The following is a 68,920-nucleotide window of genomic DNA, read 5'->3' as shown; positions in this document are numbered from 1 at the left end:
GTTGCTTTTTTCTTTGCGGTAATAGGTTTGAAGTAATGTTCAAGATGGTGGTGAGTGTGGAGCAGGACTGTCTTCGTGGCGCAATTGGCTAGCGTGATCGGCTGTTAACCGAAAGGTTGGAGGTTCTAGCCCAGCCGGTGGTGGTGCGGCGCTTTTTTTTTCTTTGGGGTGATAGCTCTGAAGAAATGTTCTGACGGTGGTGAGAGTGGAGCACGACTGTCTCCGTGGGGCAATTGGCTAGCGCGATCGGCTGTTAACCGAAAGGTTGGAGGTTCGAGCCCACCCGGTGGTGGTGCGGCGCTTTTTTTTCTTTGGGGTGATAGCTCTGAAGAAATGGTCTGACGGTGGTTAGAGTGGAGCAGGACTTTGTCCGTGGCGCAATTGGCCAGCGCGATCGGCTGTTAACCGAAAAGTTGGAGGTTCGAGCCCTTCCGGGAGTGGTGTTTTGCTTTTTTCTTTGCGCTGATAGCTTTGAAGATATGTTCTGATGGTGGTGAGAGTGGAGCACGACTGTCTCCGTGGCGCAATTGGCTAGCGCGATCGGCTGTTAACCGAAAGGTTGGAGGTTCGAGCCCACCCGGTGGTGGTGCGGTGCTTTTTTTTCTTTGGGCTGATAGCTTTGAAGTTATGTTCTGATGGTGGTGAGAAGGGAGCAAGACTGTCTCCGTGGCGCAATGGGCTAGCACGATCGGCTGTTGACCGAAAGGTTGGAGTTTCGAGCCCTCCCGGGAGTGGTGTGTTGCTTTTTTCTTTGCGCTGATAGCTTTGAAGATTTGTTCTGATGGTGGTGAGAGTGGAGCAAGACTGTCCCCGTTGCGCAATGGGCTAGCGCGACCGGCTGTTAACCGAAAGGTTGGAGTCTCGAGCCCTCCCAGGAGTGGTGTGTTGCTTTTTTCTTTGCGGTAATAGCTTTGAAGATATGTTCTGATGGTGGTGAGAGTGGAGCAGGACAGTCTTCGTGGTACAATTGGCTAGCGCGATCGGCTGTTAACCGAAAGGTTGGAGGTTCGAGCCCAATCGGTGGTTGTGCGGCGCTTTTTTTTCTTTGGGGTGATAGCTATGAATAAATGTTCTGACGATGGTGAGAGTGGAGCACGACTGTCTTCGTGGGGCAATTGGCTAGCGCGATCGGCTGTTAACCGTAATGTTGGAGGTTCGAGCCCACCCGGTGGTGGTGCAGCGCTTTTTTTTCTTTGGGCTGCTAGCTCTGAAGAAATGTTCTGACGGTGGTGAGAGTGGAGCAGGACTGTCTCCGTGGCGCAATTGGCTAGCGCGATCGGCTGTTAACCTAAAAGTCGGAGGTTCGAGCCCACCAAGTGGTGGTGCGGCACTTTTTTTTCTTTGGGCTGATACCTTTGAAGATATGTTCTGATGGTGGTGAGAGTGGAGCAGGACTGTCTCCGTGGCGAAATTGGCTTGCGCGATCGGCTGTTAACCGAAAGGTTGGAGGTTCGAGCCCACCCGGTGGTGGTGCGGCGCTTTTTTTTCTTTGCGCTGATAGCTTTGAAGTTATGTTCTGATGGTGGTGAGAGTGGAGCACGATTTTCTCCGTGGCGCAATTGGCTAGCGCGATCTGCTGTTAACCGAAAGGTTGGAGGTTCGAGCCCACAAGTGGTGGTACGGCGCTTTTTTTTCTTTGGGCTGATAGCTTTGAAGATATGTTCTAATTGCTGTGAGAGTGGAGCAGGACTGTCTCCGTGGCGCAATTGGCCAGCGCGATCGGCTGTTAACCGAAAAGTTGGAGGTTCGAGCCCACCCGTTGGTGGTGCGGCGCTTTTTTTCTTTGCGCTGATAGCTTTGAAGATATGTTCTGATGGTGGTGAGAGTGGAGCACGATTGTCTCCGTGGCGCAATTGGCTAGCGTGATCTGCTGTTAACCGAAAGGTTGGAGGTTCGAGCCCACAAGTGGTGGTGCGGCGCTTTTTTTTCTTTGGGCTGATAGCTTTGAAGATATGTTCTAATTGTGGTGAGAGTGGAGCAGGACTGTCTCCGTGGCGCAATTGGCCAGCGCGATCGGCTGTTAACCGAAAAGTTGGAGGTTCGAGCCCACTCGTTGGTGGTGCGGTGCTTTTTTTTCTTTGAGCTGATAGCTTTGATGATATGTTCTGATGGTGGTGAGAGATGAACAAGACTGTCTCCGTGGCGCAATGGGCTAGCGCGATCGGCTGTTGACCGAAAGATTGGAGTTTCGAGCCCTCCCGGGAGTGCTGTGTTGCTTTTTTCTTTGCGATGATAGCTTTAAAGATATGTTCTGATGGGGGTGAGAGTGGAGCAAGACTGTCTCCGTGGCGCATTGGGCTAGCTCGATTTGCTGTTAACCGAAAGGTTGGAGTTTTGAGCCCTCCCGGGAGTGGTGTGTTGCTTATTTCTTTGCGGTAATAGCTTTGAAGATATGTTCTGATGGTGGTGAGAGTGGAGCAGGACTGTCTTCGTGGCGCAATTGGCTAGCGCGATCGGCTGTTAACCGAAAGGTTGGAGGTTCTAGCCCAACCGGTGGTGGTGCGGCGCTTTTTTTTCTTTGGGGTGATAGCTCTGAATAAATGGTCTGACGGTGGTTAGAGTGGAGCAGGACTTTGTCCGTGGCGCAATTGGCCAGCGCGATCGGCTGTTGACCGAAAAGTTGGAGGTTCGAGCCCACCCGGTGGTGGTGCGGCGCTTTTTTTTCTTTGGGGTGATAGCTCTGAAGAAATGATCTGACGGTGGTAAGAGTGGAGCAGGACGGTCCCCGTGGCGCAATTGGCTAGCGCGATCGGCTGTTAACCGAAAAGTTGGAGGTTCGAGCCCACCCGGTGGTGGTGCGGCACCTTTTTTTTTGGGGCTGATAGCTTTCAAGATATGTTCTAATTGTGGTGAGAGTTGAGCGGGACTTTCTCCGTGGCGCAATTGGCCAGCGCGATCGGCTGTTAACCGAAAAGTTGGAGGTTCGAGCCCTCCCGGGAGTGGTATTTTTGCTTTTTTCTTTGCGCTGATAGCTTTGAAGATACGTTCTGATGGTGGTGAGAGTGGAGCACGACTGTCTCCGTGGCGCAATTGGCTAGCGCGATCGGCTGTTAACCGAAAGCTTGGAGGTTCGAGCCCACCCGGTGGTGGTGCAGCGCTTTTTTTCTTTGCGCTCATAGCTTTGAAGATATGTTTTGATGATTGTGAGAGTGGAGCAAGACTGCCTCCTTGGCGCAATAGGCTAGCGCGATCGGCTGTTAACCGAAAGGTTGGAGTCTCGAGCCCTCCCAGGAGTGGTGTGTTGCTTTTTTCTTTGCGGTAATATCTTTGAAGATATGTTCTGATGGTGGTGAGAGTGTAGCAGGACAGTCCTCGTGGCGCAATTGGCTAGCGCGATCGGCTGTTAACCGAAAGGATGGAGGTTCGAGCCCAACCGGTGGTGGTGTGGCGCTTTTTTTCTTTGGGGTGATAGCTCTGAAGAAATGTTCTGACGATGGTGAGAGTGAAGCACGACTGTCTCCGTGGGGCAATTGGCTAGCGCGATCGGCTGTTAACCGTAAGGTTGGAGGTTCGAGCCCACCCGGTGGTGGTGCAGCGCTTGTTTTTTCTTTGGGCTGATAGCTCTGAAGAAATGTTCTGACGGTGGTGAGAGTGGAGCAGGACTGTCTCCATGGCGCAAGTGGCTAGCGCGATCGGCTGTTAACCGAAAAGTTGGAGGTTCGAGCTCTCCTGGTGGTGGTGCGGCGCTTTTTTTTCTGTGGGCTGATAGCTTTGAAGTTATGTTCTGATGGTGGTGAGAGTGGAGCAGGACTGTCTCCGTGGCGCAATTGGCTAGCGTGATCGGCTGTTAACCGGAAGGTTGGAAGTTCGAGCCCTCCCGGGAGTGGTGTTTTGCTTTTTTCTTTGCGGTAATAGCTTTGAAGATATGTTCTGATGGTGGTGAGAGTGGAGCAGGATTGTCTTCGTGGCGCAATTGGCTAGCGCGATCGGCTGTTAACCGAAAGGTTGGAGGTTCGAGCCCAACCGGTGGTGGTGTGGCGCTTTTTTTTCTTTGGGGTGATAGCTCTGAAGAAATGTTCTGACGATGGTGAGAGTGGAGCACGACTGTCTCCGTGGGGCAATTGGCTAGCGCGATCGGCTGTTAACCGAAAGGTTGGAGGTTCGAGCCCAACCGGTGGTGGTGCGGCGCTTTTTATTCTTTGGGGTGATAGCTCTGAAGAAATGTTCTGACGATGGTGAGAGTGGAGCACGACTGTCTCCGTGGCGCAATTGGCTAGCGCGATCGGCTGTTAACCGAAAGGTTGGAGTTTCGATCCCTCCCGGGAGTGGTGTGTTGCTTTTTTCTTTGCGCTGATAGCTTTGAAGATATGTGCGTATGATGGTGAGAGTGGAGCACAGCTGTCTCCGTGGCGCAGTTGGCTAGCGCGATCGGCTGTTAACCGAAAGGTTGGAGGTTCGAGCCCAACCGGTGGTGGTGTGGCGCTTTTTTTTCTTTGGGGTGATAGCTCTGAAGAAATGTTCTGACGGTGGTGAGAGTGGAGCAGGACTGTCTCCATGGCGCAATTTGCTAGCGCGATCGGCTGTTAACTGAAAAGTTGGAGGTTCGAGCTCTCCTGGTGGTGGTGCGGCGCTTTTTTTTCTGTGGGCTGATAGCTTTGATGATATGATCTGATGGTGGTGAGAGATGAGCAAGACTGTCTCCATGGCGCAATGGGCCTGCGCGATCGACTGTTGACCGAAAGGTTGGAGTTTCGAGCCCTCCCGGGAGTGGTGTGTTGCTTTTTTCTTTGCGATGATAGCTTTGAAGATATGTTCTGATGGTGGTGAGAGTGGAGCAAGACTGTCTCCGTGGCGCAATGGGCTAGCGCGATCGGCTGTTAACCGAAAGGTTAGAGTTTTGAGCCCTCCCGGGAGTGGTGTGTTGCTTTTTTCTTTGCGGTAATAGCTTTGAAGTAATGTTCAAGATGGTGGTGAGTGTGGAGCAGGACTGTCTTCGTGGCGCAATTGGCTAGCGTGATCGGCTGTTAACCGAAAGGTTGGAGGTTCTAGCCCAGCCGGTGGTGGTGCGGCGCTTTTTTTTTCTTTGGGGTGATAGTTCTGAAGAAATGTTCTGACGGTGGTGAGAGTGGAGCACGACTGTCTCCGTGGGGCAATTGGCTAGCGCGATCGGCTGTTAACCGAAAGGTTGGAGGTTCGAGCCCACCCGGTGGTGGTGCGGCGCTTTTTTTTTTCTTTGGGGTGATAGCTCTGAAGAAATGGTCTGACGGTGGTTAGAGTGGAGCAGGACTTTGTCCGTGGCGCAATTGGCCAGCGCGATCGGCTGTTAACCGAAAAGTTGGAGGTTCGAGCCCTTCCGGGAGTGGTGTTTTCCTTTTTTCTTTGCGCTGATAGCTTTGAAGATATGTTCTGATGGTGGTGAGAGTGGAGCAGGACAGTCTTCGTGGTACAATTGGCTAGCGCGATCGGCTGTTAACCGAAAGGTTGGAGGTTCGAGCCCAATCGGTGGTTGTGCGGCGCTTTTTTTTCTTTGGGCTGATACCTTTGAAGATATGTTCTGATGGTGGTGAGAGTGGAGCAGGACTGTCTCCGTGGCGAAATTGGCTTGCGCGATCGGCTGTTAACCGAAAGGTTGGAGGTTCGAGCCCACCCGGTGGTGGTGCGGCGCTTTTTTTTCTTTGCGCTGATAGCTTTGAAGATATGTTCTGATGGTGGTGAGAGTGGAGCACGATTGTCTCCGTGGCGCAATCGGCTAGCGCGATCTCCTGTTAACCGAAAGGTTGGAGGTTCGAGCCCACAAGTGGTGGTGCGGCGCTTTTTTTTCTTTGGGCTGATAGCTTTGAAGATATGTTCTAATTGTGGTGAGAGTGGAGCAGGACTGTCTCCGTGGCGCAATTGGCCAGCGCGATCGGCTGTTAACCGAAAAGTTGGAGGTTCGAGCCCACCGGTTGGTGGTGCGGCGCTTTTTTTTCTTTGCGCTGATAGCTTTGAAGATATGTTCTGATGGTGGTGAGAGTGGAGCACGATTGTCTCCGTGGCGCAATTGGCTAGCGCGATCTGCTGTTAACCGAAAGGTTGGAGGTTCGAGCCCACAAGTGGTGGTACGGCGCTTTTTTTTTCTTTGGGCTGATAGCTTTGAAGATATGTTCTAATTGTGGTGAGTGTGGAGCAGGACTGTCTCCGTGGCGCAATTGGCCAGCGCGATCGGCTGTTAACCGAAAAGTTGGAGGTTCTTGCCCACCCGTTGGTGGTGCGGCGCTTTTTTTTTCTTTGCGCTAATAGCTTTGAAGATATGTTCTGATGGTGGGGAGAGTGGAGCACGATTGTCTCCGTGGCGCAATTCGCTAGCGCGATCTGCTGTTAACCGAAAGGTTGGAGGTTCGAGCCCACAAGTGGTGGTGCGGCGCTTTTTTTTCTTTGGGCTGATAGCTTTGAAGATATGTTCTAATTGTGGTGAGAGTGGAGCAGGACTGTCTCCGTGGCGCAATTGGCCAGCGCGATCGGCTGTTAACCGAAAAGTTGGAGGTTCGAGCCCACCCGTTGGTGGTGCGGTGCTTTTTTTTCTTTGGGCTGATAGCTTTGATGATATGTTCTGATGGTGGTGAGAGATGAACAAGACTGTCTCCGTGGCGCAATGGGCTAGCGCGATCGGCTGTTGACCGAAAGATTGGAGTTTCGAGCCCTCCCGGGAGTGCTGTGTTGCTTTTTTCTTTGCGATGATAGCTTTGAAGATATGTTCTGATGGTGGTGAGAGTGGAGCAAGACTGTCTCAGTGGCGCATTGGGCTAGCTCGATTTGCTGTTAACCGAAAGGTTGGAGTTTTGAGCCCTCCCGGGAGTGGTGTGTTGCTTTTTTCTTTGCGGTAATAGCTTTGAAGATATGTTCTGATGGTGGTGAGAGTGGAGCAGGACTAACTTCGTGGCGCAATTGGCTAGCGCGATCGGCTGTTAACCGAAAGGTTGGAGGTTCTAGCCCAACCGGTGGTGGTGCGGCGCTTTTTTTTCTTTGGGGTGATAGCTCTGAAGAAATGTTCTGACGGTGGTGAGAGTCGAGCACGACTGTCTCCGTGGGGCAATTGGCTAGCGCGATCGGCTGTTAACCGAAAAGTTGGAGGTTCGAGCCCACCCGGTGGTGGTGCGGCGCTTTTTTTTTCTTTGGGGTGATAGCTCTGAAGAAATGGTCTGACGGTGGTAAGAGTTGAGCGGGACTTTCTCCGTGGCGCAATTGGCCAGCGCGATCGGCTGTTAACCGAAAAGTTGGAGGTTCGAGCCCTCCCGGGAGTGGTATTTTGCTTTTTTCTTTGCGCTGATAGCTTTGAAGATATGTTCTGATGGTGGTGAGAGTGGAGCACGACTGTCTCCGTGGCGCAATTGGCTAGCGCGATCGGCTGTTAACCGAAATGTTGGAGGTTCGAGCCCACCCTGTGGTGGTGCGGTGGTTTTTTTTCTTTGGGCTGATAGGTTTGAAGTTATGTTCTGATGGTGGTGAGAAGGGAGCAAGACTGTCTCCGTGGCGCAATGGGCTAGCGCGATCGGCTGTTGACCGAAAGGTTGGAGTTTCGAGCCCTCCCGGGAGTGGTGTGTTGCTTTTTTCTTTGCGCTGATAGCTTTGAAGATATGTTCTGATGGTGGTGAGAGTGGAGCAAGACTGTCTCCGTGGCGCGATGGGCTAGCGCGATCGGCTGTTAACCGAAAGGTTGGAGGTTCGAGCCAACCCGGTGGTGGTGCAGCGCTTTTTTTCTTTGCGCTCATAGCTTTGAAGATATGTTTTGATGATGGTGAGAGTGGAGCAAGACTGCCTCCGTGGCGCAATGGGCTAGCGCGATCGGCTGTTAACCTGTTGGAGTCTCGAGCCCTCCCAGGAGTGGTGTGTTGCTTTTTTCTTTGTGGTAATAACTTTGAAGATATGTTCTGATGGTGGTGAGAGTGTAGCAGGACAGTCTTCGTGGCGCAATTGGCTAGCGCGATCGGCTGTTAACCGAAAGGATGGAGGTTCGAGCCCAACCGGTGGTGGTGTGGCGCTTTTTTTCTTTGGGGTGATAGCTCTGAAGAAATGTTCTGACGATGGTGAGAGTGAAGCACGAGTGTCTGCGTGGGGCAATTGGCTAGCGCGATCGGCTTTTAACCGTAAGGTTGGAGGTTCGAGCCCACCCGGTGGTGGTGCAGCGCTTGTTTTTTCTGTGGGCTGATAGCTTTGAAGTTATGTTCTGATGGTGATGAGAGTGGAGCAGGACTGTCTCCGTGGCGCAATTGGCTAGCGTGATCAGCTGTTAACCGGAAAGTTTGAGGTTCGAGCTCTCCCGGGAGTGGTGTTTTGCTTTTTTCTTTGCGGTAATAGCTTTGAAGATATGTTCTGATGGTGGTGAGAGTGAAGCAGGACTGTCTTCGTGGCGCAATTGGCTAGCGCGATCGGCTGTTAACCGAAAGGTTGGAGGTTCTAGCCCAACCGGTGGTGGTGCGGAACTTTTTTTTTCTTTGGGGTGATAGCTCTGAAGAAATGTTCTAATTGTGGTTAGAGTTGAGTAGGAATTTTTGCTGTGGCGCAATTGGCCAGCGCGATCGGCTGTTAACCGAAAAGTTGGAGGTTCGAGCCCTCCCGGGAGTGGTGTTTTGCTTTTTTCTTTGGAGTGATAGCTCTAAGGAAATGGTCTGACGGTGGTGAGAGTGGAGCAGGACGGTCCCCGTGGCGCAATTGGCTAGCGCGATCGGCTGTTAACCGAAAAGTTAGAGGTTCGAGCCCACCCGGTGGTGGTGCGGCGCTTTTTTTTCTTTGGGCTGATAGCTTTGAAGATATGTTCTAATTGTGGTGAGAGTTGAGTAGGACTTTTCCTGTGGCGCAATTGGCCAGCGCGATCGGCTGTTAACCGAAAAGTTGGAGGTTCGAGCCCTCCCGGGAGTGGTGTTTTGCTTTTTTCTTTGCGCTGATAGCTTTGAAGATATGTTCTGATGGTGGTGAGAGTGTAGCACGACTGTCTCTGTGGGGCAATTGGCTAGCGCGATCGGCTGTTAACCGAAAGGTTGGAGGTTCGAGCCCACCCGGTGGTGGTGCGTTGCTTTTTTTTCTTTGGGCTGATAGCTTTGAAGTTATGTTCTGATGGTGGTGAGAAGGGAGCAAGACTGTCTCCGTGGCGCAATGGGCTAGCGCGATCGGCTGTTGACCGAAAGGTTGGAGTTTCGAGCCCTACCGGGAGTGGTGTGTTGCTTTTTTCTTTGCGCTGATAGCTTTGAAGATATGTTCTGATGGTGGTGAGAGTGAAGCAAGCTTGTCTCCGTGGCGCGATGGGCTAGCGCGATCGGCTGTTAACCGAAAGGTTGGAGGTTCGAGCTCACGCGGTGGTGGTGCAGCGCTTTTTTTTCTTTGGGCTGATAGCTTTGAAGTTATGTTCTGATGGTGGTGAGAAGGGAGCAAGACTGTATCCGTGGCGCAATGGGCTAGCGTGATCGGCTGTTAACCGAAAGGTTGGAGGTTCGAGCCCAACCGGTGGTGGTGTGGCGCTTTTTTTTTCCTTGGGGTGATAGCTCTGAAGAAATGTTCTGACGGTGGTGAGAGTGGAGCAGGACTGTCTCCATGGCGCAATTTGCTAGCGCGATCGGCTGTTAACTGAAAAGTTGGAGGTTCGAGCTCTCCTGGTGGTGGTGCGGCGCTTTTTTTTCTGTGGGCTGATAGCTTTGATGATATGATCTGATGGTGGTGAGAGATGAGCAAGACTGTCTCCGTGGCGCAATGGGCCTGCGCGATCGGCTGTTGACCGAAAGGTTGGAGTTTCGAGCCCTCCCGGGAGTGGTGTGTTGCTTTTTTCTTTGCGATGATAGCTTTGAAGATATGTTCTGATGGTGGTGAGAGTGGAGCAAGACTGTCTCCGTGGCGCAATGGGCTAGCGCGATCGGCTGTTAACCGAAAGGTTAGAGTTTTGAGCCCTCCCGGGAGTGGTGTGTTGCTTTTTTCTTTGCGGTAATAGCTTTGAAGTAATGTTCAAGATGGTGGTGAGTGTGGAGCAGGACTGTCTTCGTGGCGCAATTGGCTAGCGTGATCGGCTGTTAACCGAAAGGTTGGAGGTTCTAGCCCAGCCGGTGGTGGTGCGGCGCTTTTTTTTTCTTTGGGGTGATAGCTCTGAAGAAATGTTCTGACGGTGGTGAGAGTGGAGCACGACTGTCTCCGTGGGGCAATTGGCTAGCGCGATCGGCTGTTAACCGAAAGGTTGGAGGTTCGAGCCCACCCGGTGGTGGTGCGGCGCTTTTTTTTCTTTGGGGTGATAGCTCTGAAGAAATGGTCTGACGGTGGTTAGAGTGGAGCAGGACTTTGTCCGTGGCGCAATTGGCCAGCGCGATCGGCTGTTAACCGAAAAGTTGGAGGTTCGAGCCCTTCCGGGAGTGGTGTTTTGCTTTTTTCTTTGCGCTGATAGCTTTGAAGATATGTTCTGATGGTGGTGAGAGTGGAGCAGGACTGTCTCCGTGGGGCAATTGGCTAGCGCGATCGGCTGTTAACCGAAAGGTTGGAGGTTCGAGCCCAACCGGTGGTGGTGCGGCGCTTTTTATTCTTTGGGGTGATAGCTCTGAAGAAATGTTCTGACGATGGTGAGAGTGGAGCACGACTGTCTCCGTGGCGCAATTGGCTAGCGCGATCGGCTGTTAACCGAAAGGTTGGAGTTTCGATCCCTCCCGGGAGTGGTGTGTTGCTTTTTTCTTTGCGCTGATAGCTTTGAAGATATGTTCGTATGATGGTGAGAGTGGAGCACAGCTGTCTCCGTGGCGCAGTTGGCTAGCGCGATCGGCTGTTAACCGAAAGGTTGGAGGTTCGAGCCCAACCGGTGGTGGTGTGGCGCTTTTTTTTCTTTGGGGTGATAGCTCTGAAGAAATGTTCTGACGGTGGTGAGAGTGGAGCAGGACTGTCTCCATGGCGCAATTTGCTAGCGCGATCGGCTGTTAACTGAAAAGTTGGAGGTTCGAGCTCTCCTGGTGGTGGTGCGGCGCTTTTTTTTCTGTGGCCTGATAGCTTTGATGATATGATCTGATGGTGGTGAGAGATGAGCAAGACTGTCTCCATGGCGCAATGGGCCTGCGCGATCGGCTGTTGACCGAAAGGTTGGAGTTTCGAGCCCTCCCGGGAGTGGTGTGTTGCTTTTTTCTTTGCGATGATAGCTTTGAAGATATGTTCTGATGGTGGTGAGAGTGGAGCAAGACTGTCTCCGTGGCGCAATGGGCTAGCGCGATCGGCTGTTAACCGAAAGGTTAGAGTTTTGAGCCCTCCCGGGAGTGGTGTGTTGCTTTTTTCTTTGCGGTAATAGCTTTGAAGTAATGTTCAAGATGGTGGTGAGTGTGGAGCAGGACTGTCTTCGTGGCGCAATTGGCTAGCGTGATCGGCTGTTAACCGAAAGGTTGGAGGTTCTAGCCCAGCCGGTGGTGGTGCGGCGCTTTTTTTTTCTTTGGGGTGATAGTTCTAAAGAAATGTTCTGACGGTGGTGAGAGTGGAGCACGACTGTCTCCGTGGGGCAATTGGCTAGCGCGATCGGCTGTTAACCGAAAGGTTGGAGGTTCGAGCCCACCCGGTGGTGGTGCGGCGCTTTTTTTTTTCTTTGGGGTGATAGCTCTGAAGAAATGGTCTGACGGTGGTTAGAGTGGAGCAGGACTTTGTCCGTGGCGCAATTGGCCAGCGCGATCGGCTGTTAACCGAAAAGTTGGAGGTTCGAGCCCTTCCGGGAGTGGTGTTTTCCTTTTTTCTTTGCGCTGATAGCTTTGAAGATCTGTTCTGATGGTGGTGAGAGTGGAGCAGGACAGTCTTCGTGGTACAATTGGCTAGCGCGATCGGCTGTTAACCGAAAGGTTGGAGGTTCGAGCCCAATCGGTGGTTGTGCGGCGCTTTTTTTTCTTTGGGCTGATACCTTTGAAGATATGTTCTGATGGTGGTGAGAGTGGAGCAGGACTGTCTCCGTGGCGAAATTGGCTTGCGCGATCGGCTGTTAACCGAAAGGTTGGAGGTTCGAGCCCACCCGGTGGTGGTGCGGCGCTTTTTTTCTTTGCGCTGATAGCTTTGAAGATATGTTCTGATGGTGGTGAGAGTGGAGCACGATTGTCTCCGTGGCGCAATCGGCTAGCGCGATCTCCTGTTAACCGAAAGGTTGGAGGTTCGAGCCCACAAGTGGTGGTGCGGCGCTTTTTTTTCTTTGGGCTGATAGCTTTGAAGATATGTTCTAATTGTGGTGAGAGTGGAGCAGGACTGTCTCCGTGGCGCAATTGGCCAGCGCGATCGGCTGTTAACCGAAAAGTTGGAGGTTCGAGCCCACCGGTTGGTGGTGCGGCGCTTTTTTTTCTTTGCGCTGATAGCTTTGAAGATATGTTCTGATGGTGGTGAGAGTGGAGCACGATTGTCTCCGTGGCGCAATTGGCTAGCGCGATCTGCTGTTAACCGAAAGGTTGGAGGTTCGAGCCCACAAGTGGTGGTACGGCGCTTTTTTTTTCTTTGGGCTGATAGCTTTGAAGATATGTTCTAATAGTGGTGAGTGTGGAGCAGGACTGTCTCCGTGGCGCAATTGGCCAGCGCGATCGGCTGTTAACCGAAAAGTTGGAGGTTCTTGCTCACCCGTTGGTGGTGCGGCGCTTTTTTTTTCTTTGCGCTAATAGCTTTGAAGATATGTTCTGATGGTGGGGAGAGTGGAGCACGATTGTCTCCGTGGCGCAATTCGCTAGCGCGATCTGCTGTTAACCGAAAGGTTGGAGGTTCGAGCCCACAAGTGGTGGTGCGGCGCTTTTTTTTCTTTGGGCTGGTAGCTTTGAAGATATGTTCTCATTGTGGTGAGAGTGGAGCAGGACTGTCTCCGTGGCGCAATTGGCCAGCGCGATCGGCTGTTAACCGAAAAGTTGGAGTTTCGAGCCCACCCGTTGGTGGTGCGGTGCTTTTTTTTCTTTGGGCTGATAGCTTTGATGATATGTTCTGATGGTGGTGAGAGATGAACAAGACTGTCTCCGTGGCGCAATGGGCTAGCGCGATCGGCTGTTGACCGAAAGATTGGAGTTTCGAGCCCTCCCGGGAGTGCTGTGTTGCTTTTTTCTTTGCGATGATAGCTTTGAAGATATGTTCTGATGGTGGTGAGAGTGGAGCAAGACTGTCTCAGTGGCGCATTGGGCTAGCTCGATTTGCTGTTAACCGAAAGGTTGGAGTTTTGAGCCCTCCCGGGAGTGGTGTGTTGCTTTTTTCTTTGCGGTAATAGCTTTGAAGATATGTTCTGATGGTGGTGAGAGTGGAGCAGGACTGTCTTCGTGGCGCAATTGGCTAGCGCGATCGGCTGTTAACCGAAAGGTTGGAGGTTCTAGCCCAACCGGTGGTGGTGCGGCGCTTTTTTTTCTTTGGGGTGATAGCTCTGAAGAAATGTTCTGACGGTGGTGAGAGTCGAGCACGACTGTCTCCGTGGGGCAATTGGCTAGCGCGATCGGCTGTTAACCGAAAAGTTGGAGGTTCGAGCCCACCCGGTGGTGGTGCGGCGCTTTTTTTTTCTTTGGGGTGATAGCTCTGAAGAAATGGTCTGACGGTGGTAAGAGTTGAGCGGGACTTTCTCCGTGGCGCAATTGGCCAGAGCGATCGGCTCTTAACCGAAAAGTTGGAGGTTCGAGCCCTCCCGGGAGTGGTATTTTGCTTTTTTCTTTGCGCTGATAGCTTTGAAGATATGTTCTGATGGTGGTGAGAGTGGAGCACGACTGTCTCCGTGGCGCAATTGGCTAGCGCGATCGGCTGTTAACCGAAATGTTGGAGGTTCGAGCCCACCCTGTGGTGGTGCGGTGGTTTTTTTTCTTTGGGCTGATAGGTTTGAAGTTATGTTCTGATGGTGGTGAGAAGGGAGCAAGACTGTCTCCGTGGCGCAATGGGCTAGCGCGATCGGCTGTTGACCGAAAGGTTGGAGTTTCGAGCCCTCCCGGGAGTGGTGTGTTGCTTTTTTCTTTGCGCTGATAGCTTTGAAGATATGTTCTGATGGTGGTGAGAGTGGAGCAAGACTGTCTCCGTGGCGCGATGGGCTAGCGCGATCGGCTGTTAACCGAAAGGTTGGAGGTTCGAGCCAACCCGGTGGTGGTGCAGCGCTTTTTTTCTTTGCGCTCATAGCTTTGAAGATATGTTTTGATGATGGTGAGAGTGGAGCAAGACTGCCTCCGTGGCGCAATGGGCTAGCGCGATCGGCTGTTAACCTGTTGGAGTCTCGAGCCCTCCCAGGAGTGGTGTGTTGCTTTTTTCTTTATGGTAATAACTTTGAAGATATGTTCTGATGGTGGTGAGAGTGTAGCAGGACAGTCTTCGTGGCGCAATTGGCTAGCGCGATCGGCTGTTAACCGAAAGGATGGAGGTTCGAGCCCAACCGGTGGTGGTGTGGCGCTTTTTTTCTTTGGGGTGATAGCTCTGAAGAAATGTTCTGACGATGGTGAGAGTGAAGCACGAGTGTCTGCGTGGGGCAATTGCCTAGCGCGATCGGCTGTTAACCGTAAGGTTGGAGGTTCGAGCCCACCCGGTGGTGGTGCAGCGCTTGTTTTTTCTGTGGGCTGATAGCTTTGAAGTTATGTTCTGATGGTGATGAGAGTGGAGCAGGACTGTCTCCGTGGCGCAATTGGCTAGCGTGATCAGCTGTTAACCGGAAAGTTTGAGGTTCGAGCTCTCCCGGGAGTGGTGTTTTGCTTTTTTCTTTGCGGTAATAGCTTTGAAGATATGTTCTGATGGTGGTGAGAGTGGAGCAGGACTGTCTTCGTGGCGCAATTGGCTAGCGCGATCGGCTGTTAACCGAAAGGTTGGAGGTTCTAGCCCAACCGGTGGTGGTGCGGAACTTTTTTTTTCTTTGGGGTGATAGCTCTGAAGAAATGTTCTAATTGTGGTTAGAGTTGAGTAGGAATTTTTGCTGTGGCGCAATTGGCCAGCGCGATCGGCTGTTAACCGAAAAGTTGGAGGTTCGAGCCCTCCCGGGAGTGGTGTTTTGCTTTTTTCTTTGGAGTGATAGCTCTAAGGAAATGGTCTGACGGTGGTGAGAGTGGAGCAGGACGGTCCCCGTGGCGCAATTGGCTAGCGCGATCGGCTGTTAACCGAAAAGTTAGAGGTTCGAGCCCACCCGGTGGTGGTGCGGCGCTTTTTTTTTCTTTGGGCTGATAGCTTTGAAGATATGTTCTAATTGTGGTGAGAGTTGAGTAGGACTTTTCCTGTGGCGCAATTGGCCAGCGCGATCGGCTGTTAACCGAAAAGTTTGAGGTTCGAGCCCTCCCGGGAGTGGTGTTTTGCTTTTTTCTTTGCGCTGATAGCTTTGAAGATATGTTCTGATGGTGGTGAGAGTGAAGCAAGCCTGTCTCCGTGGCGCGATGGGCTAGCGCGATCGGCTGTTAACCGAAAGGTTGGAGGTTCGAGCTCACGCGGTGGTGGTGCAGCGCTTTTTTTTCTTTGGGCTGATAGCTTTGAAGTTATGTTCTGATGGTGGTGAGAAGGGAGCAAGACTGTATCCGTGGCGCAATGGGCTAGCGTGATCGGCTGTTAACCGAAAGGTTGGAGGTTCGAGCCCAACCGGTGGTGGTGTGGCGCTTTTTTTTTCTTTGGGGTGATAGCTCTGAAGAAATGTTCTGACGGTGGTGAGAGTGGAGCAGGACTGTCTCCATGGCGCAATTTGCTAGCGCGATCGGCTGTTAACTGAAAAGTTGGAGGTTCGAGCTCTCCTGGTGGTGGTGCGGCGCTTTTTTTTCTGTGGGCTGATAGCTTTGATGATATGATCTGATGGTGGTGAGAGATGAGCAAGACTGTCTCCGTGGCGCAATGGGCCTGCGCGATCGGCTGTTGACCGAAAGGTTGGAGTTTCGAGCCCTCCCGGGAGTGGTGTGTTGCTTTTTTCTTTGCGATGATAGCTTTGAAGATATGTTCTGATGGTGGTGAGAGTGGAGCAAGACTGTCTCCGTGGCGCAATGGGCTAGCGCGATCGGCTGTTAACCGAAAGGTTAGAGTTTTGAGCCCTCCCGGGAGTGGTGTGTTGCTTTTTTCTTTGCGGTAATAGCTTTGAAGTAATGTTCAAGATGGTGGTGAGTGTGGAGCAGGACTGTCTTCGTGGCGCAATTGGCTAGCGTGATCGGCTGTTAACCGAAAGGTTGGAGGTTCTAGCCCAGCCGGTGGTGGTGCGGCGCTTTTTTTTTCTTTGGGGTGATAGCTCTGAAGAAATGTTCTGACGGTGGTGAGAGTGGAGCACGACTGTCTCCGTGGGGCAATTGGCTAGCGCGATCGGCTGTTAACCGAAAGGTTGGAGGTTCGAGCCCACCCGGTGGTGGTGCGGCGCTTTTTTTTCTTTGGGGTGATAGCTCTGAAGAAATGGTCTGACGGTGGTTAGAGTGGAGCAGGACTTTGTCCGTGGCGCAATTGGCCAGCGCGATCGGCTGTTAACCGAAAAGTTGGAGGTTCGAGCCCTTCCGGGAGTGGTGTTTTGCTTTTTTCTTTGCGCTGATAGCTTTGAAGATATGTTCTGATGGTGGTGAGAGTGAAGCAAGCCTGTCTCCGTGGCGCGATGGGCTAGCGCGATCGGCTGTTAACCGAAAGGTTGGAGGTTCGAGCTCACGCGGTGGTGGTGCAGCGCTTTTTTTTCTTTGGGCTGATAGCTTTGAAGTTATGTTCTGATGGTGGTGAGAAGGGAGCAAGACTGTATCCGTGGCGCAATGGGCTAGCGTGATCGGCTGTTAACCGAAAGGTTGGAGGTTCGAGCCCACCCGGTGGTGGTGCGGCGCTTTTTTTTCTTTGCGCTGATAGCTTTGAAGATATGTTCTGATGGTGGTGAGAGTGGAGCACGATTGTCTCCGTGGCGCAATCGGCTAGCGCGATCTCCTGTTAACCGAAAGGTTGGAGGTTCGAGCCCACAAGTGGTGGTGCGGCGCTTTTTTTTCTTTGGGCTGATAGCTTTGAAGATATGTTCTAATTGTGGTGAGAGTGGAGCAGGACTGTCTCCGTGGCGAAATTGGCTTGCGCGATCGGCTGTTAACCGAAAGGTTGGAGGTTCGAGCCCACCCGGTGGTGGTGCGGCGCTTTTTTTTCTTTGCGCTGATAGCTTTGAAGTTATGTTCTGATGGTGGTGAGAGTGGAGCACGATTGTCTCCGTGGCGCAATCGGCTAGCGCGATCGGCTGTTAACCGTAATGTTGGAGGTTCGAGCCCACCCGGTGGTGGTGCAGCGCTTTTTTTTCTTTGGGCTGCTAGCTCTGAAGAAATGTTCGGACGGTGGTGAGAGTGGAGCAGGACTGTCTCCGTGGCGCAATGGGCCAGCGCAATCGGCTGTTAACCGAAAAGTTGGAGGTTCGAGCCCACCAAGTGGTGGTGCGGCACTTTTTTTTCTTTGGGCTGATACCTTTGAAGATATGTTCTGATGGTGGTGAGAGTGGAGCAGGACTGTCTCCGTGGCGAAATTGGCTTGCGCGATCGGCTGTTAACCGAAAGGTTGGAGGTTCGAGCCCACCCGGTGGTGGTGCGGCGCTTTTTTTTCTTTGCGCTGATAGCTTTGAAGTTATGTTCTGATGGTGGTGAGAGTGGAGCACGATTTTCTCCGTGGCGCAATTGGCTAGCGCGATCTGCTGTTAACCGAAAGGTTGGAGGTTCGAGCCCACAAGTGGTGGTACGGCGCTTTTTTTTCTTTGGGCTGATAGCTTTGAAGATATGTTCTAATTGCTGTGAGAGTGGAGCAGGACTGTCTCCGTGGCGCAATTGGCCAGCGCGATCGGCTGTTAACCGAAAAGTTGGAGGTTTGAGCCCACCCGTTGGTGGTGCGGCGCTTTTTTTCTTTGCGCTGATAGCTTTGAAGATATGTTCTGATGGTGGTGAGAGTGGAGCACGATTGTCTCCGTGGCGCAATTGGCTAGCGTGATCTGCTGTTAACCGAAAGGTTGGAGGTTCGAGCCAACAAGTGGTGGTGCGGCGCTTTTTTTTCTTTGGCCTGATAGCTTTGAAGATATGTTCTAATTGTGGTGAGAGTGGAGCAGGACTGTCTCCGTGGCGCAATTGGCCAGCGCGATCGGCTGTTAACCGAAAAGTTGGAGGTTCGAGCCCACTCGTTGGTGGTGCGGTGCTTTTTTTTCTTTGAGCTGATAGCTTTGATGATATGTTCTGATGGTGGTGAGAGATGAACAAGACTGTCTCCGTGGCGCAATGGGCTAGCGCGATCGGCTGTTGACCGAAAGATTGGAGTTTCGAGCCCTCCCGGGAGTGCTGTGTTGCTTTTTTCTTTGCGATGATAGCTTTAAAGATATGTTCTGATGGGGGTGAGAGTGGAGCAAGACTGTCTCCGTGGCGCATTGGGCTAGCTCGATTTGCTGTTAACCGAAAGGTTGGAGTTTTGAGCCCTCCCGGGAGTGGTGTGTTGCTTATTTCTTTGCGGTAATAGCTTTGAAGATATGTTCTGATGGTGGTGAGAGTGGAGCAGGACTGTCTTCGTGGCGCAATTGGCTAGCGCGATCGGCTGTTAACCGAAAGGTTGGAGGTTCTAGCCCAACCGGTGGTGGTGCGGCGCTTTTTTTTCTTTGGGGTGATAGCTCTGAATAAATGGTCTGACGGTGGTTAGAGTGGAGCAGGACTTTGTCCGTGGTGCAATTGGCCAGCGCGATCGGCTGTTAACCGAAAAGTTGGAGGTTCGAGCCCACCCGGTGGTGGTGCGGCGCTTTTTTTTCTTTGGGGTGATAGCTCTGAAGAAATGATCTGACGGTGGTAAGAGTGGAGCAGGACGGTCCCCGTGGCGCAATTGGCTAGCGCGATCGGCTGTTAACCGAAAAGTTGGAGGTTCGAGCCCACCCGGTGGTGGTGCGGCACCTTTTTTTTTGGGCTGATAGCTTTCAAGATATGTTCTAATTGTGGTGAGAGTTGAGCGGGACTTTCTCCGTGGCGCAATTGGCCAGCGCGATCGGCTGTTAACCGAAAAGTTGGAGGTTCGAGCCCTCCCGGGAGTGGTATTTTGCTTTTTTCTTTGCGCTGATAGCTTTGAAGATACGTTCTGATGGTGGTGAGAGTGGAGCACGACTGTCTCCGTGGCGCAATTGGCTAGCGCGATCTGCTGTTAACCGAAAGCTTGGAGGTTCGAGCCCACCCGGTGGTGGTGCAGCGCTTTTTTTCTTTGCGCTCATAGCTTTGAAGATATGTTTTGATGATTGTGAGAGTGGAGCAAGACTGCCTCCTTGGCGCAATAGGCTAGCGCGATCGGCTGTTAACCGAAAGGTTGGAGTCTCGAGCCCTCCCAGAAGTGGTGTGTTGCTTTTTTCTTTGCGGTAATATCTTTGAAGATATGTTCTGATGGTGGTGAGAGTGTAGCAGGACAGTCCTCGTGGCGCAATTGGCTAGCGCGATCGGCTGTTAACCGAAAGGATGGAGGTTCGAGCCCAACCGGTGGTGGTGTGGCGCTTTTTTTCTTTGGGGTGATAGCTCTGAAGAAATGTTCTGACGATGGTGAGAGTGAAGCACGACTGTCTCCGTGGGGCAATTGGCTAGCGCGATCGGCTGTTAACCGTAAGGTTGGAGGTTCGAGCCCACCCGGTGGTGGTGCAGCGCTTGTTTTTTCTTTGGGCTGATAGCTCTGAAGAAATGTTCTGACGGTGGTGAGAGTGGAGCAGGACTGTCTCCATGGCGCAAGTGGCTAGCGCGATCGGCTGTTAACCGAAAAGTTGGAGGTTCGAGCTCTCCTGGTGGTGGTGCGGCGCTTTTTTTTCTGTGGGCTGATAGCTTTGAAGTTATGTTCTGATGGTGGTGAGAGTGGTGCAGGACTGTCTCCGTGGCGCAATTGGCTAGCGTGATCGGCTGTTAACCGGAAGGTTGGAGGTTCGAGCCCTCCCGGGAGTGGTGTTTTGCTTTTTTCTTTGCGGTAATAGCTTTGAAGATATGTTCTGATGGTGGTGAGAGTGGAGCGGGATTGTCTTCGTGGCGCAATTGGCTAGCGCGATCGGCTGTTAACCGAAAGGTTGGAGGTTCGAGCCCAACCGGTGGTGGTGTGGCGCTTTTTTTTCTTTGGGGTGATAGCTCTGAAGAAATGTTCTGACGATGGTGAGAGTGGAGCACGACTGTCTCCGTGGGGCAATTGGCTAGCGCGATCGGCTGTTAACCGAAAGGTTGGAGGTTCGAGCCCAACCGGTGGTGGTGCGGCGCTTTTTATTCTTTGGGGTGATAGCTCTGAAGAAATGTTCTGATGGTGGTGAGAGTAGAGCAGGACTGTCTCCGTGGCGCAATTGGCTAGCGCGATGGGCTGTTAACCGAAAGGTTGGAGTTTCGATCCCTCCCGGGAGTGGTGTGTTGCTTTTTTCTTTGCGCTGATAGCTTTGAAGATATGTTCTGATGATGGTGAGAGTGGAGCACAGCTGTCTCCGTGGCGCAGTTGGCTAGCGCGATCGGCTGTTAACCGAAAGGTTGGAGGTTCGAGCCCAACCGGTGGTGGTGTGGCGCTTTTTTTTTCTTTGGGGTGATAGCTCTGAAGAAATGTTCTGACGGTGGTGAGAGTGGAGCAGGACTGTCTCCATGGCGCAATTTGCTAGCGCGATCGGCTGTTAACTGAAAAGTTGGAGGTTCGAGCTCTCCTGGTGGTGGTGCGGCGCTTTTTTTTCTGTGGGCTGATAGCTTTGATGATATGATCTGATGGTGGTGAGAGATGAGCAAGACTGTCTCCGTGGCGCAATGGGCCTGCGCGATCGGCTGTTGACCGAAAGGTTGGAGTTTCGAGCCCTCCCGGGAGTGGTGTGTTGCTTTTTTCTTTGCGATGATAGCTTTGAAGATATGTTCTGATGGTGGTGAGAGTGGAGCAAGACTGTCTCCGTGGCGCAATGGGCTAGCGCGATCGGCTGTTAACCGAAAGGTTAGAGTTTTGAGCCCTCCCGGGAGTGGTGTGTTGCTTTTTTCTTTGCGGTAATAGCTTTGAAGTAATGTTCAAGATGGTGGTGAGTGTGGAGCAGGACTGTCTTCGTGGCGCAATTGGCTAGCGTGATCGGCTGTTAACCGAAAGGTTGGAGGTTCTAGCCCAGCCGGTGGTGGTGCGGCGCTTTTTTTTTCTTTGGGGTGATAGTTCTGAAGAAATGTTCTGACGGTGGTGAGAGTGGAGCACGACTGTCTCCGTGGGGCAATTGGCTAGCGCGATCGGCTGTTAACCGAAAGGTTGGAGGTTCGAGCCCACCCGGTGGTGGTGCGGCGCTTTTTTTTTCTTTGGGGTGATAGCTCTGAAGAAATGGTCTGACGGTGGTTAGAGTGGAGCAGGACTTTGTCCGTGGCGCAATTGGCCAGCGCGATCGGCTGTTAACCGAAAAGTTGGAGGTTCGAGCCCTTCCGGGAGTGGTGTTTTCCTTTTTTCTTTGCGCTGATAGCTTTGAAGATATGTTCTGATGGTGGTGAGAGTGGAGCAGGACAGTCTTCGTGGTACAATTGGCTAGCGCGATCGGCTGTTAACCGAATGGTTGGAGGTTCGAGCCCAATCGGTGGTTGTGCGGCGCTTTTTTTTCTTTGGGGTGATAGCTCTGAATAAATGTTCTGACGATGGTGAGAGTGGAGCACGACTGTCTCCGTGGGGCAATTGGCTAGCGCGATCGGCGGTTAACCGTAATGTTGGAGGTTCGAGCCCACCCGGTGGTGGTGCAGCGCTTTTTTTTCTTTGGGCTGCTAGCTCTGAAGAAATGTTCTGACGGTGGTGAGAGTGGAGCAGGACTGTCTCCGTGGCGCAATTGGCTAGCGCGATCGGCTGTTAACCTAAAAGTCGGAGGTTCGAGCCCACCAAGTGGTGGTGCGGCACTTTTTTTTCTTTGGGCTGATACCTTTGAAGATATGTTCTGATGGTGGTGAGAGTGGAGCAGGACTGTCTCCGTGGCGAAATTGGCTTGCGCGATCGGCTGTTAACCGAAAGGTTGGAGGTTCGAGCCCACCCGGTGGTGGTGCGGCGCTTTTTTTTCTTTGCGCTGATAGCTTTGAAGTTATGTTCTGATGGTGGTGAGAGTGGAGCACGATTTTCTCCGTGGCGCAATTGGCTAGCGCGATCTGCTGTTAACCGAAAGGTTGGAGGTTCGAGCCCACAAGTGGTGGTACGGCGCTTTTTTTTCTTTGGGCTGATAGCTTTGAAGATATGTTCTAATTGTGGTGAGAGTGGAGCAGGACTGTCTCCGTGGCGCAATTGGCCAGCGCGATCGGCTGTTAACCGAAAAGTTGGAGGTTCGACCCCACCCGTTGGTGGTGCGGCGCTTTTTTTCTTTGCGCTGATAGCTTTGAAGATATGTTCTGATGGTGGTGAGAGTGGAGCACGATTGTCTCCGTGGCGCAATTGGCTAGCGTGATCTGCTGTTAACCGAAAGGTTGGAGGTTCGAGCCCAGAAGTGGTGGTGCGGCGCTTTTTTTTCTTTGGGCTGATAGCTTTGAAGATATGTTCTAATTGTGGTGAGAGTGGAGCAGGACTGTCTCCGTGGCGCAATTGGCCAGCGCGATCGGCTGTTAACCGAAAAGTTGGAGGTTCGAGCCCACTCGTTGGTGGTGCGGTGCTTTTTTTTCTTTGAGCTGATAGCTTTGATGATATGTTCTGATGGTGGTGAGAGATGAACAAGACTGTCTCCATGGCGCAATGGGCTAGCGCGATCGGCTGTTGACCGAAAGATTGGAGTTTCGAGCCCTCCCGGGAGTGCTGTGTTGCTTTTTTCTTTGCGATGATAGCTTTAAAGATATGTTCTGATGGGGGTGAGAGTGGAGCAAGACTGTCTCCGTGGCGCATTGGGCTAGCTCGATTTGCTGTTAACCGAAAGGTTGGAGTTTTGAGCCCTCCCGGGAGTGGTGTGTTGCTTATTTCTTTGCGGTAATAGCTTTGAAGATATGTTCTGATGGTGGTGAGAGTGGAGCAGGACTGTCTTCGTGGCGCAATTGGCTAGCGCGATCGGCTGTTAACCGAAAGGTTGGAGGTTCATCCCAACCGGTGGTGGTGCGGCGCTTTTTTTTCTTTGGGGTGATAGCTCTGAATAAATGGTCTGACGGTGGTTAGAGTGGAGCAGGACTTTGTCCGTGGCGCAATTGGCCAGCGCGATCGGCTGTTAACCGAAAAGTTGGAGGTTCGAGCCCACCCGGTGGTGGTGCGGCGCTTTTTTTTCTTTGGGGTGATAGCTCTGAAGAAATGATCTGACGGTGGTAAGAGTGGAGTAGGACGGTCCCCGTGGCGCAATCATTCTGCTTCCGGCAGTCGTGCTGAACGGATCGCAGGATCATGAGCTCCAGCGGAGCGGCGACAGCGGCCAATCTTAGCCGCGGAAACAGGAACGGAGATAGCGAATACCAGTTTATTTTGCCGCAAATGCCAAAAGGACGACTTGTTATCAACACCGTGTTTTTACACGGTGATGTACGAGCGAGGCCATACAAGGTCGAAGATTTCAGGGACGCATTGACGCCAACGGGCCTGCTGCCGGATGTGGTAAGCCTCGGTGCATACCAGGTTAACCACTTGTGGGCGGTGACATTCAATGATGCCGCTCCCACAAAACGCCTGCTCGCCTTGAAGGAGCTGCAGGTGAAGGGGCGGCGCTGCGTCGTCGTCGACCCACAGGACCAGCAGGTGCGGCTACGAATTCACTGGCTGCTTCACGGGGTGAGCGACGAAGAAGTACGGACGGCGCTGTCGGCTTTCGGCAAGGTCGTGGAGGTGAGCCGTGAGCGGTGGCGTGTCCCGGGCATGGCCGACAAGTGTTCGACCACGAGAACAGCTCTCCTGAAGCTGAAAAGCGGCGTCAGGGTCGAAGACCTTCCGCACCAGATCAGGATCGATGGAGAGCTGGCCTTGCTGGTTGTGCCTGGTCGGCCGATGCAATGCTTGCGCTGCCAAGGCAAAGGGCACGTCCGCCGAGAGTGCAAGGTTCCCCGTTGCTCGCGGTGCAAACGCTTCGGACACGTCGAGGCGGATTGCGTTCGAACGTACGCCAGTGCAATGGGGCCAGCGAAGAACGAGGCGATGGCTGATCACGTCATGGACGCGGCCGAGGCAGAGGATGCCGCCATAGGGGTCGGAAGCCCAGTGGTCCCTGTGACTACTGGAGGGGCGGCGCAGGCAGACACACCCAAGTTTCCGGAGACTCGCCAGCTTTCGACTACACCGGCCAGCGCCCCGTCAGCGGCCGAGCCTGAGCGGGTCGAGACGGACGTGGTTCCAGTGGGGACAGCTGATACAACGGAGGGTCAGGGAGAGACGGCGGCGGACAGCGACGACGAGATGTGCGTGACCAGCGCCACGCTAAAGCGTCCACTCGACGACTCGGTAGAGCAGGACGGGGCGTCGTCCACCAGCAGCCAGGAGCCGCCTGCGAAGGCGCCGCAAGGGAGGCGGCGTAGTCTCAAACCTAAGCCGAAAGTCCCTACCGACCGGAGACTGGAGGACAAGGCAAAAGAAAACAGCGCTGGGAAGCAGGATGGTCCTGGAGGCGGCTAGCCGAGGGCTGGTCGTGAAGGGTAAGCGCCATGCTCCGGGCCTACTCCTTTAGCGAACAAGTCACTATGGAATTAACTCCGCCATTCAGTATAGCTACGCTTAACGTTAGAGGGTTGGCGGCTAGGCGTAGGCAAAGTCAGCTCTATCGGTTGCTCACAGACCAAGACATAGACGTCCTAGCCGTCCAGGAAACTAAGGTAGACGGAGAGGAGGAGACCGGGAGCATGGTGCGCCGTTTCACTGACCGATATTACGCGGTCGTAAGCCACTCGATAGGAACGTCCGCGGGTTGTGTTCTTTTTGTAAAAAAATTGCAAAGCCTTCTTGTGCAAAGTGTTTTTTCATGTCAGTCGGGCAGAATTGTTTATTGTGACTTTGTTTATGGTGCCACTGAATTCAGAGTTATATGCGTATACGCACCGAATAGTGTAGAAGAGCGTGCTCAGTTTTTTTCTAACCTGTTTCAGTGGACAAAGTGTGATAAGAAGGTGGTTTTGTTAGGTGATTTTAACTGTGTTTTAAGGGCTCGTGATAGAGTCAATAGCACTGGCGTTCGTGACAAAAGCAGTGACGTGCTAGGCAAATTAATAACCGAAAATGACTTGGAAGACGTGTATGAATGTGTGGCAGCAAATCGCGAAGTGATCTACACGCGATTTCATGGCAATAGCCATGCACGTTTAGACCGCATATACCTATCCCTAGATGTATTGCCTATGTGTCACGATTTTTCGGTTGAGCCAGTGTCGTTTTCAGATCACTGTTTGGTTGTGTGTCGCATAGGCATGAAGAAACAGCGTAAGGTTTTCAACTGGGATTTATGGAAACTGAACGCATTGTTACTAAAAGATGAACCATTTTTAGAGGCAGTGCACGAGACCATTAATGAAGTGCTTATGGAAAAAACGGAAACAGTAGCAGAGAAATGGGAGTGTTTAAAGCAGAAGGTGAAAATGAAAGCGCTTGACAGATCGAGCACGCTAAAATTCGAAGCGCAAATAAAAGAAAGAAGTCTTAAGAAAACACTGCAGCAGCTGATAGCCCTAGAAAGTCGGGAGCCTGGGACTTGCAAAGACGAGGTGCGCAGTGTCAAGGAAAAATTAGAACTGCATGACAGAGAGCGTTATCGAGGCGCCTGGGTTCGCGCGCGCGCAAATGATCTTGCCGCGGGTGAGACGCCCACAAAAAGGGCGCTTGGTCTCGAAAAAGCGCAAGGACGCCGAAACCACATCGATAAGGTCTATTGCAACGGGGCTCTCGCGAGTGACAATGAAAGCATCGAACGGGCCTTTGTTGCGTATTATCAGTCACTTTTTGCAATTCGAAAAGCGAATGTACATGGTTTTAAAGAAGGGTTTCTCAAGCGCTTGCCGCGGCTTAGTGACGACACAAAAAAGCTTTTAGAAGGCAGAATAACGGAAGGTGAAGTGGAACGCGCGATTGGTCATCTGAACCCCGGAAAGTCACCGGGACCCGATGGCCTAACCGCAGCATGGTATAAGACGTTTAGAATAGAACTGTCCCCGGGGTTAGCTGAGCTGTTCAATGAGGCGTACGAACGGAAAACTCTGCCGCCCTCCTTCAGCAAAGCGCATACGATATTAATTCCTAAAACGGACGAAGGGGAAAAACTTAAACTGGTGACATCGTATAGGCCCATATCGCTGACCAATGTCGACTACAAGATTTTTATGAAGGTTCTGGCAGCGCGACTTCAAGGTGTCATTAAAGAAATTGTTGGAGAGCACCAAACTTGTGGAATCAAAGGCAGAACCATTAGCTCAAACATTCACAAGATGCGGTGTGTGCTAGAGTGTTGTGACGAAGATTCACTTGGCGTTGCTGTGCTCCAGATAGACCTGGAGAAAGCTTTTGATTGTGTTGCGCATGATATTTTGTTTGTCATCTTAGATCATATTAATGTCGGTTCCATCATCAAGGAGGGAGTGGCCTTGGCGTACCAGAACTGCACAACACGTTTAATTGTTAACAAGTCTTTGGGGGCCCCCATTCACGTAATGCGTTCTGTGCGTCAGGGCTGCCCCCTCAGTCCACTTTTGTTTTGTATTTACATCGAAGCGATGTGCTTAGCGATAAATGAAAATGAAAAAATTCGTGGCTTCAGCTTGGCGGCAGTGGAAGTTAAGCTGCTGGCATATGCAGACGACATTGCGGTGTGTTGTACGAACAAAGAAAGTGTAGAGGAAACGATAAGTGTTGTGAAACATTTTTGTAGCGTCACAGGAAGCCGCGTAAACTGGGCGAAATCTCTTGGGCTTTGGCACGGAAGGTGGCCTTCAAAGCCGGACCTTTTTGCGAATGTGCACTGGACGGAAACACCGACAAGGTACCTCGGTGTTCCCCTGGAATGTTATAACGGCAGCGAGGAGTATTGGTCGCGTCAAACAAAAGAGACGAAGGAAAAAGCAGACAGGTGGAAAGGCATGAACCTGTCTGTTTTCGCTAGGGCTACTGTGTGCAACATGTTTTTTATCGCTAAACTGTGGTATGTGATGCAGGTGTTACATTGTTCAAGGATCAACGTGCAAAGGCTGCACAGAGTGTTCGCAGTGTTTATATGGGGCTCGAAATGGGAAAGGTGCAGACGGACCAACTTGTTCAGGCGCGTGAAGGACGGAGGTCTTGGTTTGGCGCACCTATTTGTGAGACAAGTAGTAAATAGATTTTTGTTTTTCCGTGACGTCAGGGATCCGTTTTTACGTACGGTATGCCAGCTCAGGTTAGGCAGTGCCTTACCAGATTTTGTTGTTACTACGGATAGCCGGCCCGTGACGTTGCGTGGGTATCTCAAGGAAGTGGTAGACAGTGTACGTTTTTTATCTGTACGCTTTTCGATAGATTATCTAGCATGTGTTAGAAGAAAAGAATTGTACAGAGATGTATGTGCTATGGTTTTGCCAGTACCATTGTACAGGGCCATATACAGTGGAAGACCGGGACAAAACGTACTGAAGCGGGTGAGAAACATGCAGGTACCTACAGGGGTGAAAACTTTTTTCTTCAAGTTACACACAGGAACACTATCAGTAAAGACTTTCACAGAGGAACGGGGTTTTTTTACACTATGGGGGTCACACTGCTTGATATGTAAGAAACCAGAAACAATAGACCATGTTTTTTTGCATTGTTGGGAAGGGGTACATTTTTGGGACATATTACAGAGGACAATAAAGAAGGATTTTCCACTAGACCCACACGGAATAAGGTACCTCGCAGTAACAAATGATGATGGGGTCCCATTCGATGTAGTGATGTTGACCGGTCTCCACTGTATATGGCGTGCACGAATGGCCGGATACCATTTCGACCCGGACGCAAAACCAGCAGTAATTTATTTCAGGCAAAGCATGTCTGCATTCATTGAGTGTAGCAAAATAGAGGATATCGAGCCAGAATGGTTGTCAAGGTTTGAACCCCTGGCAAACCTTAAGTATTTTTAAGAGGACAACATCAGTACAAATGGGACTGATGGCAATGCTTGTTTTTTTTTCTTTTTCTTTGTATTGTAATATATGTGTGTGCAATGATTGCCCTGTACAATGTCCATGCCAGGCAATAAATAAAAAAAAAAAAAAAAGTCCCCGTGGCGCAATTGGCTAGCGCGATCGGCTGTTAACCGAAAAGTTGGAGGTTCGAGCCCACCCGGTGGTGGTGCGGCACCTTTTTTTTTCTTTGGGCTGATAGCTTTGAAGATATGTTCTAATTGTGGTGAGAGTTGAGCGGGACTTTCTCTGTGGCGCAATTGGCCAGCGCGATCGGCTGTTAACCGAAAAGTTGGAGGTTCGAGCCCTCCCGGGAGTGGTATTTTGCTTTTTTCTTTGCGCTGATAGTTTTGAAGATATGTTCTGATGGTGGTGAGAGTGGAGCACGACTGTCTCCGTGGCGCAATTGGCTAGCGCGATCGGCTGTTAACCGAAAGCTTGGAGGTTCGAGCCCACCCGGTGGTGGTGCAGCGCTTTTTTTCTTTGCGCTCATAGCTTTGAAGATATGTTTTGATGATTGTGAGAGTGGAGCAAGACTGCCTCCGTGGCGCAATAGGCTAGCGCGATCGGCTGTTAACCGAAAGGTTGGAGTCTCGAGCCCTCCCAGGAGTGGTGTGTTGCTTTTTTCTTTGCGGTAATATCTTTGAAGATATGTTCTGATGGTGGTGAGAGTGTAGCAGGACAGTCTTCGTGGCGCAATTGGCTAGCGCGATCGGCTGTTAACCGAAAGGATGGAGGTTCAAGCCCAACCGGTGGTGGTGTGGCGCTTTTTTTCTTTGGGGTGATAGCTCTGAAGAAATGTTCTGACGATGGTGAGAGTGAAGCACGACTGTCTCCGTGGGGCAATTGGCTAGCGCGATCGGCTGTTAACCGTAAGGTTGGAGGTTCGAGCCCACCCGGTGGTGGTGCAGCGCTTGTTTTTTCTTTGGGCTGATAGCTCTGAAGAAATGTTCTGACGGTGGTGAGAGTGGAGCAGGACTGTCTCCATGGCGCAATTTGCTAGCGCGATCGGCTGTTAACTGAAAAGTTGGAGGTTTGAGCTCTCCTGGTGGTGGTGCGGCGCTTTTTTTTCTGTGGGCTGATAGCTTTGATGATATGATCTGATGGTGGTGAGAGATGAGCAAGACTGTCTCCGTGGCGCAATGGGCCTGCGCGATCGGCTGTTGACCGAAAGGTTGGAGTTTCGAGCCCTCCCGGGAGTGGTGTGTTGCTTTTTTCTTTGCGATGATAGCTTTGAAGATATGTTCTGATGGTGGTGAGAGTAGAGCAAGACTGTCTCCGTGGCGCAATGGGCTAGCGCGATCGGCTGTTAACCGAAAGGTTAGAGTTTTGAGCCCTCCCGGGAGTGGTGTGTTGCTTTTTTCTTTGCGGTAATAGCTTTGAAGTAATGTTCAAGATGGTGGTGAGTGTGGAGCAGGACTGTCTTCGTGGCGCAATTGGCTAGCGTGATCGGCTGTTAACCGAAAGGTTGGAGGTTCTAGCCCAGCCGGTGGTGGTGCGGCGCTTTTTTTTTCTTTGGGGTGATAGCTCTGAAGAAATGTTCTGACGGTGGTGAGAGTGGAGCACGACTGTCTCCGTGGGGCAATTGGCTAGCGCGATCGGCTGTTAACCGAAAGGTTGGAGGTTCGAGCCCACCCGGTGGTGGTGCGGCGCTTTTTTTTTCTTTGGGGTGATAGCTCTGAAGAAATGGTCTGACGGTGGTTAGAGTGGAGCAGGACTTTGTCCGTGGCGCAATTGGCCAGCGCGATCGGCTGTTAACCGAAAAGTTGGAGGTTCGAGCCCTTCCGGGAGTGGTGTTTTCCTTTTTTCTTTGCGCTGATAGCTTTGAAGATATGTTCTGATGGTGGTGAGAGTGGAGCACGACTGTCTCCGTGGCGCAATTGGCTAGCGTGATCGGCTGTTAACCGAAAGGTTGGAGGTTCGAGCCCACCCGGTGGTGTGCGGTGCTTTTTTTCTTTGGGCTGATAGCTTTGAAGTTATGTTCTGATGGTGGTGAGAAGGGAGCAAGACTGTCTCCGTGGCGCAATGGGCTAGCACGATCGGCTGTTGACCGAAAGGTTGGAGTTTCGAGCCCTCCCGGGAGTGGTGTGTTGCTTTTTTCTTTGCGCTAATAGCTTTGAAGATTTGTTCTGATGGTGGTGAGAGTGGAGCAGGACAGTCTTCGTGGTACAATTGGCTAGCGCGATCGGCTGTTAACCGAAAGGTTGGAGGTTCGAGCCCAATCGGTGGTTGTGCGGCGCTTTTTTTTCTTTGGGGTGATAGCTCTGAATAAATGTTCTGACGATGGTGAGAGTGGAGCACGACTGTCTCCGTGGGGCAATTGGCTAGCGCGATCGGCTGTTAACCGTAATGTTGGAGGTTCGAGCCCACCCGGTGGTGGTGCAGCGCTTTTTTTTCTTTGGGCTGCTAGCTCTGAAGAAATGTTCTGACGGTGGTGAGAGTGGAGCAGGACTGTCTCCGTGGCGCAATTGGCTAGGGCGATCGGCTGTTAACCGAAAGGTTGGAGGTTCGAGCCCACCTGGTGGTGGTGCAGCGCTTTTTTTTCTTTGCGCTGATAGCTTTGAAGTTATGTTCTGATGGTGGTGAGAGTGGAGCACGATTTTCTCCGTGGCGCAATTGGCTAGCGCGATCTGCTGTTAACCGAAAGGTTGAAGGTTCGAGCCCACAAGTGGTGGTACGGCGCTTTTTTTTCTTTGGGCTGATAGCTTTGAAGATATGTTCTAATTGTGGTGAGAGTGGAGCAGGACTGTCTCCGTGGCGCAATTGGCCGGCGCGATCGGCTGTTAACCGAAAAGTTGGAGGTTCGAGCCCACCCGTTGGTGGTGCGGCGCTTTTTTTCTTTGCGCTGATAGCTTTGAAGATATGTTCTGATGGTGGTGAGAGTGGAGCACGATTGTCTCCGTGGCGCAATTGGCTAGCGTGATCTGCTGTTAACCGAAAGGTTGGAGGTTCGAGCCCGAAAGTGGTGGTGCGGCGCTTTTTTTTCTTTGGGCTGATAGCTATGAAGATATGTTCTAATTGTGGTGAGAGTAGAGCAGGACTGTCTTCGTGGCGCAATTGGCCAGCGCGATCGGCTGTTAACCGAAAAGTTGGAGGTTCGAGCCCACTCGTTGGTGGTGCGGTGCTTTTTTTTCTTTGAGCTGATAGCTTTGATGATATGTTCTGATGGTGGTGAGAGATGAACAAGACTGTCTCCGTGGCGCAATGGGCTAGCGCGATCGGCTGTTGACCGAAAGATTGGAGTTTCGAGCCCTCCCGGGAGTGCTGTGTTGCTTTTTTTCTTTGCGATGATAGCTTTAAAGATATGTTCTGATGGGGGTGAGAGTGGAGCAAGACTGTCTCCGTGGCGCATTGGGCTAGCTCGATTTGCTGTTAACCGAAAGGTTGGAGTTTTGAGCCCTCCCGGGAGTGGTGTGTTGCTTATTTCTTTGCGGTAATGGCTTTGAAGATATGTTCTGATGGTGGTGAGAGTGGAGCAGGACTGTCTTCGTGGCGCAATTGGCTAGCGCGATCGGCTGTTAACCGAAAGGTTGGAGGTTCTAGCCCAACCGGTGGTGGTGCGGCGCTTTTTTTTCTTTGGGGTGATAGCTCTGAATAAATGGTCTGACGGTGGTTAGAGTGGAGCAGGACTTTGTCCGTGGCGCAATTGGCCAGCGCGATCGGCTGTTAACCGAAAAGTTGGAGGTTCGAGCCCACCCGGTGGTGGTGCGGCGCTTTTTTTCTTTGGGGTGATAGCTCTGAAGAAATGATCTGACGGTGGTAAGAGTGGAGCAGGACGGTCCCCGTGGCGCAATTGGCTAGCGCGATCGGCTGTTAACCGAAAAGTTGGAGGTTCGAGCCCACCCGGTGGTGGTGCGGCACCTTTTTTTTTCTTTGGGCTGATAGCTTTGAAGATATGTTCTAATTGTGGTGAGAGTTGAGCGGGACTTTCTCTGTGGCGCAATTGGCTAGCGCGATCGGCTGTTAACCGAAAGCTTGGAGGTTCGAGCCCAGCCGGTGGTGGTGCAGCGCTTTTTTTCTTTGAGCTCATAGCTTTGAAGATATGTTTTGATGATTGTGAGAGTGGAGCAAGACTGCCTCCGTGGCGCAATAGGCTAGCGCGATCGGCTGTTAACCGAAAGGTTGGAGTCTCGAGCCCTCCCAGGAGTGGTGTGTTGCTTTTTTCTTTGCGGTAATATCTTTGAAGATATGTTCTGATGGTGGTGAGAGTGTAGCAGGACAGTCTTCGTGGCGCAATTGGCTAGCGCGATCGGCTGTTAACCGAAAGGATGGAGGTTCGAGCCCAACCGGTGGTGGTGTGGCGCTTTTTTTCTTTGGGGTGATAGCTCTGAAGAAATGTTCTGACGATGGTGAGAGTGAAGCACGACTGTCTCCGTGGGGCAATTGGCTAGCGCGATCGGCTGTTAACTGTAAGGTTGGAGGTTCGAGCCCACCCGGTGGTGGTGCAGCGCTTGTTTTTTCTTTGGGCTGATAGCTCTGAAGAAATGTTCTGACGGTGGTGAGAGTGGAGCAGGACTGTCTCCATGGCGCAAGTGGCTAGCGCGATCGGCTGTTAACCGAAAAGTTGGAGGTTCGAGCTCTCCTGGTGGTGGTGCGGCGCTTTTTTTTCTGTGGGCTGATAGCTTTGAAGTTATGTTCTGATGGTGGTGAGAGTGGAGCAGGACTGTCTCCGTGGCGCAATTGGCTAGCGTGATCGGCTGTTAACCGGAAGGTTGGAGGTTCGAGCCCTCCCGGGAGTGGTGTTTTGCTTTTTTCTTTGCGGTAATAGCTTTGAAGATATGTTCTGATGGTGGTGAGAGTGGAGCAGGATTGTCTTCGTGGCGCAATTGGCTAGCGCGATCGGCTGTTAACCGAAAGGTTGGAGGTTCGAGCCCAACCGGTGGTGGTGTGGCGCTTTTTTTTCTTTGGGGTGATAGCTCTGAATAAATGTTCTGACGATGGTGAGAGTGGAGCAGGACTGTCTCCGTGGCGCAATTGGCTAGCGCGATCGGCTGTTAACCTAAAAGTCGGAGGTTCGAGCCCACCAAGTGGTGGTGCGGCACTTTTTTTTCTTTGGGCTGATACCTTTGAAGATATGTTGTGATGGTGGTGAGAGTGGAGCAGGTCTGTCTCCGTGGCGAAATTGGCTTGCGCGATCGGCTGTTAACCGAAAGGTTGGAGGTTCGAGCCCACCCGGTGGTGGTGCGGCGCTTTTTTTTCTTTGCGCTGATAGCTTTGAAGTTATGTTCTGATGGTGGTGAGAGTGGAGCACGATTTTCTCCGTGGCGCAATTGGCTAGCGCGATCTGCTGTTAACCGAAAGGTTGGAGGTTCGAGCCCACAAGTGGTGAAACGGCGCTTTTTTTTCTTTGGGCTGATAGCTTTGAAGATATGTTCTAATTGTGGTGAGAGTGGAGCAGGACTGTCTCCGTGGCGCAATTGGCCAGCGCGATCGGCTGTTAACCGAAAAGTTGGAGGTTCGAGCCCACCCGTTGGTGGTGCGGCGCTTTTTTTCTTTGCGCTGATAGCTTTGAAGATATGTTCTGATGGTGGTGAGAGTGGAGCACGATTGTCTCCGTGGCGCAATTGGCTAGCGTGATCTGCTGTTAACCGAAAGGTTGGAGGTTCGAGCCCACAAGTGGTGGTGCGGCGCTTTTTTTTCTTTGGGCTGATAGCTTTGAAGATATGTTCTAATTGTGGTGAGAGTGGAGCAGGACTGTCTCCGTGGCGCAATTGGCCAGCGCGATCGGCTGTTAACCGAAAAGTTGGAGGTTCGAGCCCACTCGTTGGTGGTGCGGTGCTTTTTTTTCTTTGAGCTGATAGCTTTGATGATATGTTCTGATGGTGGTGAGAGATGAACAAGACTGTCTCCGTGGCGCAATGGGCTAGCGCGATCGGCTGTTGACCGAAAGATTGGAGTTTCGAGCCCTCCCGGGAGTGCTGTGTTGCTTTTTTCTTTGCGATGATAGCTTTAAAGATATGTTCTGATGGGGGTGAGAGTGGAGCAAGACTGTCTCCGTGGCGCATTGGGCTAGCTCGGTTTGCTGTTAACCGAAAGGTTGGAGTTTTGAGCCCTCCCGGGAGTGGTGTGTTGCTTATTTCTTTGCGGTAATAGCTTTGAAGATATGTTCTGATGGTGGTGAGAGTGGAGCAGGACTGTCTTCGTGGCGCAATTGGCTAGCGCGATCGGCTGTTAACCGAAAGGTTGGAGGTTCTAGCCCAACCGGTGGTGGTGCGGCGCTTTTTTTTCTTTGGGGTGATAGCTCTGAATAAATGGTCTGACGGTGGTTAGAGTGGAGCAGGACTTTGTCCGTGGCGCAATTGGCCAGCGCGATCGGCTGTTAACCGAAAAGTTGGAGGTTCGAGCCCACCCGGTGGTGGTGCGGCGCTTTTTTTTCTTTGGGGTGATAGCTCTGAAGAAATGATCTGACGGTGGTAAGAGTGGAGCAGGACGGTCCCCGTGGCGCAATTGGCTAGCGCGATCGGCTGTTAACCGAAAAGTTGGAGGTTCGAGCCCACCCGGTGGTGGTGCGGCACCTTTTTTTTTCTTTGGGCTGATAGCTTTGAAGATATGTTCTAATTGTGGTGAGAGTTGAGCGGGACTTTCTCCGTGGCGCAATTGGCCAGCGCGATCGGCTGTTAACCGAAAAGTTGGAGGTTCGAGCCCTCCCGGGAGTGGTATTTTGCTTTTTTCTTTGCGCTGATAGCTTTGAAGATATGTTCTGATGGTGGTGAGAGTGGAGCACGACTGTCTCCGTGGCGCAATTGGCTAGCGCGATCGGCTGTTAACCGAAAGCTTGGAGGTTCGAGCCCACCCGGTGGTGGTGCAGCGCTTTTTTTCTTTGCACTCATAGCTTTGAAGATATGTTTTGATGATTGTGAGAGTGGAGCAAGACTGCCTCCGTGGCGCAATAGGCTAGCGCGATCGGCTGTTAACCGAAAGGTTGGAGTCTCGAGCCCTCCCAGGAGTGGTGTGTTGCTTTTTTCTTTGCGGTAATATCTTTGAAGATATGTTCTGATGGTGGTGAGAGTGTAGCAGGACAGTCTTCGTGGCGCAATTGGCTAGCGCGATCGGCTGTTAACCGAAAGGATGGAGGTTCGAGCCCAACCGGTGGTGGTGTGGCGCTTTTTTTCTTTGGGGTGATAGCTCTGAAGAAATGTTCTGACGATGGTGAGAGTGAAGCACGACTGTCTCCGTGGGGCAATTGGCTAGCGCGATCGGCTGTTAACCGTAAGGTTGGAGGTTCGAGCCCACCCGGTGGTGGTGCAGCGCTTGTTTTTTCTTTGGGCTGATAGCTCTGAAGAAATGTTCTGACGGTGGTGAGAGTGGAGCAGGACTGTCTCCATGGCGCAAGTGGCTAGCGCGATCGGCTGTTAACCGAAAAGTTGGAGGTTCGAGCTCTCCTGGTGGTGGTGGTGCGGCGCTTTTTTTTCTGTGGGCTGATAGCTTTGAAGTTATGTTCTGATGGTGGTGAGAGTGGAGCAGGACTGTCTCCGTGGCGCAATTGGCTAGCGTGATCGGCTGTTAACCGGAAGGTTGGAGGTTCGAGCCCTCCCGGGAGTGGTGTTTTGCTTTTTTCTTTGCGGTAATAGCTTTGAAGATATGTTCTGATGGTGGTGAGAGTGGAGCAGGATTGTCTTCGTGGCGCAATTGGCTAGCGCGATCGGCTGTTAACCGAAAGGTTGGAGGTTCGAGCCCAACCGGTGGTGGTGTGGCGCTTTTTTTTCTTTGGGGTGATAGCTCTGAAGAAATGTTCTGACGATGGTGAGAGTGGAACACGACTGTCTCCGTGGGGCAATTGGCTAGCGCGATCGGCTGTTAACCGAAAGGTTGGAGGTTCGAGCCCAACCGGTGGTGGTGCGGCGCTTTTTATTCTTTGGGGTGATAGCTCTGAAGAAATGTTCTGATGGTGGTGAGAGTAGAGCAGGACTGTCTCCGTGGCGCAATTGGCTAGCGCGTTTGGCTGTTAACCGAAAGGTTGGAGTTTCGATCCCTCCTGGGAGTGGTGTGTTGCTTTTTTCTTTGCGCTGATAGCTTTGAAGATATGTTCTGATGATGGTGAGAGTGGAGCACGGCTGTCTCCGTGGCGCAGTTGGCTAGCGCGATCGGCTGTTAACCGAAAGGTTGGAGGTTCGAGCCCACCCGGTGGTGGTGCGGCGCTTTTTTTTCTTTGTGCTGATAGCTTTGAAGATATGTTATGATGGTGGTGAGAGTGAAGCAGGACTGTCTCCGTGGCGCAATTGGCTAGCGCGATTGGCTGTTAACCGAAAGGTTAGAGGTTCGAGCCCACCCGGTGGTGGTGCGGTGGTTTTTTTTCTTTGGGCTGATAGCTTTGATGATATGTTCTGATGGTGGTGAGAGATGGGCAAGACTGTCTCCGTGGCGGAATGGGCTAGCGCGATCGGCTGTTGACCGAAAGGTTGGAGTTTTGAGCCCTCCAGGGAGTGGTCTGTTGCTTTTTTTGCGACGATAGCTTTGGAGATATGTTCTGATGGTGGTGAGAGTGGAGCAAGACTGTCTCCGTGATGCAATGGGCTAGCGCGATCGGCTGTTAACCGAAGGTTGGAGTTTTGAGCCCTCCCGGGTGTGGTGTGTTGCTTTTTTCTTTCCGGTAATAGCTTTGAAGATATGTTCTGATGGTGGTGAGAGTGGAGCAGGACTGTCTTCGTGGCGCCATTGGCTAGCGCGATCGGCTGTTAACCGAAAGGTTGGAGGTTCTAGCCCGACCGGTGGTGGTGCGGAACTTTTTTTTCTATGGGGTGATAGCTCTGAAGAAATGTTCTGACGGTGGTGAGAGTGGAGCAGGACGGTCCCCGTGGGGCAATTGGCTAGCGCGATCGGCTGTTAACCGTAAGGTTGGAGGTTCGAGCCCACCCGGTGGTGGTGCAGCGCTTGTTTTTTCTTTGGGCTGATAGCTCTGAAGAAATGTTCTGACGGTGGTGAGAGTGGAGCAGGACTGTCTCCATGGCGCAAGTGGCTAGCGCGATCGGCTGTTAACCGAAAAGTTGGAGGTTCGACCTCTCCTGGTGGTGGTGCGGCGCTTTTTTTTCTGTGGGCTGATAGCTTTGAAGTTATGTTCTGATGGTGGTGAGAGTGGAGCAGGACTGTCTCCGTGGCGCAATTGGCTAGCGTGATCGGCTGTTAACCGGAAGGTTGGAGGTTCGAGCCCTCCCGGGAGTGGTGTTTTGCTTTTTTCTTTGCGGTAATAGCTTTGAAGATATGTTCTGATGGTGGTGAGAGTGGAGCAGGATTGTCTTCGTGGCGCAATTGGCTAGCGCGATCGGCTGTTAACCGAAAGGTTGGAGGTTCGAGCCCAACCGGTGGTGGTGTGGCGCTTTTTTTTCTTTGGGGTGATAGCTCTGAATAAATGTTCTGACGATGGTGAGAGTGGAGCAGGACTGTCTCCGTGGCGCAATTGGCTAGCGCGATCGGCTGTTAACCTAAAAGTCGGAGGTTCGAGCCCACCAAGTGGTGGTGCGGCACTTTTTTTTCTTTGGGCTGATACCTTTGAAGATATGTTCTGATGGTGGTGAGAGTGGAGCAGGACTGTCTCCGTGGCGAAATTGGCTTGCGCGATCGGCTGTTAACCCAAAGGTTGGAGGTTCGAGCCCACCCGGTGGTGGTGCGGCGCTTTTTTTTCTTTGCGCTGATAGCTTTGAAGTTATGTTCTGATGGTGGTGAGAGTGGAGCACGATTTTCTCCGTGGCGCAATTGGCTAGCGCGATCTGCTGTTAACCGAAAGGTTGGAGGTTCGAGCCCACAAGTGGTGAAACGGCGCTTTTTTTTCTTTGGGCTGATAGCTTTGAAGATATGTTCAAATTGTGGTGAGAGTGGAGCAGGACTGTCTCCGTGGCGCAATTGGCCAGCGCGATCGGCTGTTAACCGAAAAGTTGGAGGTTCGAGCCCACCCGTTGGTGGTGCGGCGCTTTTTTTCTTTGCGCTGATAGCTTTGAAGATATGTTCTGATGGTGGTGAGAGTGGAGCACGATTGTCTCCGTGGCGCAATTGGCTAGCGTGATCTGCTGTTAACCGAAAGGTTGGAGGTTCGAGCCCACAAGTGGTGGTGCGGCGCTTTTTTTTCTTTGGGCTGATAGCTTTGAAGATATGTTCTAATTGTGGTGAGAGTGGAGCAGGACTGTCTCCGTGGCGCAATTGGCCAGCGCGATCGGCTGTTAACCGAAAAGTTGGAGGTTCGAGCCCACTCGTTGGTGGTGCGGTGCTTTTTTTTCTTTGAGCTGATAGCTTTGATGATATGTTCTGATGGTGGTGAGAGATGAACAAGACTGTCTCCGTGGCGCAATGGGCTAGCGCGATCGGCTGTTGACCGAAAGATTGGAGTTTCGAGCCCTCCCGGGAGTGCTGTGTTGCTTTTTTCTTTGCGATGATAGCTTTAAAGATATGTTCTGATGGGGGTGAGAGTGGAGCAAGACTGTCTCCGTGGCGCAATGGGCTAGCTCGATTTGCTGTTAACCGAAAGGTTGGAGTTTTGAGCCCTCCCGGGAGTGGTGTGTTGCTTATTTCTTTGCGGTAATAGCTTTGAAGATATGTTCTGATGGTGGTGAGAGTGGAGCAGGACTGTCTTCGTGGCGCAATTGGCTAGCGCGATCGGCTGTTAACCGAAAGGTTGGAGGTTCTAGCCCAACCGGTGGTGGTGCGGCGCTTTTTTTTCTTTGGGGTGATAGCTCTGAATAAATGGTCTGACGGTGGTTAGAGTGGAGCAGGACTTTTTCCGTGGCGCAATTGGCCAGCGCGATCGGCTGTTAACCGAAAAGTTGGAGGCTCGAGCCCACCCGGTGGTGGTGCGGCGCTTTTTTTTCTTTGGGGTGATAGCTCTGAAGAAATGATCTGACGGTGGTAAGAGTGGAGCAGGACGGTCCCCGTGGCGCAATTGGCTAGCGCGATCGGCTGTTAACCGAAAAGTTGGAGGTTCGAGCCCACCCGGTGGTGGTGTGTTGCTTATTTCTTTGCGGTAATAGCTTTGAAGATATGTTCTGATGGTGGTGAGAGTGGAGCAGGACTTTTTCCGTGGCGCAATTGGCCAGCGCGATCGGCTGTTAACCGAAAAGTTGGAGGTTCGAGCCCACCCGGTGGTGGTGCGGCGCTTTTTTTTCTTTGGGGTGATAGCTCTGAAGAAATGATCTGACGGTGGTAAGAGTGGAGCAGGACGGTCCCCGTGGCGCAATTGGCTAGCGCGATCGGCTGTTAACCGAAAAGTTGGAGGTTCGAGCCCACCCGGTGGTGGTGCGGCACCTTTTTTTTTCTTTGGGCTGATAGCTTTGAAGATATGTTCTAATTGTGGTGAGAGTTGAGCGGGACTTTCTCCGTGGCGCAATTGGCCAGCGCGATCGGCTGTTAACCGAAAAGTTGGAGGTTCGAGCCCTCCCGGGAGTGGTATTTTGCTTTTTTCTTTGCGCTGATAGCTTTGAAGATATGTTCTGATGGTGGTGAGAGTGGAGCACGACTGTCTCCGTGGCGCAATTGGCTAGCGCGATCGGCTGTTAACCGAAAGCTTGGAGGTTCGAGCCCACCCGGTGGTGGTGCAGCGCTTTTTTTCTTTGCACTCATAGCTTTGAAGATATGTTTTGATGATTGTGAGAGTGGAGCAAGACTGCCTCCGTGGCGCAATAGGCTAGCGCGATCGGCTGTTAACCGAAAGGTTGGAGTCTCGAGCCCTCCCAGGAGTGGTGTGTTGCTTTTTTCTTTGCGGTAATATCTTTGAAGATATGTTCTGATGGTGGTGAGAGTGTAGCAGGACGGTCTTCGTGGCGCAATTGGCTAGCGCGATCGGCTGTTAACCGAAAGGATGGAGGTTCGAGCCCAACCGGTGGTGGTGTGGCGCTTTTTTTCTTTGGGGTGATAGCTCTGAAGAAATGTTCTGACGATGGTGAGAGTGAAGCACGACTGTCTCCGTGGGGCAATTGGCTAGCGCGATCGGCTGTTACCCGTAAGGTTGGAGGTTCGAGCCCACCCGGTGGTGGTGCAGCGCTTGTTTTTTCTTTGGGCTGATAGCTCTGAAGAAATGTTCTGACGGTGGTGAGAGTGGAGCAGGACTGTCTCCATGGCGCAAGTGGCTAGCGCGATCGGCTGTTAACCGAAAAGTTGGAGGTTCGAGCTCTCCTGGTGGTGGTGCGGCGCTTTTTTTTCTGTGGGCTGATAGCTTTGAAGTTATGTTCTGATGGTGGTGAGAGTGGAGCAGGACTGTCTCCGTGGCGCAATTGGCTAGCGTGATCGGCTGTTAACCGGAAGGTTGGAGGTTCGAGCCCTCCCGGGAGTGGTGTTTTGCTTTTTTCTTTGCGGTAATAGCTTTGAAGATATGTTCTGATGGTGGTGAGAGTGGAGCAGGATTGTCTTCGTGGCGCAATTGGCTAGCGCGATCGGCTGTTAACCGAAAGGTTGGAGGTTCGAGCCCAACCGGTGGTGGTGTGGCGCTTTTTTTTCTTTGGGGTGATAGCTCTGAAGAAATGTTCTGACGATGGTGAGAGTGGAGCACGACTGTCTCCGTGGGGCAATTGGCTAGCGCGATCGGCTGTTAACCGAAAGGTTGGAGGTTCGAGCCCAACCGGTGGTGGTGCGGCGCTTTTTATTCTTTGGGGTGATAGCTCTGAAGAAATGTTCTGATGGTGGTGGGAGTAGAGCAGGACTGTCTCCGTGGCGCAATTGGCTAGCGCGATCGGCTGTTAACCGAAAGGTTGGAGTTTCGATCCCTCCTGGGAGTGGTGTGTTGCTTTTTTCTTTGCGCTGATAGCTTTGAAGATATGTTCTGATGATGGTGAGAGTGGAGCACGGCTGTCTCCGTGGCGCAGTTGGCTAGCGCGATCGGCTGTTAACCGAAAGGTTGGAGGTTCGAGCCCACCCGGTGGTGGTGCGGCGCTTTTTTTTCTTTGTGCTGATAGCTTTGAAGATATGTTATGATGGTGGTGAGAGTGAAGCAGGACTGTCTCCGTGGCGCAATTGGCTAGCGCGATTGGCTGTTAACCGAAAGGTTAGAGGTTCGAGCCCACCCGGTGGTGGTGCGGTGGTTTTTTTTCTTTGGGCTGATAGCTTTGATGATATGTTCTGATGGTGGTGAGAGATGGGCAAGACTGTCTCCGTGGCGGAATGGGCTAGCGCGATCGGCTGTTGACCGAAAGGTTGGAGTTTTGAGCCCTCCAGGGAGTGGTCTGTTGCTTTTTTTGCGATGATAGCTTTGGAGATATGTTCTGATGGTGGTGAGAGTGGAGCAAGACTGTCTCCGTGATGCAATGGGCTAGCGCGATCGGCTGTTAACCGAAGGTTGGAGTTTTGAGCCCTCCCGGGTGTGGTGTGTTGCTTTTTTCTTTCCGGTAATAGCTTTGAAGATATGTTCTGATGGTGGTGAGAGTGGAGCAGGACTGTCTTCGTGGCGCCATTGGCTAGCGCGATCGGCTGTTAACCGAAAGGTTGGAGGTTCTAGCCCGACCGGTGGTGGTGCGGAACTTTTTTTTCTATGGGGTGATAGCTCTGAAGAAATGTTCTGACGGTGGTGAGAGTGGAGCAGGACGGTCCCCGTGGCGCAATTGGCTAGCGCAATCGGCTGTTAACCGAAAGGTTGGAGGTTCGAGCCCAACCGGTGGTGGTGCGGCGCTTTTTATTCTTTGGGGTGATAGCTCTGAAGAAATGTTCTGATGGTGGTGAGAGTAGAGCAGGACTGTCTCCGTGGCGCAATTGGCTAGCGCGTTCGGCTGTTAACCGAAAGGTTGGAGTTTCGATCCCTCCCGGGAGTGGTGTGTTGCTTTTTTCTTTGCGCTGAAGGCTTTGAAGATATGTTCTGATGATGGTGAGAGTGGAGCACGGCTGTCTCCGTGGCGCAGTTGGCTAGCGCGATCGGCTGTTAACCGAAAGGTTAGAGGTTCGAGCCCACCCGGTGGTGGTGCGGCGCTTTTTTTTTCTTTGGGCTGATAGCTTTGAAGATATGTTCTAATTGTGGTGAGAGTTGAGTAGGACTTTTTCCGTGGCGCAATTGGCCAGCGCGATCGGCTGTTAACCGAAAAGTTGGAGGTTCGAGCCCTCCCGGGAGTGGTGTTTTGCTTTTTTCTTTGCGCTGATAGCTTTGAAGATATGTTCTGATGGTGGTGAGAGTGGAGCACGACTGTCTCTGTGGCGCAATTGGCTAGTGCGATCGGCTGTTAACCGAAAGGTTGGAGGTTCGAGCCCACCCGGTGGTGGTGCGGTGCTTTTTTTTCTTTGGGCTGATAGCTTTGAAGTTATGTTCTGGTGGTGGTGAGAAGGGAGCAAGACTGTCTCCGTGGCGCAATGGGCTAGTGCGATCGGCTGTTGACCGAAAGGTTGGAGTTTCGAGCCCTCCCGGGAGTGGTGTGTTGCTTTTTTCTTTGCGCTGATAGCTTTGAAGATATGTTCTGATGGTGGTGAGAGTGGAGCAAGACTGTCTCCGTGGCGCGATGGGCTAGCGCGATCGGCTGATAACCGAAAGCTTGGAGGTTCGAGCCCAACCGGTGGTGGTGTGGCGCTTTTTTTTTCTTTGGGGTGATAGCTCTGAAGAAATGTTCTGACGATGGTGAGAGTGGAGCACGACTGTATCCGTGGGGCAATTGGCTAGCGCGATCGGCTGTTAACCGTAAGGTTGGAGGTTCGAGCCCACCCGGTGGTGGTGCAGCGCTTGTTTTTTCTTTGGGCTGATAGCTCTGAAGAAATGTTCTGACGGTGGTGAGAGTGGAGCCGGACTGTCTCCATGGCGCAATTGGCTAGCGCGATCGGCTGTTAACTGAAAAGTTGGAGGTTCGAGCTCTCCTGGTGGTGGTGCGGCGCTTTTTTTCTGTGGGCTGATAGCTTTGAAGTTATGTTCTGATGGTGGTGAGAGTGGAGCAGGACTGTCTCCGTGGCGCAATTGGCTAGCGTGATCGGCTGTTAACCGGAAAGTTGGAGGTTCGAGCCCTCCTGGGAGTGGTGTTTTGCTTTTTTCTTTGCGGTAATAGCTTTGAAGATATGTTCTGATGGTGGTGAGAGTGGAGCAGGACTGTCTACGTGGCGCAATTGGCTAGCGCGATCGGCTGTTAACCGAAAGGTTGGAGGTTCGAGCCCAACCGGTGGTGGTGTGTTGCTTTTTTCTTTGCGCTGATAGCTTTGAAGATATGTTCTGATGATGGTGAGAGTGGAGCACGAATATCTCCGTGGCGCAGTTGGCTAGCGCGATCGGCTGTTAACGGAAAAGTTGGAGGTTCGAGCCCACCCGGTGGTGGTGCGGCGCTTTTTTTTCTTTGTGCTGATAGTTTTGAAGATATGTTATGATGGTGGTAAGAGTGGAGCAGGACTGTTTCCGTGGCGCAATTGGCTAGCGCGATTGGCTGTTAACCGAAAGGTTGGAGGTTCGAGCCCACCCGGTGGTGGTGCGGTGGTTTTTTTCTTTGGGCTGATAGCTTTGATGATATGTTCTGATGGTGGTGAGAGATGAGCAAGACTGTCTCCGTGGCGCAATGGGCTAGCGCGATCGGCTGTTGACCGAAAGGTTGGAGTTTCGAGTCCTCCCGGGAGTGGTGTGTTGCTTTTTTCTTTGCGATGATAGCTTTGGAGATATGTTCTGATGGTGGTGAGAGTGGAGCAAGACTGTCTCCGTGGCGCAATGGGTTAGCGTGATCGGCTGTTATCCGAAAGGTTGGAGTTTTGAGCCCTCCCGGGAGTGGTGTGTTGCTTTTTTCTTTGCGGTAATAGCTTTGAAGATATGTTCTGATGGTGGTGAGAGTGGAGCAGGACTGTCTTCGTGGCGCAATTGGCTAGCGCGATCGGCTGTTAACCGAAATTATGGAGGTTCTAGCCCAACCGGTGGTGGTGTGGCGCTTTTTTTTCTTTGGGGTGATAGCTCTGAAGAAATGTTCTGACGGTGGTGAGAGTGGAGCACGGCTGTCTCCGTGGGGCAATTGGCTAGCGCGATCGGCTGTTAACCGAAAGGTTGGAGGTTCGAGCCCACCTGGTGGTGGTGCGGCGCTTTTTTTCTTTGGGGTGATAGCTCTGAAGAAATGTTCTGACGATGGTGAGAGTGAAGCACGACTGTCTCAGTGGGGCAATTGGCTAGCGCGATCGGCTGTTAACCGTAAGGTTGGAGGTTCGAGCCCACCCGGTGGTGGTGCAGCGCTTGTTTTTTTCTTTGGGCTGATAGCTCTGAAGAAATGTTCTGACGGTAGTGAGAGTGGAGCAGGACTGTCTCCATGGCGCAATTGGCTAGCGCGATCGGCTGTTAACCGAAAAGTTGGAGGTTCGAGCTCTCCTGGTGGTGGTGCGGCGCTTTTTTTTCTGTGGGCTGATAGCTTTGAAGTTATGTTCTGATGGTGGTGAGAGTGGAGCAGGACTGTCTCCGTGGCGCAATTGGCTAGCGTGATCGGCTGTTAACCGGAAAGTTGGAGGTTCGAGCCCTCCCGGGAGTGGTGTTTTGCTTTTTTCTTTGCGGTAATAGCTTTGAAGATATGTTCTGATGGTGGTGAGAGTGGAGCACGACTGTCTCCGTGGGGCAATTGGCTAGCGCGATCGGCTGTTAACCGAAAGGTTGGAGGTTCGAGCCCAACCGGTGGTGGTGCGGCGCTTTTTTTTCTTTGGGGTGATAGCTCTGAAGAAATGTTCTGATGGTGGTGAGAGTAGAGCAGGACTGTCTCCGTGGCGCAATTGGCTAGCGCAATCGGCGGTTAACCGAAAGGTTGGAGTTTCGATCCCTCCCGGGAGTGGTGTGTTGCTTTTTTCTTTGCGCTGATAGCTTTGAAGATATGTTCTGATGATGGTGAGAGTGGAGCAGGACTGTCTTCGTGGCGCCATTGGCTAGCGCGATCGGCTGTTAACCGAAAGGTTGGAGGTTCTAGCCCAACCGGTGGTGGTGCGGAACTTTTTTTTTCTTTGGGGTGATGGCTCTGAAGAAATGTTCTGACAGTGGTGAGAGTGGAGCACGACTGTCTCCGTGGGGCAATTGGCTAGCGCGATCGGCTGTTAAGCGGAAAGTTGGAGGTTCGAGCCCTCCCGGGAGTGGTGTTTTGCTTTTTTCTTTGCGCTGATAGCTTTGAAGATATGTTCTGATGGTGGTGAGAGTGGAGCACGACTGTCTCTGTGGCGCAATTGGCTAGCGCGATCGGCTGTTAACCGAAAGGTTGGAGGTTCGAGCCCACCCGGTGGTGGTGCAGCGCTTTTTTTTCTTAGCGCTCATAGCTTTGAAGATATGTTTTGGTGATGGTGAGAGTGGAGCAAGACTGCCTCCGTGGCGCAATTGGCCAGCGCGATCGGCTGTTAACCGAAAAGTTGGAGGTTCGAGCCCACTCGTTGGTGGTGCGGTGCTTTTTTTTCTTTGAGCTGATAGCTTTGATGATATGTTCTGATGGTGGTGAGAGATGAACAAGACTGTCTCCGTGGCGCAATTGGCCAGCGCGATCGGCTGTTAACCGAAAAGTTGGAGGTTCGAGCCCTCCCGGGAGTGGTATTTTGCTTTTTTCTTTGCGCTGATAGCTTTGAAGATATGTTCTGATGGTGGTGAGAGTGGAGCACGACTGTCTCCGTGGCGCAATTGGCTAGCGCGATCGGCTGTTAACCGAAATGTTGGAGGTTCGAGCCCACCCTGTGGTGGTGCGGTGCTTTTTTTTTCTTTGGGCTGATAGGTTTGAAGTTATGTTCTGATGGTGGTGAGAAGGGAGCAAGACTGTTTCCGTGGCGCAATGGGCTAGCGCGATCGGCTGTTAACCGAAAAGTTGGAGGTTCGAGCCCTCCCGGGAGTGGTATTTTGCTTTTTTCTTTGCGCTGATAGCTTTGAAGATATGTTCTGATGGTGGTGAGAGTGGAGCACGACTGTCTCCGTGGCGCAATTGGCTAGCGCGATCGGCTGTTAACCGAAATGTTGGAGGTTCGAGCCCACCCTGTGGTGGTGCGGTGCTTTTTTTTCTTTGGGCTGATAGGTTTGAAGTCATGTTCTGATGGTGGTGAGAAGGGAGCAAGACTGTTTCCGTGGCGCAATGGGCTAGCGCGATCGGCTGTTGACCGAAAGGTTGGAGTTTCGAGCCCTCCCGGGAGTGGTGTGTTGCTTTTTTCTTTGCGCTGATAGCTTTGAAAATATGTTCTGATGGTGGTGAGAGTGGAGCAAGACTCTCTCCGTGGCGCGATGGGCTAGCGCGATCGGCTGTTAACCGAAAGCTTGGAGGTTCGAGCCCACCCGGTGGTGGTGCAGCGCTTTTTTTCTTTGCGCTCATAGCTTTGAAGATATGTTTTGATGATTGTGAGAGTGGAGCAAGACTGCCTCCGTGGCGCAATAGGCTAGCGCGATCGGCTGTTAACCGAAAGGTTGGAGTCTCGAGCCCTCCCAGGAGTGGTGTGTTGCTTTTTTCTTTGCGGTAATATCTTTGAAGATATGTTCTGATGGTGGTGAGAGTGTAGCAGGACAGTCTTCGTGGCGCAATTGGCTAGCGCGATCGGCTGTTAACCGAAAGGATGGAGGTTCGAGCCCAACCGGTGGTGGTGTGGCGCTTTTTTTCTTTGGGGTGATAGCTCTGAAGAAATGTTCTGACGATGGTGAGAGTGAAGCACGACTGTCTCCGTGGGGCAATTGGCTAGCGCGATCGGCTGTTAACCGTAAGGTTGGAGGTTCGAGCCCACCCGGTGGTGGTGCAGCGCTTGTTTTTTCTTTGGGCTGATAGCTCTGAAGAAATGTTCTGACGGTGGTGAGAGTGGAGCAGGACTGTCTCCATGGCGCAAGTGGCTAGCGCGATCGGCTGTTAACCGAAAAGTTGGAGGTTCGAGCTCTCCTGGTGGTGGTGCGGCGCTTTTTTTTCTGTGGGCTGATAGCTTTGAAGTTATGTTCTGATGGTGGTGAGAGTGGAGCAGGACTGTCTCCGTGGCGCAATTGGCTAGCGTGATCGGCTGTTAACCGGAAGGTTTGAGGTTCGAGCCCTCCCGGGAGTGGTGTTTTGCTTTTTTCTTTGCGGTAATAGCTTTGAAGATATGTTCTGATGGTGGTGAGAGTGGAGCAGGATTGTCTTCGAGGCGCAATTGGCTAGCGCGATCGGCTGTTAACCGAAAGGTTGGAGGTTCGAGCCCAACCGGTGGTGGTGTGGCGCTTTTTTTTCTTTGGGGTGATAGCTCCTAAGAAATGTTCTGACGATGGTGAGAGTGGAGCACGACTGTCTCCGTGGGGCAATTGGCTAGCGCGATCGGCTGTTAACTGAAAGGTTGGAGGTTCGAGCCCAACCGGTGGTGGTGCGGCGCTTTTTATTCTTTGGGGTGATAGCTCTGAAGAAATGTTCTGATGGTGGTGAGAGTAGAGCAGGACTGTCTCCGTGGCGCAATTGGCTAGCGCGATCGGCTGTTAACCGAAAGGTTGGAGTTTCGATCCCTCCCGGGAGTGGTGTGTTGCTTTTTTCTTTGCGCTGATAGCTTTGAAGATATGTTCTGATGATGGTGAGAGTGGAGCACGGCTGTCTCCGTGGCGCAGTTGGCTAGCGCGATCGGCTGTTAACCGAAAGGTTGGAGGTTCGAGCCCACCCGGTGGTGGTGCGGCGCTTTTTTTTCTTTGTGCTGATAGCTTTGAAGATATGTTATGATGGTGGTGAGAGTGGAGCAGGACTGTCTCCGTGGCGCAATTGGCTAGCGCGATTGGCTGTTAACCGAAAGGTTAGTAGTTCGAGCCCACCCGGTGGTGGTGCGGTGGTTTTTTTTCTTTGGGCTGATAGCTTTGATGATATGTTCTGATGGTGGTGAGAGATGGGCAAGACTGTCTCCGTGGCGGAATGGGCTAGCGCGATCGGCTGTTGACCGAAAGGTTGGAGTTTTGAGCCCTCCAGGGAGTGGTCTGTTGCTTTTTTCTTTGCGATGATAGCTTTGGAGATATGTTCTGATGGTGGTGAGAGTGGAGCAAGACTGTCTCCGTGATGCAATGGGCTAGCGCGATCGGCTGTTAACCGAAGGTTCGAGTTTTCAGCCCTCCCGGGTGTGGTGTGTTGCTTATTTCTTTCCGGTAATAGCTTTGAAGATATGTTCTGATGGTGGTGAGAGTGGAGCAGGACTGTCTTCGTGGCGCCATTGGCTAGCGCGATCGGCTGTTAACCGAAAGGTTGGAGGTTCTAGCCCGACCGGTGGTGGTGCGGAACTTTTTTTTCTATGGGGTGATAGCTCTGAAGAAATGTTCTGACGGTGGTGAGAGTGGAGCAGGACGGTCCCCGTGGCGCAATTGGCTAGCGCGATCGGCTGTTAACCGAAAAGTTGGAGGTTCGAGCTCTCCTGGTGGTGGTGCGGCGCTTTTTTTTCTGTGGGCTGATAGCTTTGAAGTTATGTTGTGATGGTTGTGAGAGTGGAGCAGGACTGTCTCCGTGGCGCAATTGGCTAGCGAGATCGGCTGTTAACCGGAAAGTTGGAGGTTCGAGCCCTCCCGGGAGTGGTGTTTTGCTTTTTTCTTTGCGGTAATAGCTTTGAAGATATGTTCTGATGGTGGTGAGAGTGGAGCAGGACTGTCTTCGTGGCGCAATTGGCTAGCGCGATCGGCTGTTAACCGAAAGGTTGGAGGTTCGAGCCCATCCGGTGGTGGTGTGGCGCTTTTTTTTCTTTGGGGTGATAGCTCTGAAGAAATGTTCTGACGATGGTGAGAGTGGAGCACGACTGTCTCCGTGGGGCAATTGGCTAGCGCGATCGGCTGTTAACCGAAAGGTTGGAGGTTCGAGCCCAACCGGTGGTGGTGCGGCGCTTTTTTTTCTTTGGGGTGATAGCTCTGAAAAAATGTTCTGATGGTGGTGAGAGTAGAGCAGGACTGTCTCCGTGGCGCAATTGGCTAGCGCAATCGGCGGTTAACCGAAAGGTTGGAGTTTCGATCCCTCCCGGGAGTGGTGTGTTGCTTTTTTCTTTGCGCTGATAGCTTTGAAGATATGTTCTGATGATGGTGAGAGTGGAGCACGGCTGTCTCCGTGGCGCAGTTGGCTAGCGCGATCGGCTGTTAACCGAAAGGTTGGAGGTTCGAGCCCACCCGGTGGTGGTGCGGCGCTTTTTTTTCTTTGTGCTGATAGCTTTGAAGATATGTTATGATGGTGGTGAGAGTGAAGCAGGACTGTCTCCGTGGCGCAATTGGCTAGCGCGATTGGCCGTTAACCAAAAGGTTAGAGGTTCGAGCCCACCCGGTGGTGGTGCGGTGGTTTTTTTTCTTTGGGCTGATAGCTTTGATGATATGTTCTGATGGTGGTGAGAGATGAGCAAGACTGTCTCCGTGGCGCAATGGGCTAGCGCGATCGGCTGTTGACCGAAAGGTTGGAGTTTCGAGCCCTCCCGGGAGTGGTGTGTTGCTTTTTTTTTGCGCTGATAGCTTTGAAGATATGTTCTGATGGTGGTGAGAGTGGAGCAAGGCTGTCTCCGTTCCGCATTGGGCTAGCTCGATTTGCTGTTAACCGAAAAGTTGGAGTTTCGAGCCCACCCGGTGGTGGTGCGGCACCTTTTTTTTCTTTGGGCTGATAGCTTTGAAGATATGTTCTAATTGTGGTGAGAGTTGAGCGGGACTTTCTCCGTGGCGCAATTGGCCAGCGCGATCGGCTGTTAACCGAAAAGTTGGAGGTTCGAGCCCTCCCGGGAGTGGTATTTTGCTTTTTTCTTTGCGCTGATAGCTTTGAAGATATGTTCTGATGGTGGTGAGAGTGGAGCACGACTGTCTCCGTGGCGCAATTGGCTAGCGCGATCGGCTGTTAACCGAAATGTTGGAGGTTCGAGCCCACCCTGTGGTGGTGCGGTGCTTTTTTTTCTTTGGGCTGATAGGTTTGAAGTTATGTTCTGATGGTGGTGAGAAGGGAGCAAGACTGTTTCCGTGGCGCAATGGGCTAGCGCGATCGGCTGTTGACCGAAAGGTTGGAGTTTCGAGCCCTCCCGGGAGTGGTGTGTTGCTTTTTTCTTTGCGCTGATAGCTTTGAAAATATGTTCTGATGGTGGTGAGAGTGGAGCAAGACTCTCTCCGTGGCGCGATGGGCTAGCGCGATCGGCTGTTAACCGAAAGCTTGGAGGTTCGAGCCCACCCGGTGGTGGTGCAGCGCTTTTTTTCTTTGCGCTCATAGCTTTGAAGATATGTTTTGATGATTGTGAGAGTGGAGCAAGACTGCCTCCGTGGCGCAATAGGCTAGCGCGATCGGCTGTTAACCGAAAGGTTGGAGTCTCGAGCCCTCCCAGGAGTGGTGTGTTGCTTTTTTCTTTGCGGTAATATCTTTGAAGATATGTTCTGATGGTGGTGAGAGTGTAGCAGGACAGTCTTCGTGGCGCAATTGGCTAGCGCGATCGGCTGTTAACCGAAAGGATGGAGGTTCGAGCCCAACCGGTGGTGGTGTGGCGCTTTTTTTCTTTGGGGTGATAGCTCTGAAGAAATGTTCTGACGATGGTGAGAGTGAAGCACGACTGTCTCCGTGGGGCAATTGGCTAGCGCGATCGGCTGTTAACCGTAAGGTTGGAGGTTCGAGCCCACCCGGTGGTGGTGCAGCGCTTGTTTTTTCTTTGGGCTGATAGCTCTGAAGAAATGTTCTGACGGTGGTGAGAGTGGAGCAGGACTGTCTTCGTGGCGCCATTGGGTAGCGCGATCGGCTGTTAACCGAAAGGTTGGAGGTTCTAGCCCGACCGGTGGTGGTGCGGAACTTTTTTTTCTATGGGGTGATAGCTCTGAAGAAATGTTCTGACGGTGGTGAGAGTGGAGCAGGACGGTCCCCGTGGCGCAATTGGCTAGCGCGATCGGCTGTTAACCGAAAAGTTGGAGGTTCGAGCTCTCCTGGTGGTGGTGCGGCGCTTTTTTTTCTGTGGGCTGATAGCTTTGAAGTTATGTTGTGATGGTTGTGAGAGTGGAGCAGGACTGTCTCCGTGGCGCAATTGGCTAGCGTGATCGGCTGTTAACCGGAAAGTTGGAGGTTCGAGCCCTCCCGGGAGTGGTGTTTTGCTTTTTTCTTTGCGGTAATAGCTTTGAAGATATGTTCTGATGGTGGTGAGAGTGGAGCAGGACTGTCTTCGTGGCGCAATTGGCTAGCGCGATCGGCTGTTAACCGAAAGGTTGGAGGTTCGAGCCCATCCGGTGGTGGTGTGGCGCTTTTTTTTCTTTGGGGTGATAGCTCTGAAGAAATGTTCTGACGATGGTGAGAGTGGAGCACGACTGTCTCCGTGGGGCAATTGGCTAGCGCGATCGGCTGTTAACCGAAAGGTTGGAGGTTCGAGCCCAACCGGTGGTGGTGCGGCGCTTTTTTTTCTTTGGGGTGATAGCTCTGAAGAAATGTTCTGATGGTGGTGAGAGTAGAGCAGGACTGTCTCCGTGGCGCAATTGGCTAGCGCAATCGGCGGTTAACCGAAAGGTTGGAGTTTCGATCCCTCCCGGGAGTGGTGTGTTGCTTTTTTCTTTGCGCTGATAGCTTTGAAGATATGTTCTGATGATGGTGAGAGTGGAGCACGGCTGTCTCCGTGGCGCAGTTGGCTAGCGCGATCGGCTGTTAACCGAAAGGTTGGAGGTTCGAGCCCACCCGGTGGTGGTGCGGCGCTTTTTTTTCTTTGTGCTGATAGCTTTGAAGATATGTTATGATGGTGGTGAGAGTGGAGCAGGACTGTCTCCGTGGCGCAATTGGCTAGCGCGATTGGCCGTTAACCAAAAGGTTAGAGGTTCGAGCCCACCCGGTGGTGGTGCGGTGGTTTTTTTTCTTTGGGCTGATAGCTTTGATGATATGTTCTGATGGTGGTGAGAGATGAGCAAGACTGTCTCCGTGGCGCAATGGGCTAGCGCGATCGGCTGTTGACCGAAAGGTTGGAGTTTCGAGCCCTCCCGGGAGTGGTCTGTTGCTTTTTTCTTTGCGATGATAGCTTTGGAGATATGTTCTGATGGTGGTGAGAGTGGAGCAAGACTGTCTCCGTGGTGCAATGGGCTAGCGCGATCGGCTGTTAACCGAAGGTTGGAGTTTTGAGCCCTCCCGGGTGTGGTGTGTTGCTTTTTTCTTTCCGGTAATAGCTTTGAAGATATGTTCTGAAGGTGGTGAGAGTGGAGCAGGACTGTCTCCGTGGGGCAATTGGCTAGCGCGATCGGCTGTTAACCGAAAGGTTGGAGGTTTGAGCCCACCTGGTGGTGGTGCGGCGCTTTTTTTTTCTTTGGAGTGATAGCTCTAAGGAAATGGTGTGACGGTGGTGAGAGTGGAGCAGGACGGTCCCCGTGGCGCAATTGGCTAGCGCGATCGGCTGTTAACCGAAAAGTTAGAGGTTCGAGCCCACCTGGTGGTGGTGCGGCGCTTTTTTTTTCTTTGGGCTGATAGCTTTGAAGATATGTTCTAATTGTGGTGAGAGTTGAGTAGGACTTTTTCCGTGGCGCAATTGGCCAGTGCGATCGGCTGTTAACCGAAAAGTTGGAGGTTCGAGCCCTCCCGGGAGTGGTGTTTTGCTTTTTTCTTTGCGCTGATAGCTTTGAAGATATGTTCCGATGGTGGTGAGAGTGGAGCACGACTGTCTCTGTGGCGCAATTGGCTAGCGCGATCGGCTGTTAACCGAAAGGTTGGAGGTTCGAGCCCACCCGGTGGTGGTGCGGTGCTTTTTTTTCTTTGGGCTGATAGCTTTGAAGTTATGTTCTGATGGTGGTGAGAAGGGAGCAAGACTGTCTCCGTGGCGCAATGGGCTAGCGCAATCGGCTGTTGACCGAAAGGTTGGAGTTTCGAGCCCTCCCGGGAGTGGTGTGTTGCTTTTTTTTTGCGCTGATAGCTTTGAAGATATGTTCTGATGGTGGTGAGAGTGGAGCAAGACTGTCTCCGTTCCGCGATGGGCTAGCGCGATCGGCTGTTAACCGAAAGTTGGAGGTTCGAGCCCACGCGGTGGTGGTGCAGCGCTTTTTTTTTCTTTGCGCTCATAGCTTTGAAGATATGTTTTGGTGATGGTGAGAGTGGAGCAAGACTGCCTCCGTGGCGCGTTGGGCTAGCGCGATCGGCTGTTAACAGAAAGGTTGGAGTCTCGAGCCCTCCGAGGAATGGTGTGTTGCTTTTTTCTTTGCGGTAATATCTTTGAAGATATGTTCTGATGGTGGGGAGAGTGGAGCAGGACAGTCTTCGTGGCGCAATTGGCTAGCGTGATCGGCTGTTAACCAAAAGGTTGGAGGTTTGAGCCCAACCGGTGGTGGTGTGGCGCTTTTTTTTTCTTTGGGGTGATAGCTCTGAAGAAATGTTCTGACGATGGTGAGAGTGGAGCACGACTGTATCCGTGGGGCAATTGGCTAGCGCGATCGGCTGTTAACCGTAAGGTTGGAGGTTCGAGCCCACCCGGTGGTGGTGCAGCGCTTGTTTTTTCTTTGGGCTGATAGCTCTGAAGAAATGTTCTGACGGTGGTGAGAGTGGAGCAGGCCTGTCTCCATGGCACAATTGGCTAGCGCGATCGGCTGTTAACCGGAAAGTTGGAGGTTCGAGCCCTCCTGGGAGTGGTGTTTTGCTTTTTTCTTTGCGGTAATAGCTTTGAAGATATGTTCTGATGGTGGTGAGAGTGGAGCAGGACTGTCTACGTGGCGCAATTGGCTAGCGCGATCGGCTGTTAACCGAAAGGTTGGAGGTTCCAGCCCAACCGGTGGTGGTGTGTTGCTTTTTTCTTTGCGCTGATAGCTTTGAAGATATGTTCTGATGATGGTGAGAGTGGAGCACGACTGTCTCCGTGGCGCAGTTGGCTAGCGCGATCGGCTGTTAACGGAAAGGTTGGAGGTTCGAGCCCACCCGTTGGTGGTGCGGCGCTTTTTTTTCTTTGTGCTGATAGCTTTGAAGATATGTTATGATGGTGGTAAGAGTGGAGCAGGACTGTCTCCGTGGCGCAATTGGCTAGCGCGATCGGCTGTTAACCGAAAGTATGGAGGTTCTAGCCCAACCGGTGGTGGTGTGGCGCTTTTTTTTTCTTTGGGGTGATAGCTCTGAAGAAATGTTCTTACGGTGGTGAGAGTGGAGCACGACTGTCTCCGTGGGGCAATTGGCTAGCGCGATCGGCTGTTAACCGAAAGGTTGGAGGTTCGAGCCCACCCGGTGGTGGTGCGGCGCTTTTTTTTTCTTTGGAGTGATAGCTCTAAAGAAATGGTCTGACTGTGGTGAGAGTGGAGCAGGACGGTCCCCGTGGCGCAATTGGCTAGCGCGATCGGCTGTTAACCGAAAAGTTGGAGGTTCGAGCCCACCCGGTGGTGGTGCGGTGGTTTTTTTTCTTTGGGCTGATAGCTTTGAAGATATGTTCTAATTGTGGTGAGAGTTGAGCAGGACTTTTTCCGTGGCGCAATTGGCCAGCGCGATCGGCTGATAACCGAAAAGTTGGAGGTTCGAGCCCTCCCGGGAGTGGTGTGTTGCTTTTTTCTTTGCGATGATAGCTTTGGAGATATGTTCTGATGGTGGTGAGAGTGAAGCAAGACTGTCTCCGTGGCGCAATGGGTTAGCGTGATCGGCTGTTAACCGAAAGGTTGGAGTTTTGAGCCCTCCCGGGAGTGGTGTGTTGCTTTTTTCTTTGCGGTAATAGCTTTGAAGATATGTTCTGATGGTGGTGAGAGTGGAGCAGGACTGTCTTCGTGGCGCAATTGGCTAGCGCGATCGGCTGTTAACCGAAAGTATGGAGGTTCTAGCCCAACCGGTGGTGGTGTGGCGCTTTTTTTTTCTTTGGGGTGATAGCTCTGAAGAAATGTTCTGACGGTGGTGAGAGTGGAGCAGGACTGTCTTCGTGGCGCAATTGGCTAGCGCGATCGGCTGTTAACCGAAAAGTTGGAGGTTCGAGCCCACCCGGTGGTGGTGCAGCGCTTTTTTTTTCTTTGGGCTGATAGCTTTGAAGATATGTTCTAATTGTGGTGAGAGTTGAGCAGGACTTTTTCCGTGGCGCAATTGGCCAGCGCGATCGGCTGATAACCGAAAAGTTGGAGGTTCGAGCCCTCCCGGGAGTGGTGTTTTGCTTTTTTCTTTGCGCTGATAGCTTTGAAGTTATGTTCTGATGGTGGTGAGAAGGGAGCAAGACTGTCTCCGTGGCGCATTGGGCTAGCGCGATCGGCTGTTGACCGAAAGGTTGGAGTTTCGAGCCCTCCCGGGAGTGGTGTGTTGCTTTTTTCTTTGCGCTGATAGCTTTGAAGATATGTTATGATGGTGGTGAGAGTGGAGCAAGACTGTCTTCGTGGCGCAATGGGCTAGCGCGATCGGCTGTTAACCGAGAGGTTGGAGGTTCGAGCCCACCCGGTGGTGGTGCAGCGCTTTTTTTTCTTTGCGCTGATAGCTTTGGATATATGTTCTGATGATGGTGAGAGTGGAGCAAGACTGCCTCCGTGGCGCAATGGGCTTGCGCGATCGGCTGTTAACCGAAAGGTTGGAGTCTCGAGCCCTCCCAGGAGTGGTGTGTTGCTTTTTTCTTTGCGGTAATAGCTTTGAAGATATGTTCTGATGGTGGTGAGAGTGGAGCAGGACAGTCTTCGTGGCGCAATTGGCTAGCGCGATCGGCTGCTAACCGAAAGGTTGGAGGTTCGAGCCCACCCGGTGGTGGTGCGGCGCTTTTTTTCTTTGGGCTGATAGCTTTGAAGTTATGTTCTTATGGTGGTGAGAGTGGAGCAGGACTGTCTCCGTGGCGCAATGGGTTAGCGTGATCGGCTGTTAACCGAAAGGTTGGAGTTTTGAGCCCTCCCGGGAGTGGTGTGTTGCTTTTTTCTTTGCGGTAATAGCTTTGAAGATATGTTCTGATGGTGGTGAGAGTGGAGCAGGACTGTCTTCGTGGCGCAATTGGCTAGCGCGATCGGCTGTTAACCGAAATTATGGAGGTTCTAGCCCAACCGGTGGTGGTGTGGCGCTTTTTTTTCTTTGGGGTGATAGCTCTGAAGAAATGTTCTGACGGTGGTGAGAGTGGAGCACGGCTGTCTCCGTGGGGCAATTGGCTAGCGCGATCGGCTGTTAACCGAAAGGTTGGAGGTTCGAGCCCACCTGGTGGTGGTGCGGCGCTTTTTTTCTTTGGGGTGATAGCTCTGAAGAGATGTTCTGACGATGGTGAGAGTGAAGCACGACTGTCTCAGTGGGGCAATTGGCTATCGCGATCGGCTGTTAACCGTAAGGTTGGAGGTTCGAGCCCACCCGGTGGTGGTGCAGCGCTTGTTTTTTTCTTTGGGCTGATAGCTCTGAAGAAATGTTCTGACGGTAGTGAGAGTGGAGCAGGACTGTCTCCATGGCGCAATTGGCTAGCGCGATCGGCTGTTAACCGAAAAGTTGGAGGTTCGAGCTCTCCTGGTGGTGGTGCGGCGCTTTTTTTTCTGTGGGCTGATAGCTTTGAAGTTATGTTCTGATGGTTGTGAGAGTGGAGCAGGACTGTCTCCGTGGCGCAATTGGCTAGCGTGATCGGCTGTTAACCGGAAAGCTGGAGGTTCGAGCCCTCCCGGGAGTGGTGTTTTGCTTTTTCTTTGCGGTAATAGCTTTGAAGATATGTTCTGATGGTGGTGAGAGTGGAGCAGGACTGTCTTCGTGGCGCAATTGGCTAGCGCGATCGGCTGTTAACCGAAAGGTTGGAGGTTCGAGCCCATCCGGTGGTGGTGTGGCGCTTTTTTTTCTTTGGGGTAATAGCTAAAGAAATGGTCTGACTGTGGTGAGAGTGGAGCAGGACGGTCCCCGTGGCGCAATTGGCTAGCGCGATCGGCTGTTAACCGAAAAGTTGGAGGTTCGAGCCCACCCGGTGGTGGTGCGGTGGTTTTTTTTCTTTGGGCTGATAGCTTTGAAGATATGTTCTAATTGTGGTGAGAGTTGAGCAGGACTTTTTCCGTGGCGCAATTGGCCAGCGCGATCGGCTGATAACCGAAAAGTTGGAGGTTCGAGCCCTCCCGGGAGTGGTGTGTTGCTTTTTTCTTTGCGATGATAGCTTTGGAGATATGTTCTGATGGTGGTGAGAGTGAAGCAAGACTGTCTCCGTGGCGCAATGGGTTAGCGTGATCGGCTGTTAACCGAAAGGTTGGAGTTTTGAGCCCTCCCGGGAGTGGTGTGTTGCTTTTTTCTTTGCGGTAATAGCTTTGAAGATATGTTCTGATGGTGGTGAGAGTGGAGCAGGACTGTCTTCGTGGCGCAATTGGCTAGCGCGATCGGCTGTTAACCGAAAGTATGGAGGTTCTAGCCCAACCGGTGGTGGTGTGGCGCTTTTTTTTTCTTTGGGGTGATAGCTCTGAAGAAATGTTCTGACGGTGGTGAGAGTGGAGCACGACTGTCTCCGTGGGGCAATTGGCTAGCGCGATCGGCTGTTAACCGAAAGGTTGGAGGTTCGAGCCCACCCGGTGGTGGTGCGGCGCTTTTTTTTTTCTTTGGAGTGATAGCTCTAAAGAAATGGTCTGACTGTGGTGAGAGTGGAGCAGGACGGTCCCCGTGGCGCAATTGGCTAGCGCGATCGGCTGTTAACCGAAAAGTTGGAGGTTCGAGCCCACCCGGTGGTGGTGCAGCGCTTTTTTTTTCTTTGGGCTGATAGCTTTGAAGATATGTTCTAATTGTGGTGAGAGTTGAGCAGGACTTTTTCCGTGGCGCAATTGGCCAGCGCGATCGGCTGATAACCGAAAAGTTGGAGGTTCGAGCCCTCCCGGGAGTAGTGTTTTGCTTTTTTCTTTGCGCTGATAGCTTTGAAGTTATGTTCTGATGGTGGTGAGAAGGGAGCAAGACTGTCTCCGTGGCGCATTGGGCTAGCGCGATCGGCTGTTGACCGAAAGGTTGGAGTTTCGAGCCCTCCCGGGAGTGGTGTGTTGCTTTTTTCTTTGCGCTGATAGCTTTGAAGATATGTTCTGATGGTGGTGAGAGTGGAGCAAGACTGTCTTCGTGGCGCAATGGGCTAGCGCGATCGGCTGTTAACCGAAAGGTTGAAGGTTCGAGCCCACCCGGTGGTGGTGCAGCGCTTTTTTTTCTTTGCGCTGATAGCTTTGGATATATGTTCTGATGATGGTGAGAGTGGAGCAAGACTGCCTCCGTGGCGCAATGGGCTTGCGCGATCGGCTGTTAACCGAAAGGTTGGAGTCTCGAGCCCTCCCAGGAGTGGTGTGTTGCTTTTTTCTTTGCGGTAATAGCTTTGAAGATATGTTCTGATGGTGGTGAGAGTGGAGCAGGACAGTCTTCGTGGCGCAATTGGCTAGCGCGATCGGCAACTAACCGAAAGGTTGGAGGTTCGAGCCCACCCGGTGGTGGTGCGGCGCTTTTTTTCTTTGGGCTGATAGCTTTGAAGTTATGTTCTTATGGTGGTGAGAGTGGAGCAGGACTGTTCTCGTGGCGCAATGGGTTAGCGTGATCGGCTGTTAACCGAAAGGTTGGAGTTTTGAGCCCTCCCGGGAGTGGTGTGTTGCTTTTTTCTTTGCGGTAATAGCTTTGAAGATATGTTCTGATGGTGGTGAGAGTGGAGCAGGACTGTCTTCGTGGCGCAATTGGCTAGCGCGATCGGCTGTTAACCGAAATTATGGAGGTTCTAGCCCAACCGGTGGTGGTGTGGCGCTTTTTTTTCTTTGGGGTGATAGCTCTGAAGAAATGTTCTGACGGTGGTGAGAGTGGAGCACGGCTGTCTCCGTGGGGCAATTGGCTAGCGCGATCGGCTGTTAACCGAAAGGTTGGAGGTTCGAGCCCACCTGGTGGTGGTGCGGCGCTTTTTTTCTTTGGGGTGATAGCTCTGAAGAAATGTTCTGACGATGGTGAGAGTGAAGCACGACTGTCTCAGTGGGGCAATTGGCTAGCGCGATCGGCTGTTAACCGTAAGGTTGGAGGTTCGAGCCCACCCGGTGGTGGTGCAGCGCTTGTTTTTTTCTTTGGGCTGATAGCTCTGAAGAAGTGTTCTGACGGTAGTGAGAGTGGAGCAGGACTGTCTCCATGGCGCAATTGGCTAGCGCGATCGGCTGTTAACCGAAAAGTTGGAGGTTCGAGCTCTCCTGGTGGTGGTGGGGCGCTTTTTTTTCTGTGGGCTGATAGCTTTGAAGTTATGTTCTGATGGTTGTGAGAGTGGAGCAGGACTGTCTCCGTGGCGCAATTGGCTAGCGTGATCGGCTGTTAACCGGAAAGTTGGAGGTTCGAGCCCTCCCGGGAGTGGTGTTTTGCTTTATTCTTTGCGGTAATAGCTTTGAAGATATGTTCTGATGGTGGTGAGAGTGGAGCAGGACTGTCTTCGTGGCGCAATTGGCTAGCGCGATCGGCTGTTAACCGAAAGGTTGGAGGTTCGAGCCCATCCGGTGGTGGTGTGGCGCGTTTTTTTCTTTGGGGTGATAGCTCTGAAGAAATGTTCTGACGATGGTGAGAGTGGAGCACGACTGTCTCCGTGGGGCAATTGGCTAGCGCGATCGGCTGTTAACCGAAAGGTTGGAGGTTCGAGCCCAACCGGTGGTGGTGCGGCGCTTTTTTTTCTTTGGGGTGATAGCTCTGAAGAAATGTTCTGATGGTGGTGAGAGTAGAGCAGGACTGTCTCGTGGCGCAATTGGCTAGCGCAATCGGCGGTTAACCGAAAGGTTGGAGTTTCGATCCCTCCCGGGAGTGGTGTGTTGCTTTTTTCTTTGCGCTGATAGCTTTGAAGATATGTTCTGATGATGGTGAGAGTGGAGCACGGCTGTCTCCGTGGCGCAGTTGGCTAGCGCGATCGGCTGTTAACCGAAAGGTTGGAGGTTCGAGCCCACCCGGTGGTGGTGCGGCGCTTTTTTTTCTTTGTGCTGATAGCTTTGAAGATATGTTATGATGGTGGTGAGAGGGGAGCAGGACTGTCTCCGTGGCGCAATTGGCTAGCGCGATTGGCCGTTAACCAAAAGGTTAGAGGTTCGAGCCCACCCGGTGGTGGTGCGGTGGTTTTTTTTCTTTGGGCTGATAGCTTTGATGATATGTTCTGATGGTGGTGAGAGATGAGCAAGGCTGTCTCCGTGGCGCAATGGGCTAGCGCGATCGGCTGTTGACCGAAAGGTTGGAGTTTCGAGCCCTCCCGGGAGTGGTCTGTTGCTTTTTTCTTTGCGATGATAGCTTTGGAGATATGTTCTGATGGTGGTGAGAGTGGAGCAAGACTGTCTCCGTGGTGCAATGGGCTAGCGCGATCGGCTGTTAACCGAAGGTTGGAGTTTTGAGCCCTCCCGGGTGTGGTGTGTTGCTTTTTTCTTTCCGGTAATAGCTTTGAAGATATGTTCTGAAGGTGGTGAGAGTGGAGCAGGACTGTCTTCGTGGCGCCATTGGCTAGCGCGATCGGCTGTTAACCGAAAGGTTGGAGGTTCTAGCCCAACCGGTGGTGGTGCGGAACTTTTTTTTTTCTTTGGGGTGATGGCTCTGAAGAAATGTTCTGACGGTGGTGAGAGTGGAGCACGACTGTCTCCGTGGGGCAATTGGCTAGCGCGATGGGCTGTTAACCGAAAGGTTGGAGGTTTGAGCCCACCTGGTGGTGGTGCGGCGCTTTTTTTTTCTTTGGAGTGATAGCTCTAAGGAAATGGTGTGACGGTGGTGAGAGTGGAGCAGGACGGTCCCCGTGGCGCAATTGGCTAGCGCGATCGGCTGTTAACCGAAAAGTTAGAGGTTCGAGCCCACCCGGTGGTGGTGCGGCGCTTTTTTTTGTTTGGGCTGATAGCTTTGAAGATATGTTCTAATTGTGGTGAGAGTTGAGTAGGACTTTTTCCGTGGCGCAATTGGCCAGTGCGATCGGCTGTTAACCGAAAAGTTGGAGGTTCGAGCCCTCCCGGGAGTGGTGTTTTGCTTTTTTCTTTGCGCTGATAGCTTTGAAGATATGTTCTGATGGTGGTGTGAGTGGAGCACGACTGTCTCTGTGGCGCAATTGGCTAGCGCGATCGGCTGTTAACCGAAAGGTTGGAGGTTCGAGCCCACCCGGTGGTGGTGCGGTGCTTTTTTTTCTTTGGGCTGATAGCTTTGAAGTTATGTTCTGATGGTGGTGAGAAGGGAGCAAGACTGTCTCCGTTGCGCAATGGGCTAGCGCAATCGGCTGTTGACCGAAAGGTTGGAGTTTCGAGCCCTCCCGGGAGTGGTGTGTTGCTTTTTTTTTGCGCTGATAGCTTTGAAGATATGTTCTGATGGTGGTGAGAGTGGAGCAAGACTGTCTCCGTTCCGCGATGGGCTAGCGCGATCGGCTGTTAACCGAAAGTTGGAGGTTCGAGCCCACGCGGTGGTGGTGCAGCGCTTTTTTTTTCTTTGCGCTCATAGCTTTGAAGATATGTTTTGGTGATGGTGAGAGTGGAGCAAGACTGCCTCCGTGGCGCATTGGGCTAGCGCGATCGGCTGTTAACAGAAAGGTTGGAGTCTCGAGCCCTCCGAGGAGTGGTGTGTTGCTTTTTTCTTTGCGGTAATATCTTTGAAGATATGTTCTGATGGTGGGGAGAGTGGAGCAGGACAGTCTTCGTGGCGCAATTGGCTAGCGTGATCGGCTGTTAACCAAAAGGTTGGAGGTTCGAGCCCAACCGGTGGTGGTGTGGCGCTTTTTTTTTCTTTGGGGTGATAGCTCTGAAGAAATGTTCTGACGATGGTGAGAGTGGAGCACGACTGTATCCGTGGGGCAATTGGCTAGCGCGATCGGCTGTTAACCGTAAAGTTGGAGGTTCGAGCCCACCCGGTGGTGGTGCAGCGCTTGTTTTTTTTTTGGGCTGATAGCTCTGAAGAAATGTTCTGACGGTGGTGAGAGTGGAGCAGGCCTGTCTCCATGGCGCAATTGGCTAGCGCGATCGGCTGTTAACCGGAAAGTTGGAGGTTCGAGCCCTCCTGGGAGTGGTGTTTTGCTTTTTTCTTTGCGGTAATAGCTTTGAAGATATGTTCTGATGGTGGTGAGAGTGGAGCAGGACTGTCTACGTGGCGCAATTGGCTAGCGCGATCGGCTGTTAACCGAAAGGTTGGAGGTTCGAGCCCAACCGGTGGTGGTGTGTTGCTTTTTTCTTTGCGCTGATAGCTTTGAAGATATGTTCTGATGATGGTGAGAGTGGAGCACGACTGTCTCCGTGGCGCAGTTGGCTAGCGCGATCGGCTGTTAACGGAAAGTTTGGAGGTTCGAGCCCACCCGGTGGTGGTGCAGCGCTTTTTTTTCTTTGTGCTGATAGCTTTGAAGATATGTTATGATGGTGGTAAGAGTGGAGCAGGACTGTCTCCGTGGCGCAATTGGCTAGCGCGATCGGCTGTTAACCGAAAGTATGGAGGTTCTAGCCCAACCGGTGGTGGTGTGGCGCTTTTTTTTTCTTTGGGGTGATAGCTCTGAAGAAATGTTCTGACGGTGGTGAGAGTGGAGCACGACTGTCTCCGTGGGGCAATTGGCTAGCGCGATCGGCTGTTAACCGAAAGGTTGGAGGTTCGAGCCCACCCGGTGGTGGTGCGGCGCTTTTTTTTTCTTTGGTGTGATAGCTCTAAAGAAATGGTCTGACTGTAGTGAGAGTGGAGCAGGACGGTCCCCGTGGCGCAATTGGCTAGCGCGATCGGCTGTTAACCGAAAAGTTGGAGGTTCGAGCCCACCCGGTGGTGGTGCGGTGGTTTTTTTTCTTTGGGCTGATAGCTTTGAAGATATGTTCTAATTGTGGTGAGAGTTGAGCAGGACTTTTTCCGTGGCGCAATTGGCCAGCGCGATCGGCTGATAACCGAAAAGTTGGAGGTTCGAGCCCTCCCGGGAGTGGTGTGTTGCTTTTTTCTTTGCGATGATAGCTTTGGAGATATGTTCTGATGGTAGTGAGAGTGAAGCAAGACTGTCTCCGTGGCGCAATGGGTTAGCGTGATCGGCTGTTAACCGAAAGGTTGGAGTTTTGAGCCCTCCCGGGAGTGGTGTGTTGCTTTTTTCTTTGCGGTAATAGCTTTGAAGATATGTTCTGATGGTGGTGAGAGTGGAGCAGGACTGTCTTCGTGGCGCAATTGGCTAGCGCGATCGGCTGTTAACCGAAAGTATGGAGGTTCTAGCCCAACCGGTGGTGGTGTGGCGCTTTTTTTTTCTTTGGGGTGATAGCTCTGAAGAAATGTTCTGACGGTGGTGAGAGTGGAGCACGACTGTCTCCGTGGGGCAATTGGCTAGCGCGATCGGCTGTTAACCGAAAGGTTGGAGGTTCGAGCCCACCCGGTGGTGGTGCGGCGCTTTTTTTTTCTTTGGAGTGATAGCTTTGAAGATATGTTCTAATTGTGGTGAGAGTTGAGCAGGACTTTTTCTGTGGCGCAATTGGCCAGCGCGATCGGCTGATAACCGAAAAGTTGGAGGTTCGAGCCCTCCCGGGAGTGGTGTTTTGCTTTTTTCTTTGCGCTGATAGCTTTGAAGTTATGTTCTGATGGTGGTGAGAAGGGAGCAAGACTGTCTCCGTGGTGCATTGGGCTAGCGCGATCGGCTGTTGACCGAAAGGTTGGAGTTTCGAGCCCTCCCGGGAGTGGTGTGTTGCTTTTTTCTTTGCGCTGATAGCTTTGAAGATATGTTCTGATGGTGGTGAGAGTGGAGCAAGACTGTCTTCGTGGCGCAATGGGCTAGCGCGATCGGCTGTTAACCGAAAGGTTGGAGGTTCGAGCCCACCCGGTGGTGGTGCTGCGCTTTTTTTCTTTGCGCTGATAGCTTTGGATATATGTTCTGATGATGGTGAGAGTGGAGCAAGACTGCCTCCGTGGCGCAATGGGCTTGCGCGATCGGCTGTTAACCGAAAGGTTGGAGTCTCGAGCCCTCCCAGGAGTGGTGTGTTGCTTTTTTCTTTGCGGTAATAGCTTTGAAGATATGTTCTGATGGTGGTGAGAGTGGAGCAGGACAGTCTTCGTGGCGCAATTGGCTAGCGCGATCGGCTGCTAACCGAAAGGTTGGAGGTTCAAGCCCACCCGGTGGTGGTGCGGCGCTTTTTTTTCTTTGGGCTGATAGCTTTGAAGTTATGTTCTTATGGTGGTGAGAGTGGAGCAGGACTGTCTCTGTGGCGCAATTGGCTAGCAAGATCGGCTGTTAACCAAAAGGTCGGAGGTTCGAGCCCACCCAGTGGTGGTGCGGCGCTTTTTTTTCTTTGGGCTGATAGCTTTGAATATATGTTCTTATGGTGGTGAGAGTGGAGCAGGACTGTCTCCGAGGCGCAATTGGCTAGCGCGATCTGCTGTTAACCGAAAAGTTGGAGGTTCGAGCCTACCCTGGGTTGTGCGGCGCTTTTTTTTCTGTGGGCTGATAGCTTTGAAGATATGTTCTGATGGTGGTGAGAGTGGAGCAGGACTTTCTCCGTGGCGCAATTGTCTAGCGTGATCGGCTGTTAACCGGAAAGTTGGAGGTTCGAGCCCACCCGGTGGTGGTGCGGCGCTTTTTTTCTTTGGAGTGATAGCTCTAAAGAAATGGTCTGACGGTGGTGAGAGTGGAGCAGGACGGTCCCCGTGGCGCAATTGGCTAGCGCGATCGGCTGTTAACCGAAAAGTTGGAGGATCGAGCCCACCCGGTGGTGGTGCGGCGCTTTTTGTTCTTTGGGCTGATAGCTTTGAAGATATGTTCTGATGGTGGTGAGAGTGAAGCAGGACAGTCTTCGAGGCGCAATTGGCTGGCGCGATCGGCTGTTAACCGAAAGGTTGGAGGTTCGAGCCCAACCGGTGGTGGTGCGGCGCTTTTTTTTTCTTTGGGGTGATAGCTCTGAAGAAATGTTCTGACGATGGTGAGAGTGGAGCACGACTGTCTCCGTGGGGCAATTGGCCAGCGCGATCGGCTGTTAACCGTAAGGTTGGAGGTTCGAGCCCACCCGGTGGTGGTGCAGCGCTTTTTTTTCTTTGGGCTGATAGCTCTGAAGAAATGTTCTGACGGTGGTCAGAGTGGAGCAGGACTGTCTCCGTGGCGCAATTGGATAGCGTGATCGGCTGTTAACCGGAAAGTTGGAGGTTCGAGCCCACCCGGTGGTGGTGCGGCGCTTTTTTTTCTTTGGGCTGATAGCTTTGAAGTTATGTTCTGATGGTGGTGAGAGTGGAGCAGGACTGCCTTTGCGGCGCAATTGGCTAGCGCGATCGGCTGTTAACCAAAAGGTCGGAGGTTCGAGCCCACCCAGTGGTGGTGCGGCGCTTTTTTTTCTTTGGGCTGATAGCTTTGAATATATGTTCTTATGGTGGTGAGAGTGGAGCAGTACTGTCTCCGAGGCGCAGTCGGCTAGTGCGATCGGCTGTTGACCGAAAAGTTGGAGGTTCGAGCCTACCCGGTGGTTGTGCGGCGCTTTTTTTCTGTGGGCCGATAGCTTTGAAGATATGTTCTGATGGTGGTGAGAGTGGAGCAGGACTGTCTCCGTGGCGCAATTGGCTAGCGTGATCGGCTGTTAACCGGAAAGTTGGAGGTTCGAGCCCACCCGGTGGTGGTGCGGCGCTTTTTTTTTCTTTGGGCTGATAGCTTTGAAGATATGTTCTGATGGTGGTGAGAGTGGAGCAGGACTGTCTCCGTGGCGCAATTGGCTAGCGTGATTGGCTGTTAACCAAAAGGTCGGAGGTTGGAGCCCACCCAGTGGTGGTGCAGCGCTTTTTTTTCTTTGGGCTGATAGCTATGAAGATATGTTCTTATAGTGGTGACAGTGGAGCAGGACTGTCTCCGTGGCGCAATTGGCTAGCGCGATCGGCTGTTTACAGAAAAGTTGGAGGTTCGAGCCTACCCGGTGGTTGTGCGGCGCTTTTTTTTTCTGTGGGCTGATAGCTTTGAAGATATGTTCCTATGGTGGTGAGAGTGGAGCAGGACTGTCTCCGTGGCGCGATTGGCTAGCGCGATTGGCTGTTAACCGAAAGGTTGGAGTTTCGAGCCCACCCGGCGGTGGTGCGGCGCTTTTTTTTCTTTGGGCTGATAGCTTTGAATATTTGTGCTGATGGTGGTGAGAGTAGAGCAGGACTGTCTTCGTGGCGCAATTGGCTAGCGCGATCGGCTGTTAACCGAAAGGTTGGAGGTTCGAGCCCAACCGGTGGTGGTGCGGCGCTTTTTTTTCTTTGGGGTGATAGCTCTGAAGAAATGTTCTGACAATGGTGAGAGTGGAGCACGACTGTCTCCGTGGGGCAATTGGCTAGCGCGATCGGCTGTTAACCGAAAAGTTGGAGGATCGAGCCCACCCGGTGGTGGTGCGGCGCTTTTTGTTCTTTGGGCTGATAGCTTTGAAGATATGTTCTGATGGTGGTGAGAGTGAAGCAGGACAGTCTTCGAGGCGCAATTGGCTGGCGCGATCGGCTGTTAACCGAAAGGTTGGAGGTTCGAACCCAACCGGTGGTGGTGCGGCGCTTTTTTTTTCTTTGGGGTGATAGCTCTGAAGAAATGTTCTGACGATGGTGAGAGTGGAGCACGACTGTCTCCGTGGGGCAATTGGCCAGCGCGATCGGCTGTTAACCGTAAGGTTGGAGGTTCGAGCCCACCCGGTGGTGGTGCAGCGCTTTTTTTTCTTTGGGCTGATAGCTTTGAAGTTATGTTCTGATGGTGGTGAGAGTGGAGCAGGACTGCCTTTGTGGCGCAATTGGCTAGCGCGATCGGCTGTTAACCAAAAGGTCGGAGGTTCGAGCCCACCCAGTGGTGGTGCGGCGCTTTTTTTTCTTTGGGCTGATAGCTTTGAATATATGTTCTTATGGTGGTGAGAGTGGAGCAGTACTGTCTCCGAGGCGCAGTCGGCTAGTGCGATCGGCTGTTAACCCAAAAGTTGGAGGTTCGAGCCTACCCGGTTGTTGTGCGGCGCTTTTTTTCTGTGGGCCGATAGCTTTGAAGATATGTTCTGATGGTGGTGAGAGTGGAGCAGGACTGTCTCCGTGGCGCAATTGGCTAGCGTGATCGGCTGTTAACCGGAAAGTTGGAGGTTCGAGCCCACCCGGTGGTGGTGCGGCGCTTTTTTTTCTTTGGGCTGATAGCTTTGAAGATATGTTCTGATGGTGGTGAGAGTGGAGCAGGACTGTCTCCGTGGCGCAATTGGCTAGCGTGATTGGCTGTTAACCAAAAGGTCGGAGGTTGGAGCCCACCCAGTGGTGGTGCAGCGCTTTTTTTTCTTTGGGCTGATAGCTGTGAAGATATGTTCTTATAGTGGTGACAGTGGAGCAGGACTGTCTCCGTGGCGCAATTGGCTAGCGCGATCGGCTGTTTACAGAAAAGTTGGAGGTTCGAGCCTACCCGGTGGTTGTGCGGCGCTTTTTTTTTCTGTGGGCTGATAGCTTTGAAGATATGTTCCGATGGTGGTGAGAGTGGAGCAGGACTGTCTCCGTGGCGCGATTGGCTAGCGCGATCGGCTGTTAACCGAAAGGTTGGAGTTTCGAGCCCACCCGGCGGTGGTGCGGCGCTTTTTTTTCTTTGGGCTGATAGCTTTGAATATATGTGCTGATGGTGGTGAGAGTAGAGCAGGACTGTCTTCGTGGCGCAATTGGCTAGCGCGATCGGCTGTTAACCGAAAGGTTGGAGGTTCGAGCCCAACCGGTGGTGGTGCGGCGCTTTTTTTTCTTTGGGGTGATAGCTCTGAAGAAATGTTCTGACAATGGTGAGAGTGGAGCACGACTGTCTCCGTGGGGCAATTGGCTAGCGCGATCGGCTGTTAACCGTAACGTTGGAGGTTCGAGCCCACTCGATGGTGGTGCAGCGCTTTTTTTTTTCTTTGGGCTGATAGCTATGAAGAAATGTTCTGACGGTGGTGAGGGTGGAGCAGGACTGTCTCCGTGGGGCAATTGGCTAGCGCGATCGGCTGTTAACCGTAAGGTTGGAGGTTCGAGCCCACCCGGTGGTGGTGCAGCGCTTTTTTTTCTTTGGGCTGATAGCTTTGAAGTTATGTTCTTATGGTGGTGAGAGGGGAGCAAGACTGTCTCCGTGGCGCAATGGGCAGGCGCGATCGGCTGTTGACCGAAAGGTTGGAGTCTCGAGCCCTCCCAGGATTGGTGTGTTGCTTTTTTCTTTGCGGTAATAGCTTTGAAGTTATGTTCTGAGGGTGGTGAGAGTGCAGCAGGACTGTCTTCATGGCGCAATTGGCTAGCGCGATCGGCTGTTAACCGAAAGGTTGGAGGTTCGAGCCCACCCGGTGGTGGTGCGGCGCTTTTTTTTTCTTTGGGTGATAGCTCTGAAGAAATGGTCTGACGGTGGTGAGAGTGGAGCAGGACGGTCCCCGTGGCGCAATTGGCAAGCGCGATCGGCTGTTAACCGAAAAGTTGGAGGTTCGAGCCCACCCGGTGGTGGTGCGGCGCTTTTTTTTCTTTGGGCTGATTGCTTTGAAGATATGTTCTAATTGTGGTGAGAGTTGAGCAGGACTTTCTCCGTGGCGCGATTGGCCAGCGCGATCGGCTGTTAACCGAAAAGTTGGAGGTTCGAGCCCTCCCGGGAGTGGTGTTTTGCTTTTTTCTTTGCGCGGATAGCTTTGAAGATATGTTCTGATGGTGGTCAGAGTGGAGCACCACTGTCTCCGTTGCGCAATGGGATAGCGCGATCGGCTGTTAACCGAAAGATTGGAGGTTCGAGCCCACCCGTTGGTGGTGCAGCGCTTTTTTTTTCTTTGCGCTTATAGCTTTGAAGATATGTTCTGATGATGGTGAGAGTGGAGCAAGATTGCCTCCGTGGCGCAATGGGCTAGCGCGATCGGCTGTTAACCGAAAGGTTGGAGTCTCGAGCCCTCCCAGGAGTGGTTTGTTGCTTTTTTCTTTGCGGTAATGGCTTTGAAAATATGTTCTGATGGTGGTGAGAGTGGAGCAGGACTGTCTTCGTGGCGCAATTGGCTAGCGCGATCGGCTGTTAACCGAAAGGTTGGAGGTTCGAGCCCAACCGGTGGTGGTGCGGCGCTTTCTTTTCTTTGGGGTGATAGCTCTGAAGAAATGTTCTGACGATGGTGAGAGTGGAGCACGACTGTCTCCGTGGGGCAATTGGCTAGCGCGATCGGCTGTTAACCGTAAGGTCGGAGGTTCGAGCCCACCCGGTGGTGGTGCAGCGCTTTTTTTTCTTTGGGCTGATAGCTCTGAAGAAATGTTCTGACGGTGGTGAGAGTGGAGCAGGACTGTCTCCGTGGCGCAATTGGCTAGCGCGATCGGCTGTTAACCGAAAGGTTAGAGTTTCGAGCCCACCCGGTGGTGGTGCGGCGCTTTTTGTTCTTTGGGCTGATAGCTTTGAAGATATGTTCTGATGGTGGTGAGAGTGGAGCACGACTGTCTCCGTGGCGCAATTGGCTAGCGCGATCGGCTGTTAACCGAAAGGTTGGAGGTTCGAGCCCACCCGGTGGTGGTGCGGTGCTTTTTTTTCTTTGGGCTGATAGCTTTGAAGTTATGTTCTGATGGTGGTGAGAAGGGAGCAAGACTGTCTCCGTGGCGCAATGGGCTAGC

This window comes from Rhipicephalus microplus, chromosome 4 (assembly GCF_043290135.1).
Source record: "Rhipicephalus microplus isolate Deutch F79 chromosome 4, USDA_Rmic, whole genome shotgun sequence".
NCBI lineage: Eukaryota > Metazoa > Arthropoda > Arachnida > Ixodida > Ixodidae > Rhipicephalus > Rhipicephalus microplus.
Note: the sequence above shows the minus strand (reverse complement) of the source record.